General features: G+C 39.8%; 2 protein-coding genes and 1 long non-coding RNA gene across 5 annotated transcripts; 1 reads left to right on the top strand and 2 right to left on the bottom strand.

Annotated features, from left to right (window-relative positions):
- Positions 1–30857: 30857 nt before the first annotated feature.
- On the top strand, positions 30858–34822 carry LOC136998212 (uncharacterized). Its single transcript, XR_010888841.1, has 2 exons — positions 30858–32722; positions 34214–34822. It is a non-coding gene; the product is annotated as an uncharacterized lncRNA (long non-coding RNA).
- A 3898-nt stretch (positions 34823–38720) lies between these two features.
- LOC136997700 (uncharacterized) lies at positions 38721–44440 on the bottom strand. Of its 3 annotated transcripts, XR_010888331.1 has the most exons (7): positions 43969–44109; positions 43613–43834; positions 43402–43503; positions 42683–42888; positions 41592–42200; positions 39033–41030; positions 38721–38739 (listed from the first exon to the last, which is right to left on the bottom strand). XR_010888331.1 is itself a non-coding variant. In XM_067348761.1 (4 exons), the coding sequence occupies exons 1-4, from the start codon at positions 44108–44110 to the stop codon at positions 42698–42700; spliced, it is 657 nt and encodes a 218-aa protein (XP_067204862.1). In that variant the 5' UTR covers positions 44111–44440; the 3' UTR covers positions 42613–42697. The 3 variants fall into 3 exon arrangements, 1 of the variants encoding a protein (XP_067204862.1); XR_010888330.1 differs by lacking the exon at positions 38721–38739 and having other exon boundaries at positions 43969–44440; XM_067348761.1 differs by lacking the exons at positions 38721–38739; positions 39033–41030; positions 41592–42200 and having other exon boundaries at positions 42613–42888; positions 43969–44440.
- Positions 44441–61959: 17519 nt separating this feature from the next.
- Positions 61960–62595, bottom strand: LOC136997674 (uncharacterized). The gene has a single exon (XM_067348701.1). The coding sequence runs from the start codon at positions 62593–62595 to the stop codon at positions 61960–61962; it is 636 nt and encodes a 211-aa protein (XP_067204802.1).
- Between the last annotated feature and the right edge of the window lie 9494 nt (positions 62596–72089).

Here is a 72089-nt window from a genome sequence, read left to right as displayed (position 1 = left end):
TTATTTCAAAAGCAAAGTCAAGGTAAATGGGCCCCGGTCGCCTATTACAGTCAAACAACTAACCAAGCTGAGTCAAAGTATCACAGCTTTGAGCTGGAGATGCTAGCCGTATTGAAATCAATCGAAAGGTTTCATATATATCTTTACGGTTTGAATTTCACGGTCGTTACCGATTGTCATGCTCTTGTGTACGCCGTGAATAAGGCTCACTTAAATCCACGCATTGCGCGTTGGACATTACGTCTTCAAAATTATCGTTTCCAGGTTTCTCACCGAGCTGGCCATAAAATGTGCCACGTCGACGCCTTGAGTCGCGTTTCCAGTTACGTTGAGCATATGCCTCTCGAAAGAGAACTCGAGTTTAAACAACTTCAGGATCCTTACTTAAAGGAAATCGTACATAAACTGGAATTTGAAGACCACGATAAATTCGACTTAATTGATGGTCTCATCTTCAAAAAAGGACCAGACAAACCTCGTTTTGTTGTCCCAGAATCTATGATTCAAAACATCATTCGGATTTATCACGATGAGCAAGCCCACTGTGGTTTTGATAAAACGGTTGAAGGAATTTCTTCGAATTACTGGTTTCCTTCCCTACGTAAAAAAGTCCGTGATCATCTAGATAATTGTCTAGATTGTCTGATTTCAAATTTATCGGTTCATTCCCGTGAAGGAGAAATTCAGCAAGTAGAATCTCCATCGTATCCAATGCAGATCATGCATTGTGATCATTTCGGTCCTCTTACCGAATCTGAAGGACATAAGCATATCTTGCTTTTAATCGATGCCTTCACTCGTTTCACTTGGCTGTTTTCAGTCAAATCAACAGGATCTATAGAAGTGATAAAAAATTTCACGAAAGTTTTTGATATTTTTGGAAATCCTTCCTCAATTGTCTCGGACAGAGGAACGGCTTTCACTTCTCGTGAATTCTCTGAGTTTACAGACTCTAAAAACATCTCACATCGCTTAGTAGCTGTTGCAGCTCCTTGGGCCAACGGTCTTGTAGAGCGAGTCAATCGATTCTTAAAATCATCGCTCAAAAAGGCTATCGATGATCCGACGTCATGGTCTTCCAAAATTGGAGCCATTCAATACGTCATTAATAACACCTATCACTCGTCACTAAAGTCAACCCCTTCTAAACTTCTTTTAGGGTATGATGCTCGGAATCATTCCGATGCACATCTTGTGCGTATTTTAAATCAGATCGCTAAAGTCGAGTTGGATTGTGACAAAGAAAGAGACGCTTGTCGTGAAATCGCTTATGAAGTCTCAAATAAGATCCGCAATTACAACAAAGTTTATTACGATAAACGTCATCGTAAACCCACTCAGTATAACGTCGGGGATTACGTTCTCATCCGCAATACAATAATTAAATCCGGAGAGGACAAAAAATTTAAAACAAATTATAAAGGGCCGTACCAGGTTACAAAAGTTTTAAATAATAACCGTTACGTGATACAGGACATCCCTGGTTTTAATATAACTCCTCGCCCTTATAACTCGATACTATCTCCCGATCGGATCAAGCCGTGGGTCAAACCAGTCATTTAATTTGTAGTTTAAATTTGTATTTGAATTAAGATTGCGTTTCTTTAGACCTAAGTTTTAGCGTTTATACTTTTGTATTTAGGTTAAGTATATCAGCGTTTCTGCTAAAGCAGATATTTCATATTTTATATTTGGGAATTCTCCCTTTGTTACTTATGTAATTTTGACTTCTGTTTTGAGTACACTATCGTGTCCTATCTTTACGCAAGTTTTGTTTTTCTATTTTATGCGACTTAAACTTTATATGATTGTTGATCAGTTCCAATTTCTTTTAAGTTCCTGCAATATGTTATTTTGTAAACCCTTTAGAGTCAGAACACATTCGGGTCGAATGTAAATGCAGGCTGGCCGAACTGTAAGCAATGCGGTGCAGCGCCGCCGATTGAGCGTCACTGTACCCCCTTTCCCGCGGTCCTCGCGACCACGCGCGAGTTATCTAATGCGCTGCGTCTAGCGACCTAGGCGTAGGAATATCCTTAATAAGGGCCAATCAGGATTAGCTGATGCAATAGGCGATCCTTGAGCGTGTCACGGCATGTGTGCCGGACAATTGCCGTTTGAGCAGTTCGTGTGACAACACGTCCGTCGTGTTTTTCGGTAATCAGTACCACGATGTATGTACGCGAGTGTTAATGATATTAATAAATATCGTTATTGTATTATTGTGTTTGCACCTAATATACCGTCCTGCCTTTTGATCCTGACAGATCCTCGATAAGTAATTTCGAGTGGACATTTATGTAATTACCGGTATCGCCATTGCTATTGTGAGAATAGTGTCGGTCGTAGATCTACGTGCCGTACCCATCGGTGGTGCATCGTACGTATCGCGTAATTACCTAACGTAACGCTTACAATTACGCACAAGTCACATATGTGACTTGTGCTGTTGCTAATAATAATGACTTGGGACTGTTGCTAATCCCAAAGCTTTCCACCGTCTTAATGCGGCCTACACAAAAAATAATATTGAATATAATCTAGTAAGCGAGTTGGAAAAAGCCTCCAAGATTACTAAATACTTCGTTTTCGCTATTATAAAAGTTTTATATGCATTTGGTTGAAATGAAATCGGCAGCCAGTTAGTCGCGATTCCGGGAAAATCTGTCTTGCAATTGTGATCGCCGCGCGTTCATAGTCACCCATTACTAACTGCACTTGTTGCAACGCATTAGGTCGCAGCTCCTTTATTTTTCGCCAAATTGCGCTATACACCCCCGTTGTGCGTTTCTCGCACAACACAAGGAGAACAGCTATACCCTGAAATAAATCGATATGTCATTTTATTAATAAGTAAGGAAATTGACAGCTGTTAAGTTAGATTTCCACGATGGAATATTTTCATAAAAATTTTATTTAATAAGAGCCGGTTATTCCAACTTCTTGGTAGGTTAACCCGTCAGTTATTTATTAATAAATATTAGTAATTCTTACTTGATGGTTGGAGTATCGAGTAAAATTACCGCTATTATTATTACCAAGAGGTAATTTTATTCGGTATTCATATCACCGAGTAAGGATTACTGATATTACTTAAAATGTAACTGACTGATAACCTACCAAGAAATTGGAAAAATCAGCTCAATACAAATGATGTTTTTTGTGTATATCCCCAAATTATATTTTATTTTTATTGATATTACAGTCTAAATACGAGTACAAAGCAATTTGTATCACAAATGCATCTGTTGCAGCGATATTTAACATTATAAACGTTAAATATCTAGCGCTATAATTTGCAATATATGTAATTTATAGCGCCTTTCTAATTTACTTTTCAATTTTTATTACGCAATTTCCAGTGCTATCAATATTTTACAAAATAAAAGTATTTTTTCGATAAAAACTCAAAGCATTTCTATATTAAAGGAGCAAGAGAGAAAACACTAAAGCGTGCGAGAGAGACAGCTACTGTTCGTCGATGAGATCATCATGCTCTCCCCTTCCTTCGTCGCCCCTCGCCTACAAGCTGTTTCTAGCTCCCCCTTTACTTCATCGTCCCTCGCCCACAACCGGTTTGCCTGAGGTAACCTTTTCTCTATAGATCTTGATACACAGTGTGTATTACACACGGACCTACGCGGCGTAGGCTATGCCGATAATGTCATTTCATTTTTAGTACCATCGAAATGATGGCGCTTTCGCGTCGGAGTTCGGCTGCCACTCCAGCATCCTCTTAATTGAAAGTTATCGAATGAAAATTTTTATTTCTCGGTAAAGTTTCGGGATGTAAGCCAAGGTACACGTTGATATTCGAATGCACATAAGCACGTCGTCTTCTAAAATGAGTTAATGTGAAAGATAGGCATGTAGATAAAGTTTCGAAAAGTTACATATATTTCATTGAATGTCCTGTTTCCGAACATGTTCATTTTCTCTCGAAAGCTAAACGACAAATTTACAAATCCAAGCAGTTTGCGCATCACATTTACATATCCGCATCTTTATTTCTAATTCTCAATAGATGTGTCCTCGCAAGAACGCATAACTTATGCTCACATCCCTGTTGAAAAGGTCTTATATATTCTGATAAAAAAATATTAAGATTAGACTAAACTAGATTACATGCGGTTTCTGTCATCGAAATTTCTCATACATACAAGTAGAAAAGTATTTTCACAAATTAGGAATTTCCCATATATCCTAATAAATAAGGATCAATATGTTTTACTTCTAATTAGAATATATCAGAAGTTATAAGATTGACAGAACAGTTGCATTATATGAGATTTTATGAGAATATATGAACTCAGTACTTTTATATTTGAATTATTATTACACTAATTATAATCAGAAATCTTGAAAATACCCATTAAATTAAATATAGAACACATAAGAGAAGCTCAAAAGTTCTAAGTATAGTTCAAAATAAATAGATGACCCTGTTAATACTAATACAAACTCATGTTTGAAAATATTACAAATCCCCGTTACATCGAATAAAAACATGTGCAAAATGGTCGAAAGTTCGAGTTAAAATATACAATTAAAAATAGACAGAAGAACCTGTGAATTCAAATACAAATTCCTATTCGAAAATATTAAAAATATCCATTCAATCGGGTAACGGCATGTACGAAATAATCGAAAGTTCTAGTTAAATTATAATTCAAAATAAATAGATGATCTTGTTAATGCAAGTACGAACTCTTATTTGGAAATCTTGAAAATACTTGTTCAATCGAGTAACGGTATGTGCAAAATAATCGAAAGTTCTAGTTAAATTATAATTCAAAATAAATAGACAATCCTGTTAATGCAAGTACGAACTCCTCATTTGGAAATCTTGAAAATACTTGTTCAATCGAGTAACGGCATGTGCAAAATGATCGAAAGTTCTAGTTAAATTATAATTCAAAATAAATAGACAATTCTGTTAATGCAAGTACGAACTCCTCATTTGGAAATCTTGAAAATACTTGTTCAATCGAGTAACGGCATGTGCAAAATGATCGAAAGTTCTAGTTAAATTATAATTTAAAATAAATAGATAATCCTGTTAATGCAAGTACGAACTCCTCATTTGGAAATCTTGAAAATACTTGTTCAATCGAGTAACGGCATGTGCGAAATGATCGAAAATTCTAGTTAAAGTATAATTCAAAATAAATAGATAATCCTGTTAATGCAAGTACGAACTCCTTATTTGGAAATCTTGAAAATACTTATTCAATCGAGTAACGGCATGTGCGAAATGATCGAAAATTCCAGTTAAAGTATAATTAATAATAAAAGTATATTAATAATAAACAGATAAATCGGTGGATTTACGGTTCTAGGAAGTTTGCAATTAGAATGATATTTGCGTGTCGCCCATCAAAATTTATAATTTATTATTGTAATAATGAAATTGAATTAATAATTTTATTTTCGTGAAGACAGAAATTTTCTTCATATATGCAATGTGGAACATCCTAATGTTTCTCATTCAATTAAAAATCGTAAATTTAATAAATTTTCATATTTAAGATATATTACATATATTTTCAAATAAAAATGAAAATTTATTAAATTCGTAATTTTACAATTTATTGCAACCTAAGGAGTGTCACTATCATTTAATATATAATAATACATATAAGTTACGATTAGTAAGTAATTGTTCAAATCAATCATATTCAAATCAAAAATGTTATCTTACTCGTTTAAGTATTATATAAAAAAGAAATACAAGGTTATATTTTTAAATTGTATTATTTATGTATTATTTATTATATATTAGGTCCTTGAATAAGTTCTCGCTGTTTCTTAAAAGATGGCGTAGCGGCACTCTGTGCATGGAATTTCGTACGGAAACGCATCAGCTAAGTAGTACTATATGTAACCTCAAATTCTAGTAGATACAGTTTACCACAGTGTCAACCACGTGTTTAATTACCTATTGCGAAAATGTCTACTTTTGTGCCAAATAAAGTGTTTTTGCGGGGAATTTTATTGCACTGCTTTATTCAAAAGAAATCTGCAGCTGAAGCACACAGAATTCTTGTTGAAACATATGGTGACAATGCTCTGTCGAATACGACATGCAGAGACTGGTTTAGGCGCTTTAAAAATAATGACTTTGACCTTGAAGATAAAGAACGTTCTGGAGCACCGACAAAGTTTGAAGACGAAGAAACCTAATGAAACTATCACGGGAGCTCGCTATCGACTTCAGATGATGCGTTTGAGTCGAGCTCTAAAAGAAAAGCGGCCACTATACGGGCAGAGACACGACAAAGTCATTTTGTTACATGACAATGCTCGGCCACATGTGGCAAAACCAGTCAAAACTTACCTGGAAACGCTTCAATGGGAAGTTCTACCTCACCCGCCGTATTCACCGGACATAGCCCCCTCGGATTACCACTTGTTTCGGTCGATGGCGCATGGTTTGAGCGAGCAGCGCTTCCATTCTTTCGAAGAAACCGAAAAATGGGTCGATTCATGGATTGCGTCAAAAGATGAATCGTTTTTTCGACGGGGGATTCAATTACTGCCAGAAAGATGGGAGAAAGTGGTCTCTAATGATGGACAATACTTTGAGTAAAGTTATTGTAAGCCTTATATTTTAAATTAATGTTTTTTTTTAACAAAAAAAACAGCGAGAACTTATTCAAGGTCCTAATATTATTATGTATTATTTCTAAACATTTTTATCTTATATATTTTTTTAAACATCTTTGTTATTGGCTTCTTTTTCGTTTGAATCACAATTATCAGATTCGTACGATGATGAGTCATTTGAACTGATCGAATCGTCAGATTTTCCCAATTCGCTGGATTCATCAGGTGTGCCTAATGCATTCCCGACATCCTCGTCATTATCTTTTTCATTTCTCACTTTTGGCACCTCATTCGCTGAAAAAAATTTTACGTTACATTAACGATATTAGAGTGTGATTATACATTATATATTGTATTACATATACACTTAAAATTCTGAAAGCTTACTTTTCTTTTTTTTATTTAAATCTTGCATTTTGCTTCTAATATATCCCGTATAATCCATCAATTCTTCGGCAATTTCCTCCTCTGACAAATTGCGCTCAGAACGCAGGAAGAATTGATATATGTCTAAAAATAATGATATAAAAAGAAAACTTTAAGAAAAAGTTTGGGAAAGACACAAATAAAAACTTCTGACTAAAGACTTAAGACTAAAAACGATTTTTGGCGCAGTAATTTTGTAATTTTATTATCGGTGACAGTTGTGATATTCTGATTAAAGATTAGCTGTCTTTGAACCAAACGATTTTCATTATTTCTATCACTAATGATAAAAATACATTCAGCCATACCAATGATATTCAATCCCTTTCTGGATGAAACTGAATGTCAATTTAGAAAGTAGTACATGCATGAGACCGTTAGTAATTCATGATAAAAAAAATTGAGGGACATACAGATATAGCCGAGGATTTCGGAAACATTAAGAGCATGGAAGTCTTTTGCATGACAAAGATCAATAGGAAGAGCAATTAAATAGTGTTTACACTACTTTGAATTACTTTAAAGATTGTATTAACACATTGTACCTTTAATTGCTAGCAGTCTTATACTGTCAAGTGCAGGCTTGGGTGCTGCTCCTGTTCGTCGGCATCCAGTACCTGTGATACTGCTTGTTTTCAATTCATCAATCAAAAATACTGCCAATGCTATATTTTTCACAAATTTGGAATTTGAATTTCCCGCATTTGTAACGCTATTAGTGTATTGTTTTTTGGAGATCCATATGTCCTGTCCAATGTGCATCTGAAAATTCATGTAGCTTAATTTCAATTGTCAAAATGAAAAACGGCTTTACAAATTATTTTTTTGTGAAAAATTGCGCGATAAATAAATGATAACAGATTATGCATTTTGCTTGTGTAAAAAATAAGTAAAATTGTACTGCATACTATCCCGTGTGAAATGAGAAAAAAGGAGAACACTTATAGAAATATAAAGTACTAAGAAATAATAACGAAGATTATTTTACAAGAGAGAAATTATTTTACATCTTATGCCTCTCTCCCTCGCCTTTATATGATACCGCTTTTTACCACAAACACAATACACTGTCATTTTGACTTTAAAAGTCGGGATGATGTAGTAGTTTTACATGAGATGATGTAGTACACAATGCAATTTAATCAAAAAGTAAGCTGTAAATTTTTTTATATCAATTTTTGGACGTAGAAATATTATATACTATAATATATCATATGTATATACAATTGCAATAGATATTACATACTTAAAATATATACCTACCAACATTTCATTATTACACTCTCTTACTAGACCTACTTTGGCTGTGCCCAAGGTAGATGCATTTAGTTCATTTCTTGGAGTATCTGCAAATAAAACTCTGTTTAGGGTATTTTCATTATTTTGTATTCATACTTATAAGTTACCTCCCCCCTTCCCCTCTCTGTTCAATATTATCTTTAAACATCACAAACAAGAAGCCATATAACAATTCTTTAATTAATACATGAGCCAAACTATAATCATTAAGCAAAACTAAGAATACATAACATACACCTGATTCTTACTTTGCCACTGCGTCCAGTTTCCCAGAAGTGTTCTTAACATCGTCTGCGTCTCGTTATGACGTTTATCATTATCGTTCTTAATTTTTCTGATTTCATCAAAAAATTTGTCCCACATTTTTTTCTCACTATCATCTATGTGTCCGGCATTCTTTTTTTTATTCCTTCTCTCATTTCTCTGTTTTCTTGCTAGTTTAGCCGACTATAGTACATAACAGTTGTATTATTAATTTAATTTAAATTCCAAAAGAAATCTGAGTAGCAATGTTTAATTAAAGTACATCAATTCTTACAACTCTTTTGTCGACAACTGATTCTTTGTTTGTTTTCTCTTCTGAGACCGCTTGCGTTGTACAATTGTCGTAAGGCTTACTGACTAAGGTTGCAATACAAAATGTCGATGATGTATCTTTGTCGTCATTATTCTCCTGCAGTAATTTTTACAAATTATTGTCAGAACACGCACATAATATAATACGGGGTAGAGTCGTAAGTCGTAAGAAATTGACGAATCACAGACGCTTATTCTTCTGTGATTTGTCTGTGATTGGTCAATTTCTTACAACTTACTCTACGACTACATTGTAGATCCCGCATAAGTTTTGAAATATGAAAAAAGAAAATGATCTCCTATATATCTCACGTAAGAAATGTACGCTATTCGAATTTCTGTAATATTAAATTTCTCAAATAATAAAATTAAAACATATTTTCATCATTAACGTATCTATTTTTCATATTTCTTATTATTTGAAGTAAATATAGTTAAACAAATTTTTCATTTCACCAAATTAAGATATAATCATAAGTTTCTACTTATGTTTGTTATAAAATGTATCCAACAATGTGAACATTTTCTTAGAAATAGACTACGTTTTATATAGCAGTTATATATTTTTCAGAAAATTTATTGATAATAATTAATGTGGAACATATTTCGCACTTACATCATAAGAAATACTACGCAATTATGAACAATTTAAAAATATTGCCAACATTTTTAGTGCAGTAAGTTTGCAATGAGAATTATTCTCTATTATTATTTATTATTATCAATAAGATAAACGGCACTTTTTTAAACGTTTAATAATTAAAAGTTCTCTTTTTATAATTACAGGACAAATTAAGATATTGTTCATAAAGTGTTCGATTTTCAAAAAAACTGATGCAAACTGCTCACCATACAGATATGAGTACAAATTTCTAAGAAAAAGAGAGAGAATAAGAAAGAGAAAGAGAGAGAAAGAGAAAGAGAGAGAATTTAAAATTCAGTAACAATTTCCATCGTAGGAATTTGTTACGGCTTTCATGAATACATTCAGTCAACAATATTGTTTTGAATAAGTAAAAATTGAAAGTCTTACGGTTTTCTTCACGTTTATGCCCTTGACATTCTCTGTATCTCTTTGTTTCTCAGGCACTTCACAAGGTTCACAGTTTGCTCTTTCCTTAGGTAATATACATTTTTACATCTCTTATTACATATATCACCATACAATACTATGTTAATTTCAATACAATTACTTACATTTAATATGTGAGTGATTGGTATCTTCAATGATTCGTTGCTTATTACTACACATTTTGTTTTACTTCCTTCTGCTTTGTTTTCTTTTTGTACATCAGAACGTTTCTGTAAAAACATTTTAATATTTATTATTTATAGTATACAATATAACACCAATTAAACATTATATTGCTAATTTTTAATAATAGTAATTAATTTTCACCCGTTTTAAGGATTCTCGCCGTTCCTTGGTTTTACGCTTTTTTGGGATGATCTGAAATGTAAAATATTTGAAATTAGCAGTTGATAAAAATAATTTGAAATAAATACTCCTAAAAATTTAATTGTTTCACAATTTAAAGGCATATAATGCTATTTTAACTTTTTACCTTTTTTACATCATCAACTACGACTCCTTTGGCTATTGTGCTTGTTTGCTTTTCGTCCATTTGTATGGCATCTGCTTTATTATTGTTAGTAATATCGCTTAATGCTCGTATCTCACTGGGAATGACAGATTCGCTTTTAATGTAGACCGAAAGAGGTAAAATTTCGTTTTTCTTGTCGGAAATCTCCATTTCTATATAATTTGATGTATTCTAAAAATAATAACTTACTATCATTAATTGTGAACCGCGTGTATGAAATTACACTGAAGTTACTTACTTCATTGAATCTCTAAAGTGTTTGGGAAAAAAGCAACATAATCTTTGCCTTCCACACTCATTACTAAAACTTTCGACTGAAAGTGTCTAATGTCAACTATATTTTCGTTGCCTTCGTTTACTATTTCAAATATGTGTTTTATTTTTGACTCATCGCGACCGTTTATGCTTCTTATTGAAATATCATAATAATGTATATAACACTTTTTGTTGACTATAAGGAGATTCTGTACTTTTACTATTTTACCGCTGTTTAAAAGAATCATTGTGTCATTTGTTTTACGGGGTCGCGTATATGCTACACTATGAATTACAGTTTGTCTGAAAATACATCGATTAAATACATCAATGCGTATTTCATTATTATTAAAAAACGTTTGTGCCAGATTTTTGAGATTTTTTTTGGTTCAATCATGCCTATTACCGACGCACCATTTTCCGTTTGCACGCAATTCGTAAGAAGGCGATGATTAAACAAATTGTAGCAATATTCTTTACAAATTATACTTTTCGAAGAAGCATCGATGCGTGAATGCAGCGAATAACGTTTCAACCAGTTTACAGAAATTTGATAACTAATGCCTTTCGCTGCGTTTACGTTTTGCTTGAAAAGAAATATTCCATTCTCAAAAGGAAATGTCGAGCTTGCCCAAAGTGGTCCAGATATTCTGACAGATTCCACAAAATGTAGTAACGAGTGAACATTAAATGTCATAAAACTTTCACCATAATATTTTTGACTTTCTAGTACGAAGATCTGTAAATTTTTATCGCATTCAATCAAATCCTGTTCAGATATATTACATGTCAAAAGTGTATGCATACTTTTTACGAACAGTAAATAGGAATGAAAAAGTTTATTTCTCAGTATCCCTTGTATGCAAAGTACACTATAAAATAACATCCAGGATCTCCATTCAGATGCTTTCCATTTGACACAGTCAAAAATTGATCTGGGCAGCCGGTGAATTTCATGTGGAGGCTTCAAAAGTAATAATCGTTTATCTATCTTTTCTTTGTCACTTTTCGATAGGTGTTTCTTGGACCATTCCATCCAGATTTGCCGTGTTACACCTAACAAAGCACCATGCATATAGTCTGGTGGAAATCCCCAAACACAATCAAGTAAAGGGAATAGTAACATAGCTGAATAGCCTTTCACTCCATTTACTACTTTTTTACATCGCACCGCGGTTTGTACATCCAGAATGTACTTTTCATGAGTGCGCAGTGGTAGATCGGTCATTTGGGATATTGGATATCGCATAGTTGTCCCATCGTGTTTTCCCTTTATGTAGCACCAGCTGCAACCATCATATCCATTAAATTGAATGCGGTTTTGTGCGATTGGCCTGGCAACCGAATCAACACACTATAGTGCACTGTATACTTTGAAATTAATGATCTCTCCGGTTGCATGAACTATTATGTCGACTCCTCGTTCCATTAGAATGGCAGCTTGATGATGAAATGTTGAAATATACAGGTTCATGAATTGAGGTTTTGGTTCTTTATTTGTCAACCATAGCGCCGCTAATATAATATTTTTAAATCGTATTTCTACTGACAACTCATTTATGTAAAGCTGCAATGGCCAGAAACTTTGTTTCGAACTTTTAAATAATGGGGCGCCGTCGAAGTTCGAATTATACGTAAGAATAAATTTTGTTTTTTCTTGAATACGTTTGTATATAAGAGAATCGTAAATGTCTTTTATGCAAGTTTTATTTACATTTTTGACATTATCTTCAATGTTCTGCAATAAACTAGTTTGCACTGTTTTATCGTTTAAAATCATTTGGATTTGGTATGCAACATCTAAGCTCAGAAAATAATTAGAACTTTGCAATGTAAGGTTTTGTTTTTTTTTGCACTTGACACAGATAGTATCAGCACTTTGAAAGGTGTCTTCTAAATTACATTGCATCAAAGGCAGACTACAAGTTTTGCAGTAATAATGCAAAGTTATTTTATCTCGAGGAGGATCATAAATTTTTGCGCGTATATAATGACTGGCATTCCATTTACTGAATTCTGGACCGGCTAAGGCTTTAATAAAACTGATAAAATCTTTCTGATCTTTTCTGGTCGATTTTTTTTTTATAAAATATGCTGTTGACATTAGCAAAACATCAGACACAGTAAGGCCAGATGCTGGAAACATTATGCTGTTTCCGTTCAAAGCATTGCAATTAAATCGATGATTATTGATAGTATTACTAATACTATTTTCTTCGGTACAATAAAACGAGTCATTTACATCAGAATTATCAAAAAGATCGTCTTTCAGAATCTGAGTAATCGGTATCGATTTCACTTTCAATATCTACTTCACATTTATCGCTATACGTTTCTGATTCATCGGTATCAATTTGGAATTTATTAGTATCGGATTCGCAACGTTTAATCTCAAGTTCTCTCTCGAATTCGTAGGGATCATTATCGGTTGCAGATACTATGTCCACGGGAATAGTATTACTAGACTGATTCAATTTATCTGCAAAGCAATATGTTTTGCATAGGTTTTTATTTGCATTAAAATCTGTAATCGTATTCAGTTTAAAAGTTCAAGTAATGTTCGTGATACTAAAATATATAATTATATATTGTAATTTTCAAATATTAATATAATGAATTTTGAAATAAAATAATTAACGTACGTAATGTTTGTGCCCTTTCCTTCGCTAATTTTCCCCATCGCCATCGAGTTCGTTTACTCACACTTCCCCCAGTATACGCATTGGTCAACGGAAGCTTATATAGTTTTTTATTGCAATCAACCATCTTTGTATTCGAGGTTGAATTAAAATATCTTCAAAATATCGAATTTGTTAAATAAATTATGAAAGAAATGTATTAAACGCTAAAAGTATTCTTAATTGTTTTATCAAACTATGTAATAAAATAACGTTTAACTATATGACAAAATATGTACATGATTTTTCTAATATAATCGGCGGATCATAAATTGTTTCATTACATATCGCCATGAAGGAATTAAAATCGCAATGTGAAAACTTATAGTCAATCATTAAATAATCATAAAATTAACTGATCATTTGCAATTCTATATGCAATTATTAACGAAGAGCAATAAATTAAAACTATGAAAATTGCTTCTGTAAATAATATATACTACTGGACAGAACAGTAAAATGTATTGAGAAATATTAATCACAAAGTTAATAACTGTATAATAAATTAATAGTTCTATGTAATGAATATATAAGTAAGAAAAATGTATCACCACAAATTTTATGGTTGAAATCAACTAAAAATTACATTTATAAAACCACAAGAGAAGTCGCTAAAAGTATGGTATTCAATATATGAAACATGAAGCAAAAACTCTCAATAATAATGCATTTTTTTTAATATACCGTGAAGATTTTATATTCCTTGCAAAATTTCACGAGTTTACGAACCATACTTGCACGCCATTGGTGAAAGTGAATTATTATTTTACGAATTTTAATAATAATTTTTTTTATTAAAATGTAGATTTACTATAGTACATGTAATATGTAATTATAACCCATAAAGCACCAAAAAATGGGCGTCTCATAGTTTTCTCATGCAAATACTCTCTGCTCTTTCTTCATAAATGAAGAACGCAGAACCATTGCAATCATTGGCAACCTACAACGACTATACTGCAAGAGTAGTCGGAGTCGACACAAGGACCTGCGAAGCAAAATTTGCTATAATACGACCTCAGTACTAAATTGTAGATTTCGCCATATTTGATCACATTTATGTACTGCAAAAAATCGCATTTGAAATTTAGACATATATGTAGTTTTTTGCAATGGTAAAAATATAGTAAATAAGACCAAATCTGGAATTTTATACAAGGTCGCTCATCCTGCCGTCTCACCTCTTTCTGCGTACCGGCAATCCGATTACCCAAGGCGACAAAGTCCCGAAAGCGCGCATGCCTAAGTTCACAGGGAGAGACAGCTATGTGGAGCGCAAATTTGCTTGCATAGTCCCAGCTTTATGGGAAATAAGTCATGTACATAAATAATTTGTAATGGAAAGAAAAAAGTATTAATTGTTGCAACTATTGAAATAAAAAAATTTACGTATTTTTCTGTCAAGTATGCAACGTAATAACATTGTTAAAATATAGTATATTATTTGTCGGAAATCATTAATTCAAGCATATATATTTTATAGAATTCTTATATATAAGTTAAATACTGACTGGTTAATAATTAAATTCAATTGATAATTAATAATAAAAAAGTTAAACTCCATATCAGACATAGACGTTAGCGCAGGCTTCAAGTGTACTCTGTTCGACTTATATCTTACTAGTTCAATTATATGCACAAGATTGCGTGGTTTTTCTCAATGCAGTTTGTAATTTTATATATATGTAAGATAAAAATAGTAGTTTTAGTGTTGTATAACATGATATGATCGCGATGATGCGAAAGTTTGAGGGGACATAATTCCTTTTTTTTTTTAATTTTATCGCATGATCTAAGATCCGTATTAGATAAAATCTACAGAAAACCACATGTATTTTACCTTATATAGTGCGTTTAGTCGTTCCTGTATAATACTTGAAGAGTGGTCTTTGGTGTTATCATTCCTAATCTTCTGTTGAAATGATTCGTCTTCAGTCGTTTCAGTTGCGGAATCCAAAAAATGAGCTGGCAATTGTCTTATTCTTTCAGAGTTTTGCTTTTTTAGTAACGCTTCTTCGCTATCTGTAATTATATATAACGTAATTATAACTTAACAAAGTAATTACAACTTGTAATTTACAAGTGAAATCCGATTCATGTCAGAGTTTAATGACTTTTTTTTTAGGTAAAAATTTCTGATTTTATTTATGAAAATAAACCGTTGATAAGTTTCGCAAAAACAAAAAATAGTACATATTATATTCCTTTAAAACTTGAAAAGTTAAAGAAATATCACTTTTGTCTTTGCATTTGAAATAAAAAGAAGAAAACTTTCAGAGAGAGAGAGAGAGAGAGAGAGGGGGGGGGAGAGAGTGGGAGAGAGAGGGGGGAAAGGGGGGGAGCAATGTTTATAAAAGCAGTGATATATGCATGAACTTCTTATTGTTTTTATTATTCTTGATTCATATTCAAACTTTAATTTTATAGATAATGAATACACACAATCTTAATTTTATTAACCTTAAATATCGATATTATGGTTAGTAATTTTGGGTCTTTAACTTGAATATTAAATTTTAAGAATAAAAAGAATATATATTAAATAAGTCTGTTAATAAAAATAAATGTAAATTGTAAATACATTTGAAGTGAGCATTGGCATTTATATTTCAAATAAATTTTTAAACATTTCTGTATAATAAATTTTTTTTTAGACTAATCTACTCTAATTTCCCTCATTGTCTCTAAATGCTGAAAAGTATATTTTATTGCAAATATAACATGACAAGGAAATTGAGATGTTAAAATTCATTTATTATTAAGAAAATCATTGTAATCGATTTGTTTAATTAATCCGAAAAAGGCATGGAAATACATACTTAAATTTAATAAATAATTTAATAAATACATACTTTAATGTAGTAAATAAATTTTAGATTTATTTTTGGGTAAATAATTTTACTTATTAATTATTAAGTAATTAATAATGTTATCAACAATGTAAAACAATGATTTGAACTGCATACACCAAAAAGTATACACCTAAAAACCAACCGAAGCACTATAAACACGCTAAACAATGATGTGTGTAACGCCCATGAATTATTTGTTTTCGTTGCCTTTGTTTTCATTCTCTTTGTTGAGGCGAGAGCCTGCTGATGAGACTATAAGGGGCTGAGCACAATGAAAAGCACAGGCAATAGGAACAAGAAATAACATAGAAGAGAAAGAGAAAAAAGCTATTTCTCTCTCTTTCTTTCCTACATTATTCCCTGTTCCTAATGCCTGTGCTTTTCATTGTACTTAGCCCCTAAGAGAAACACACGTGCCTGAATTTCTTAAAACATATGAAATTACTTTTTATTTGAAATGCTAAATTAATCGAAAAAGACTAATTAATGTGTATATCATTGCAAAACAATATAATATCATTGTTGTTATCTACACAGCAATGCCAATAATATGCATTAATTTTGTTTAAAAATCGAAATTTAAGAAAATATCGTTTTAATGATGTTTTTAGTTATCAATTTTTATTAAATATTAAAGTAGAAAATGTTTTAATAAGTTATTATCTTACCTGCAACGGAAGCAACAATTCCCACTCTGATGCACTTTGATTTTGGACAGTTAATTTTATATTTTTTTTGCAAATCGCCAGGATTAAATTTAATAATATGTTTTGTTTCAATAATGTCGAAATTTTTGCTGTTTAAGAACCTCACTAAACTAAACATTATTGATTTTATCACTCGCGGTCGAATTCTCGCTTTTGTTGAAAACACGTGGATGAAAATAAGTGAGTACTGGAAACTAGAAGCTCGGTAGCCGGTAGCACGCAGTATGCGGTAGCATTGTGCAGGAGATAACGCACACAAGCGTGACCGTGTACATGTGCGCCTGCGTAAGCACTGCGCAACAGCTGAGTCACATATATGAAATTTCACTTGTGTGCGTTATTCCCTTCGGCCGGCTTCGAGTTCCACCCCAGCACTTCTCTTCTAGCGAGCCTCACACTTCTTAATAGATGATTTCCACTTAGCGACACAAGTCGACACAAGCGTCATTCTATCTTTATTGTTTAATGGTGTTGAAAAGAAATAGAATGATGCTTGTGTAAGAATATAGGTAATATATATATATATAGTGAGACCATTCGTGACAAGCGTCGGTAGGCCACACGTGTATTAGGCGATTAATGCCATCTATTAGAAAGAAGAGACAAATAGGGAAAAATCGGAGCCGTTAATTCGGAGCTACGATATAAGAGAGAACGACGAAGACGAACAGTTGAGAGAGTATCCTTACGGCCGTGCGAGCGTGTACTGGTCCGGAGTTTTTCTAATAAAAAAGTGTTAAAAGAACAATTGAAAGTAGAAGGTGCGAGCGTGCACTTAGTGTTTAACAAAGGTGAGCGTACCTTTAATAAGAAACTCTTTATTAACTTTTGGAAAAAGGGAACGTGGCATATCGCGACCCCCTCTTTTCCTCCTGTATTAATTTGTGTATTAAATATAGTACCAGTGTTGTTTTACAAGACGATTTATTATTTAAAAAAAAAAACCTCTCGTTCATCCTAAACCTTACAGTTAACGCGTCAGAAGTGGGATTAACGAAAATTCGGTAATTTCGGTGAACTCCGAAAGAAGTTGACTGTACACGTGCTTTAAGAGAAGTGAAGCCGAATGGTATACGCGGCTGTTTTCCGTATAAAAGGAGAGCTGCGAAAGAGAACAATTAATTACAAAAGTGAAAGAAACAATAATTCCAGTGGTAACGTGACAAGTGTGAGCCGGATAGCCGAATATAGAAGGTTCGAGAAACCGGAAGTCGGGATACCGCCATTTGCAGAACGAAAGTTATAGAAAGTGCGAGAAACCGGAAACGAAATCCAAGCTGGATCACTCTGGCGGATCTTCCAATTATTAGATTTCGCCGATAAAGAAGGATAACTGAGTGTCCTGTGATATCGACTAAGGCGCTACCGATCATTGTCTTGGATCGTTGTCGTTATCGATACGTGAGCATTCGCTATGAATCGCGTGCAATTAGAGCAGCTGAATGTGGATGGGCTCCGAGAGCTGGCGCGACAGCACAATTTGGACATCCGAGGTTCGCGCGCCGCACTCTGTGATCGCCTGATAGATAATTTCGAAAGAAACGGGTGGCCAGAGCAAATAATGCTTGCCGGTCCGATTTATGATAGTCGAAATGCAGAAGATGAAGGGCATCCCTCCTCTTTAGAAATAACAAGTGGAGTAGCAAGTGCTCCAGAAAATGTCGACGCAAATTTGAATAATGTTCGACGCAATGAAGAGGGAAATGCGGTGCCGGGAAATCAGACTAACTTGAATGTACAAGAAATTGTGCAGGCAGTGTTGCAGGCCCTTGAAACTAATCGTTCAGGACCTTCGCAGACAAATAATGAGTCTCCCCGAGCGCGATCAAGAACGTCAGCCCAGTCGGTTGCCGGGTCATCAAGTAATGCATTTCACAATTGGAATCAAATTAAATTTACGGCAAAATTGATCCCCACTTTCGCTGGAAAGGAAGAAGAAAATGTTGTTACGTGGATTGACCGAATTGTTAGTGTTTCAAGGATGTATCAAATATCGGATGAAGTCCTGGTGCTAGCGGCGGTAAATCAGCTGAGTGGCCGTGCCTTAGATTGGTACAACCGCCAACCGGTGGATTCGGTTGCTACCTGGGAAGAATTTAGATATCAATTGCGATCCTATTTTGAACGAAAGGAAACAATTACAATGACCCTAGCCAGGATCAACAGTCGTGTTTGGAAATCGCACTCGGAAAAGTTTATCAATTACGTTGAGGATAAACTGAAATTAATGCAATTCTTAAAACTTTCAGAAAAGGAAAAAATCGAACTACTAGCCGATGGAGTTAGAGATCCTTTTCTCAGAAGATTTGCATTGGACGCGAGAGCGACGAGTGTACCTGAATTCATCGAGCATATTCGGAGAATCACGGAAGACAATGTGATGGTTCGTAGGCCAGGGACAGACTCTAAATTGCCTTCAAAGCCGACGACCTCTTTTCAGGAAAAAGTGTGTACATATTGCAAAAAAGTGGGACATGTGTTGAAAGACTGCCGACTGGCTAACGGTACTTGCTTTAGTTGTGGCCAGCAAGGACATCTTAGTTCAGCCTGCCCGAAAAAGAAAACTGCATCTGGATCTACATTGAATCATCTTGTACAAGATACATCGGAGGAGACCGAGGAGGAAGCAGAAGCGCCTATTTCATCGGGAATTGCCGCACACAGCGTATGCGTGATCGAACACGAGACACCCTATATATCGGTCTGCAGTCTAGGTAACAAAAATAAATTTTTCGGTGCACTGGTAGATACGGGTAGCCCTGTAAATCTAATTCGAAAATCAATTTACACCAAATATTTTATTGATAACAAATTGCTTCAAGTTGGGAGAAATTTAAATTTGAAAGGCATTAATAATTCAGTCATTAAAGTTTACGGTAAGATATGCGATCAGATCTGTCTTGAGAAATTAAAGAATCAATGGTTTGATATTATTTTTTATGTAGTAGATGATAATACTATTGCTTTTGATATGTTGCTAGGTCGAGAATTTTTTACGAAAGCTAGATTGAAATTAACTTTCTGCAACGGTCGGTTTGATTTTGAATGTTTAAATGACACCCATGAATTAGATAATACTATATTTTCGATTAAATTGATAAATGAAAAAACACAGGATGATATTATAATGGAAAATTTGGATAATAACTTAGACTTTCGGATTAAAAATTCTCTCTTGAATGTCTTTCACGAAGTTGAAAAAATAAAAGTCGAGCCTGTTACTGATAATTATAATATAAGAGTACATTTAAAAGATTCATCCTTATTTCGTTACGCGCCAAGACGAATGTCGTTCGTAGAAAAAAAGGAGCTTTTCGATATTACGGAGGATTTATTAAAGCGAGAAATTATAAAACCAAGTATCTCACCTTACTGTTCTCGAGTTGTATTAGTAAATAAAAGAGACGGAAGGAAGCGTATGTGCATAGATTTAAGACCGCTTAATCAAAGGGTATTTCCTCAAAAATATCCCTTTCCAATTATTGAAGATCAAATAGATCAGCTGTACGGTAAAGAAATATATACTAAGTTAGATTTGCGAGATGGATTCCACCAAATAAAAATACATCCTGAGGATACAAAATATTTTTTGTTTGCAACACCTCATGGACAGTATGAATATACCAAAATGCCATTTGGATATTCTGAGGCCTCTGCAGAATTTCAGAAAAGAATATTGTATGTTTTTGAACCAATGGTACGTAGTAACAAGATACTCTTATATATGGATGACATTTTAATCGCGACGTCGTCTATCATTGAAAATTTAACAATATTGAAAGAAGTACTAATAACACTACGAAAATACAATTTAGAATTAAATTTGGCTAAATGCCTATTTCTAAAGAGGGAAATTGAATATCTCGGATATCTAGTGTCTGCCAAAGGTATTACGATAAACAAAAGACATATTCAAGCTATATCCGATTATGCTTATCCAAAAAATATAAGACAAATACAAGGTTTTCTCGGACTGACTGGTTATTTTCGAAAGTTTATACAGGATTACGCTGTAAAAGCCAGACCATTACAATTTTTAACAAAAAAAGATGTTAATTTCGACTTTAGCCAGGAGTGCATGAAATCATTCGATTTATTAAAGAAAGAATTGACCTCTTCGCCGGTCTTGTGCATCTATAATCCAACGGCTGAAACCGAGCTCCATACGGATGCAAGCAGTCATGGTTTCGGAGCGATCTTACTCCAAAAACAAAATTCGGGCGCTATGGCACCAATCGCGTATTTCAGTAAAGCAACCAGTGACGCCGAGAGGAATTATCATAGCTTTGAGCTGGAGACCTTGGCAATAGTAAAAGCAATCGAACGCTTTCATGTATATTTGCAAGGAATCACTTTTAAGGTCATAACCGACTGTAATTCGTTGGCTTTAGCCATGCGGAAGGTGAATATCAATCCTCGAATCGCGCGTTGGACATTGGCTTTACAAAATTATAAATTCGAAATGGTGCATCGACCTTCTGATAAAATGCTGCATGTAGATTTTCTGAGCCGCAATGTAATAACAGTCAACGCGATAACAGCCGAAGATGAACTTATGTTCAAGCAATTGACGGACGTAAAACTCAAAGAAATAGCAGAAAACATAGAGCTGAAGGGGAGCAAATATTTCACCTTAATAGATGGCCTTCTTTTTAGAAAATACAAAGATAAAGATTTATTTGTTGTACCAGAAAATATGGTTAATACTATTATACGGATAAATCACGATGAAATAGGTCACGTTGGAATAGATAAAACCATACACAGAATAACTAGCCATTATTGGTTTCCTTGTTTAAAACTTAAAGTTCGACAATATATAGACAATTGCGTTAAATGTTTATCGTATTCACTGGCAGCAGGCAAACCTGAAGGCGAAATGGAGATATTCGAAAAAGATTCCGAACCGTTCAAAACTTTACACATAGATCATTTTGGCCCATTACCAGAGACTAATGATAAATTCAAACATATTCTTATTATAGTAGACGCATTCACTAAATTTGTATGGCTTTTTGCTACAAAATCCACTGGTTCAGACGAGGTTATAAATTATTTAACCTTTTTGTTTCATTTATTTGGCAATCCCAAAAGAATTATTAGTGATCGAGGTACCGCTTTTACGTCGAATAATTTTACAGAATTTGTAAAAAATAGAGAAATAAAGCAGGTAAAAACAGCGGTAGCATCCCCCTGGGCTAATGGCCAGGTAGAACGGGTGAATCGTTTTCTAAAATCTACTTTAACTAAACTAACAAATGAACCAAATGAATGGAAAGACAAATTGAGTACGACACAATATGTTATAAATAATACTCTGAATAAAGCGATTAATTCAACTCCAAGTAAGCTATTATTAGGATACGAACAACGATACAAAGAAGATGAATATTTGCGTTCCTTAATTGATCTGTTGCTAACTAACGAACAATATTTTGAAACCGAGCGAATGAAAGCACGAGATTCTGCACAAATAGTAAACCGAAAATTGCAAGAGTACAATAAAATACAATATAATAAGCGGCATAAAAGAAATACTAAATACAATGTAGGAGACTTAGTTCTTATAAAGATTGTACAGCACAAACCGGGAACCAATATAAAATTAGCTCCTAAATTCAAAGGACCCTATCATATTAAAGCTGTATTAAAGAAAAATCGATTTGTAGTAACGGACATTCCAGGATACAATATTACTCAAAAACCATTAAATACAATTTTGTCATCCGATAAAATAAAACCATGGATCCGTATAAATGAGCCTGTTAAAGGAAGCGATAATGATATTAAAATAAATGGAGAAACTAGCGATTAATATGCGAAGAATATTGTTATAAAAAAAAAAAAAAAAAAAATTTTTGCTTGCGATATTTGAAATTAAATATAGTAATAAGTCTGAAAATACAAGGAAAACGTAGCAAATAAGTTTAAAATAAATAAATAAAATAGAATAGATTAACAAATAGAAAATAAGTTAGAAAATAAAAGACAGGAAAAATAAAGAAATAAACAGTTCTAATATATTGTTACAAGTTTCTGCGACTTTAATCATAAGTAAAAACAGATTATAAACGTTGATTTGTTAGGAAATAACTTTGTAATTATTATATTTACATATAGTGATATACTCGTTGATGTTCGAGGACGAACAACATATCAGGATGGCCGAAAACTGTAAGAATATAGGTAATATATATATATATATAGTGAGACCATTCGCGACAAGCGTCGGTAGGCCACACGTGTATTAGGCGATTAATGCCATCTATTAGAAAGAAGAGACAAATAGGGAAAAATCGGAGCCGTTAATTCGGAGCTACGATATAAGAGAGAACGACGAAGACGAACAGTTGAGAGAGTATCCTTACGGCCGTGCGAGCGTGTACTGGAGTTTTTCTAATAAAAAAGTGTTAAAAGAACAATTGAAAGTAGAAGGTGCAAGCGTGCACTTAGTGTTTAACAAAGGTGAGCGTACCTTTAATAAGAAACTCTTTATTAACTTTTGGAAAAAGGGAACGTGGCATATCGCGACCCCCTCTTTTCCTCCTGTATTAATTTGTGTATTAAATATAGTACCAGTGTTGTTTTACAAGACGATTTATTATTTAAAAAAAAAAACCTCTCGTTCATCCTAAACCTTACACTTGTGTCGACTTGTGTCGCTAAATGGAAAGCACCTATAGGAAAATTTCAGTCCCGCATAAATTTGATTTTCGCCTTAAAATTCACAGTTTGGCTTTGTCATTTTTTTATATACAAATAATAATAAATATTTTTACAAGTTAATGACAAAAGGAAACGTATTGACACATCCGCGCGCGCTTATACATTATATTGTAATTTCTTATTTGTAATGTAATTAACCGCGTTATAATAAACGAACATTTCCAAAGAGAACAGGAAGTCAAAATAATAATGTCAATTTGATATACCATATTGACCAAAAAATAACAAAACAAAAAATGTAAATTTGGTCAATATATATGATGTGAAATTGACATTATTTTGACTTTTCTGTTCTCCTTAGGTTATTTAGTAATAAAATGAATAATATTACATATTACATAAATATATAAAATTCATGAACACATTTATAATGAACATTTGACTGTCTCAATACTATTGGACTCATATATACATTATTGAAAAGTCGAGTATTAATAAATGGTATCTAATCAGATTTTTCTCATTTCTACTCATTTAATTTTGTGAGAGATTTCAAACTTTATGGTTCATTTTGCACATATTCAATTTTTCAGCAGAATTTTATGAGTATATGAAATATTATGCATATTCGGAAAATCTATTATAAATATAAATGAAATATATTATATATAATTAGATCTTTCGTATTTTTACTACCATAATTTTTAAAAGATAATATCATCCATATAGAGATTGTCTTATATACCGTCATTGTAATATAGTTGAACATTCTGATATATGCAAATAAAAACACGTTATGGGTACCTATTACAATTTCACAAGAATACATACGGTTTCTGTCATCGAATTGGCGAATTAGATCTAATATAAAATGTAAAATTTGTATTTAAAATTCTTTATACAAAATAATAAAACCACATAATTGTTGTTAGAATTTACCTATATGAATAAATGATTCTCAGGAAAGGAATAATCTACTATGAAAATATAAACTTGAATGTGCATAATAACATATTAGAGTAATAAAAACAAAATTATAGAAATAACTTGTACGATCGAATATAGTGCAATATAGAAATTACCTTTTAAAATATATATAAATGAATATATTCAAAATTACTTATTAAAACTGTCATATATACATTACCTTTTTCATAGAAAAGTCCTATACAAACTTATAACTCATTAAAAAGTATTTTGTCTCATATAATCTAATAAATAGTTTTTATGTGCCGTTTTTAAGTTCTTATCTGACTTATATTTTCTTATAAAATCTCATATATTTTTAATTAGATTTTATGGGATTTTATGGGATCCTTTCAATAGAGATATGTATAAATATCAAATATCAATACATGCTAATTATCACAGAATCATTATTATATATTTTGTTCTTTGTAAATAAAAAATGATGTAATCTTTAAAAAAAAGATAAATTAATGAGTACTTATAAAATATATGAGTTCTCGTAGTTTTCGCACAAATAAAAATATGTGCGTATTTATTATAAATATATGAAAATAATTAAATACTTAAAATTCTACAGTGCTTGTGTCTGACGGCTGAAGGAAGTTGATTGAGCAAATACCGTACAGCGGAAGTACGGAAATTGACAGCGTTTATTATGACCGCTAAGAAATATTTAATACGTATCACGTTCCGTCTTCGCAAGTTCAACTGACGTAAGTGTACAACGTTACCATTTTACATCATTTGTTTCACACGTAGGTGTTATATTTCTGTACCGCATGCACATTTCGATGAAACTGCAACTTTCAAAATTACCACTTTTAGTGTCTAATATGTCACTTTCAGTGTCTAATATCATTGAATATCCGACCTTCTCGTTTTGTTCAACAATTTTAACGCAATCAAATAAAGATTTATGCAATCGTACAATTCCATGAAAAGTGAAAGCTTATCCAATCAAGTCACGTACATTTTTTAAAATATCTTGATAATTTTTTGCAATAACAATAACTTTTGCTAATCTGTAAAACAGCAGAGAAAAATGTTAAACGTATACACATCTAACACATTTTCTGGAATAATTAGTCAAAATTGCAGATAATTTCCTTAATTATTTTGGAGTAAAGTTTCTTTTGCGGCAGAAATAAGACACAAATAGCTTTAGCGTTAAAATAGAAAGTCTTCTGTCAATAAAAATCGCCGAGAATGCAAGTAAATGATAAATCTTAATATCCTATTTAATTCAACGGCGGTCACACGTCATTACGGATATGTACACCGCCAAAACGACTGCTAATGTTTGCATAACGAAACGCAACGATCGGATCCGCTGCTTAAAGTGAAAGTTTGAAACCCCTTGAAAGATATCTTATATGTTTGTTTTTGCTGCTACTCTGCAATTACACGTGTATAAATGTAGAATGTAAATTTTTATTTAAATATTATAATGAATATATAGATTGTGTTCCTAAATTCCCCATCAGTATTGAAAATTTATAGTTTATGGCTGCGATCGAGTTGCTGCTACAAATACTTCGTTATCTCTCTCTTTCTCCTCCCCCCTCTCTCTCAAATAATAAAGCATTTAAAAGCATTTGTAGTAGCAACTCCATTGTTGCCTGTTATGAATATTATTAATTGAAATGCTTTTTGTTTTATGGTGTAATATTGTTTTGTTTTTATTTTCAATAAATGCGAAACGCTTTTACAGATGAAGAAAGCGTCTTTCCGACATAGTCACGGTGCGATTAATGAAGAAAACTGTGTTTATCGTAAATTTTATATTTTTATAGATATGTATATATTGTACATATTATATATTGATTTATTTTGATTATGTTACAGTGTTACAAGAAGAAAAAAACTTTTGGGCTTGCCGAATCATAACTGAGTTTGAATCGTACTTCAGTGAAATCATCCGAGGATTGTATACTTGAAGTCAGGATTTTATAGATTTCCCAATAAGAAATATTTTCATTTTCTCTCTTATATCTGATACTAAAATAATTGTATCTTATAAGATATATAATATAAAGAAATTATTTTTTTTATATTATATAATATGGCAGATAACTTAAAATATAGTAAAAGTTTTTTGCATAAAAGTATTTCGCAAAAAAAAAGACAAATATTATTTTTAAGATAAAAAAAAATACAAAAAATGTAACAATTTGGTTGAAAATTGTAATAGTAATTTTGGAAAATCAAATTTATTGTCTGTGGCCAATAATTTGGCAGATGAAGATTTTAATTTAGCATCAAAGTCTTGTTCAAGATCAAATTTAGCTGCTAATTGTAATCTAGAATTAGATTTGTTTGTTAATTCTAGTGAAAGATTAACTAGTCAGTGTTTATTTACTTCTGCTTTGCGTAATGTTTTTCTCATGCATAATATAACACATGTGCAAGGTGATGCTATTTTACGTACTTTGAGGTCGCATAATTGTTTGTCGTATTTACCATGTTCAACAAGAACTTTTCTTCAAACACCAAAAAAATCAAATTATGATATTTTTCCAATAGGTTCAGGTCAATACGTTCATATTGGTTTTCAAACAACCCTTCAACAAAAATTAGTGTGCATACCTAAAAATAAATTACCTGTTGAAATAATTATAGATATAAGCACAGATGGTGCAACATTAAATGGATCTTTACAGTTTTGGCCAATACAATATAGAGTAACAAATATAGAAAATAATAAACCTATAATAGCAGGAGTTTATATTAGAAAATTAAAACCATGTGATCCTCATAAATTTATGCAACAATTTGTTGATGATGTTCTACAAGTCATACAAAATGGTGGAGTTTCCATGAATGATAGAAAAATTCCTGTCCGTATTAGATGCTTTATCGCAGATGCACCAGCAAGAGCATTAATTTTAAATCATAAGGGTCACATGTCTTCAAATCCATGTTCTAAATGCAAAGTTGAAGGGTTTAGATCATCCAATAGAATGGTATTTAATGTGTTTGAATCACCATTACGAACTGATTTAGAATATAACATGTGTGTAGATACAGAACATCATAATGGTAAAAGTCCATTATCTGCACTTCCAATGGGATTAGTTTCAAATGTTCCTTTTGAATATATGCATTTGGTTTTGCTTGGGGTTACTAAAAAACTGATTATTGCGTGGCTTGAAGGGAAGTATGCCGTGTCTAAATTATCTGGTAGACAAATAAATATAATTTCGACAAGACTGCTTTCTTGTAGCGCATATTGTCCACGTGAATTTTCTCGTCGGTGTAGAGATATTGTAGAATATAAAACTTTTAAGGCTACAGAATTTCGTACATTTTTAATATACACAGAATCTTCTGTTTTGCGCGATGTAGTGACACAGGATGTTTATATACATTTTCTATTATTATCCTGTGGTATCCGCATTCTTATGTCTGACATTTCATCTGATGAAGATATCTTATTTGCGGAAAAAATGCTACGAAAATTTGTAATTCTTAGTGAACATTTATACGGAATAGAATTTTTGTCATATAATTTGCACGGTTTACTTCATCTTGCCAACGAGGTTAAACTGTTGGGAAAGTTAGATTCATTTTCCGCATTTGATTTTGAGAATTACATGCCAGAATTTCGAAATTTTATACGTAAACCTCATCTTCCATTGCAACAGTTTGTACGAAGATTGCAGGAAATGAATTTACGCACTGTTTCTTCTAAATCAAATAGTTCTAACGGTACAATACGAGCATCCTGTACTCATAAGAATGGTCCTCTTTTACGTAACATCCCTTCTACATGTGTTCAATTTAAATTATTAAAAGTTAGTCACATTACATACGCGTGTTATGAACGCGATAATTGTTGTTGCTTAAAAAGTGGTATTATATGCATAATAGATAATATTGTTCAAATCTCAACAAAATATTATTTTATTGTGAAAAAATTTAAAGAAATTACAAATTTATATGATTACGTTGTTGACTCAAAATCAATGGGAGTATTTGAATGCCGTAATTTATCTGAACATTTTATTATTGGTTTGTCAGATATTTATACTAAATGTTTTAAAATTCCTAAATAGTGTGGAATTATTGGTGAGGAACATAATATTATTCCAAATGTGTGGGTAGTGACCACAATGTTTCCAGACTAAATACTAAACGAAATAGATCCTTAATTTGATGTATTTTGTTCTGATTTAATCTGTTTTTGAAATGCATATAATATTTAATAGTATATTTCTTATGGCAAATTCGGTTGGATGCACTACTGCGCACCAAGTGCACTCTTTTTCAGTTTTCTGAATTCTATTTCTTCTATTTAATTAAAAGTGCATAATGCTTGATAGTGCACTGAACTCTTGTTAAAAAATGATTAAATATTCATTATTTATACAAAACTTTGTGAAAGATATTAAGAAAAGCATACTTAGTGCACACTGGTGCATCCAACCGTATTTGTCATTATATAGCGCAGATACAGAATATCTATTCCAAATTAAAGAAACTTAGAAAACCTGAAAATTTACCTGATTTTTTAATTTTTAGAAGTTAGAGAATTTTAATAGAAATTTATTGAAACCCATGGAACTTTTAAAAAATTATTTCTTTTATCAACTTTTTTATATTGCATCGGTAATCTAATTTTCAGTTTTGTCGGTTTTTCTTTCTTTCCCTTCTTTTCCGTTTCTTTCTTTTTCTGCATCTCTTTTCCTTTCCTTTCTCTCCCCAACCCTTCCCTTCCCTTCTTTCACCTTTCCTTTCTGTTTTTTCCCTTTTTTTCATTTCTTTTCCTTTTCTTTCTTTTCCCTTCTCTTTCCTTCCTTTTCCTTTTCCTTTCTTTTCTTTCCTTTGCATTCTTTCCTTTTTTACTTTTCCTTTTCTTTTCTTTCCTTTTTTTTCCTTTTCTTTTCTTTTCTTTCCTTTTCTTTCTTTTCCTTTTCTTTCCCTTTCCCTTCCTTTTCTTTTTTTTCTTTTTCCTTTTTTTTTCTTCCTTTTTGTTCCTTTTCTTTCTTTTTCTTTCCTTTTCTTTCCTTTCCTTTCCTTTCCTTTCCTTTCTTTTCCTTTCCTTTCCCTTTCCCTTCCATTTCTTTTTTTTCTTTTTCCTTTCTTTTCCTTCCTTTTTGTTCCTTTTCTTTCCCTTCCTTTTCCTTTTCCTTTCCTTTCTTTCCTTTGCGTTCTTTCCTTTTTCTATACTTTTCCTTTCCTTTTCTTTCCTTTTTTTTTCCTTTTTTTTCCTTTCCTTTCCTTTTTTTCCTTTCTTTTCTTTTTTTTTCCTTTCCCTTTCCCTTCCATTTCTTTTTTTTCTTTTTTCTTTCTTTTCCTTCCTTTTTGTTCCTTTTCTTTCCCTTCCTTTTTCTTCTTTTTCTTTGCTTTTCCTTTTTTCCTTTCTTTTCGTTTCTTTGTCTTTCTTTCTTTTCGTAATTCTTACAAATAATGAAAGAAATTGAAATACAGAGACTTATTATTAATATCAGGATTTTTGTTATTGTTAAGAAATTTTAAGCAAATTAGAAAAATCAGATAATTTTGAGAAATTCTTTAAAAAAGATTTAAATAGACATTCTGTGAATTGTTTAAAAATTTTGCTTAGAAAAAATATAAAAAAAGGTGGCAAATGTAAAATTCTTTTTTATATTAAGTAGTGTTACTTTTATTTGTATAAAAAAATATTGTATATGACAGAATTGATTAATGTAATAATTTCTATAAATAACGTAATCAACATAGGTGCCTGATGTATCTTGCTGTTGCGCATAACTTAGTGAGTAATGTTATACTTCACAGAGATATGATAATGTATTGTATAACTTGTAATTACAAATGTGATATTTGTAAAATATCTAAATTTGTAGTTATTAAGATATGTAACATTAAGGTCCGAATTCATAGTCGTTTCTCAAATCTCAGATCTCATTAGTACTAATGCGGCCTTTTGATTGGTTCATTCTCTTGATTCAAGATCTGAGATTGAGATCTGAGATTTGAGAAACGACTATGATCTCGGGCCTAAGGTCCAAGGCCTAAGGTCTCTAACATTTGTATTTTTTGTAACATGAAAGACATGTATTATTTTTTTCTACTTAGCATAAAATGTCTAATGTTAAAAGTACAATAAAAAGTTGTACAGACAAACATGCGATGAAAGATTTGAAAATGACTTCAAAAGGAAGACATATAATAAAACCGAAAAAATTGCTTACAATTGCTTCTTCTGATGAAAAACGGAAGATTAAAAGAAAAATTAAGAAAGGCAAATCTACAAATATACGTGAAGAATTGTATGATCTGCAGTCATGTGCAGCACAACTAAATATATTAAAAGATATTACTTCTTCAAACTACTTGGACAAATGCAAAATAAAATATGTTATGGAAACACCGAAACACAATGCAAATAATATTTTATCTCGCAGTATCAGCATGGATACATTGTCACACAATGGCTACGCAAAAGAATCAAAACAAATAAAACATACCAATCGTGCATTATCATTCAATAATCAGAATGTACGATCAATAAAATATGATACAAGTCATACATTAACAAATTTTATTGGACAAGACTGTGGCATGTCTTGCAATAATGAGAATTCTACATTGGTCTCAAGTAAAACCGAAATGCCATCTGGAAGTGGAATACATAGTTTGGAAAAAAATAATATTGTTACAACAAGATACATAAAGCCAACTATAATAGAAAATTCCTCTGCAAAATCATTAAATATAAATACTCGATTTATTCCTATTTCAAACATCTCTGAAATGAATAATCGTCAATTTGTTTCTGTTGAGGATTCTAATGGTCTTGATGTTCATCATAAAAAAAATACAGAAAGCAATAACAAAAATGAAGAAACATCTCTTTTATTAGACATTAATGAGATACCGATTATTTTTCGAGACAACTTAAAAGAATCTGGTAAGATTTAAGTTTGTACTGCATGTATAAAAGTAATTTACAATTATATGATTTTAATAATCGTGTCCCAACTTAGCCGCTCTTGTCTCAGATTATTTTTTTCGATCCTTTCTTTCCTTAGGAATCTTAAAATATTCATTGTACATCTCTATGATTCTCGAAATATGAGATCTGTGCACTTTAATTTTCTGTACACTATACGCGAACCTTGAATTGAGATTAGTGTACAACTTAATAATTTATATATTTAGCAAAATTTATTTCTTTATAGAAATTATAAAAATTTTTTGCACGTACATTTAGCGTCGGCCTTAGAGTCTTTATTTTTTGAATATGTTTGTCAAAACAATATGGGCCTGTTCAATTATATGTTAGTGATTTTAATAAATTTTTTTAAATATATGTAACAAATTTTAAAAAATATGTTTACATATCTGCGTTGTTAAAAAATATGCTTTAATAAAAAAATTAAAATAAAATAAATAATAATTTTATTTATATTTTTGCAGATTGTCTGAGATTAAACTCATCCAATCAAAACGAAAGAAAGGAAGACGAAATTATTAAACTTTTGAGGTGCGTAAGTAATATTTATTTTTCTTCTAATAATACTACTTTTTTAGTTTTCTTAGAATTTATGTCAAAATCAAGTGCAACATTATAGCAATAACATTATACTAGCAGATTTATTATATTGATACTAATAAAAATTATATTAATGAGAAATTTATAGCAAACATACATTATTTTTATTTTATGAAATATCTTTAATGTTACAGAAAAGTGATAGAGCAAAATGCAGTAATATTATCAGACATAAAAATGTTGAAAGAACATCATGTATTGACGACGCAAAACAGTTTATATGAAAAACCAGATGGCTTTCCATTAACAACAATCGAAGATTTTCAGGAATTGGAAACTGATAAAGATCGTTTGCAGAAATTGGTATTTAATATTTATTTTGCCATATACATAATATTTTTTGTAAAAGACATAATTATAAATAATACGATTTTGTTACAGGCATCATATCTAAAGTTTATTGGGGGAATCAAATTAAGAGAAGCTCTCGGTCATTTTCAAAAGAAAACCATGACAGATAAATTGACCTCTATGTTTACTTATTGGGGTAGGAAGGAACATTCATTGGCCTTTTATAATACACAAACTGTAAAAGTGTTTTTTTGTAAGTATTTTTCGGAATTGCATTTTATATAAAAGCACAATATATATAATATATATATATTTTATACCTTGAATAAGTTCTCGCTGTTTTTTTTGTTAAAAAAAACATTAATTTAAAATATAAGGCTTACAATAACTTTACTCAAAGTATTGTCCATCATTAGAGACCACTTTCTCCCATCTTTCTGGCAGTAATTGAATCCCCCGTCGAAAAAACGATTCATCTTTTGACGCAATCCATGAATCGACCCATTTTTCGGTTTCTTCGAAAGAATGGAAGCGCTGCTCGCTCAAACCATGCGCCATCGACCGAAACAAGTGGTAATCCGAGGGGGCTATGTCCGGTGAATACAGCGGGTGAGGTAGAACTTCCCATTGAAGCGTTTCCAGGTAAGTTTTGACTGGTTTTGCCACATGTGGCCGAGCATTGTCATGTAACAAAATGACTTTGTCGTGTCTCTGCCCGTATAGTGGCCGCTTTTCTTTTAGAGCTCGACTCAAACGCATCATCTGAAGTCGATAGCGAGCTCCCGTGATAGTTTCATTAGGTTTAAGCAGCTCATAATAAATTACGCCCTGCTGATCCCACCAAATGCAGAGCAGAAGTTTCGAACCATGGATATTCGGCTTTGCCGACGATGTTGATGCATGGCCGGGCTTACCCCACGATTTTCTACGCTTAGGATTATCGTAGTGTATCCACTTTTCATCTCCAGTGATGATACGGTGCAGAAAACCTTTTCTTTTATGCCGTTGAAGCAGCAATTCACACATGAGAAAACGTCGTTCAACGTCTCTCGGCTTCAACTCATACGGCACCCAATGTCCTTGCTTTTGGATCATTCCTAACGCTTTTAAACGTTTTGAAACTGTTGACGCATCTACTTGCAATGTTTTCCCGAGCTCTACTAGCGTCTGACATGGATCTAGATCAAGCAATGCCTCCAATTCTTCGTCTTCAAACTTTGTCGGTGCTCCAGAACGTTCTTTATCTTCAAGGTCAAAGTCATTATTTTTAAAGCGCCTAAACCAGTCTCTGCATGTCGTATTCGACAGAGCATTGTCACCATATGTTTCAACAAGAATTCTGTGTGCTTCAGCTGCAGATTTCTTTTGAATAAAGCAGTGCAATAAAATTCCCCGCAAAAACACTTTATTTGGCACAAAAGTAGACATTTTCGCAATAGGTAATTAAACACGTGGTTGACACTGTGGTAAACTGTATCTACTAGAATTTGAGGTTACATATAGTACTACTTAGCTGATGCGTTTCCGTACGAAATTCCATGCACAGAGTGCCGCTACGCCATCTTTTAAGAAACAGCGAGAACTTATTCAAGGACCTAATATATATAAAAACAGCATATAAAAACACAATATGCACTATTATATAATTATAATTTTATATATGTGTATATATATGTCAAATGGTCTGTTCCGAGACACTTTCCGATATTTATTGGCACATTCCGAGACATTTGTCTTGTTCCAGGCCTGACCTGGAAGAATCCTATGTCAAATGGCTGTTTCCAGGACAGTCCTGGAAAACTAATGTATGTACATATGAAAACTGTACATCCAAATGTATATACAAAAAAAAAAATGTATACAAATGTTATCCAACAATGCCAAATAAAGTATAAACAGTGTATTATTGATCTTCATACATCAAAATCATCAATTTACTTATATAATTAAGAAAATCGCGTAAAATAGTGCATAATAATATAAAAGAGATAAAATTGAAAAACAATGATTTTTTAAAGTACATAAATTCAAATATTCTTGTAAAACGCATTCAACATACATACGTACAAATGTTAAAAAACACGGTCAGGTAATTTCATTCCACAAAAAATATGTTATTTATAATGTTGACATCAAATAACGTAAAAAGACGTAATTTATATATAACAAAAAAGCAAGTTTTTACATCAACACCTTGATTACTTTTTAAAAAATTATACGGGACATTTAGATAAAAAATAAAAAATTACTTGAAAGTGACTTAGGATGAATGTATTCCGAGGCGAGTTGTTTAATCAAATGTCTAATATATATTATTTACGAAAATACGCTTGTGTCCTGGAAACGAACGTTAGGCCACAAAATAATATTTTCACTTTTCTCAGAAATTTATCGCATTTAACGTACATACAAACATTTGGAAACGCGGTTAAGGAATATCGGTTCACGTCTTTCGCAAAGGTGTGTAATTTAATAAAAATATTGACAACAAATAACGTAAAAGACGCAACTCATATATAATAGGAATGTGTGTTTTTAAGCCAACGCTTTGATTGCTTTTTGGTAAAATTAGACGGGACATCTCAAACGAAAATCAGAAATTATTTGAAATTGATTTAAGATAAATGTATTCCGAGGTGAGTTGTTCATTTAAGTGTTTAATATACGTTATTTACGAAAATACGCTTGTGTCCTGGAAACGAACGTTTGGCCACAAAATGATATTTTCACTTTTCTCAGAAATTTAACGCATTTAACGTACATACAAACATTTGGAAACGCGGTTAAGGAATATCGGTTCACGTCTTTCGCAAATGTGTGCAATTTAATAAAAATATTGACAACAAACAACGTAAAAGACGCAACTCATATATAATAGGAATGTGTGTTTTTAAGCCAACGCTTTGATTGCTTTTTGGTAAAATTAGACGGGACATCTCAAACGAAAATCAGAAATTATTTGAAATTGATTTAAGATAAATGTATTCCGAGGTGAGTTGTTCATTTAAGTGTTTAATATACGTTATTTACGAAAATACGCTTGTGTCCTGGAAACGAACGTTAGGCCACAAAATGATATTTTCACTTTTCTCAGAAATTTAACGCATTTAACGTATATACAAACATTTGGAAACGCGGTTAAGGAATATCGGTTCACGTTTTTTGCAAAGGTGTGCAATTTAATAAAAATATTGACAACAAATAACGTAAAAAACGCAACTCATATATAATAGGAATGTGTGTTTTTAAGCCAACGCTTTGATTACTTTTTGGAAAATTAGACGGGACATCTCAAACGAAAATCAGAACTTATTTGAAAGTGACTTAAGATAAGTGTATTCCGAGGTGAGTTGTTTATTTAAGTGTCTAATATACGTTATTTACGAAAATACGCTTGTGTCCTGGAAACGAACATTAGGCCACAAAATAATATTTTCACTTTTCTCAGAAATTTAACGCATTTAACGTACATACAAACATTTGGAAACGCGGTTAAGGAATATCGGTTCACGTCTTTCGCAAAGGTGTGCAATTTAATAAAAATATTGACAACAAATAACGTAAAAGACGCAACTCATATATAATAGGAATGTGTGTTTTTAAGCCAACGCTTTGATTGCTTTTTGGAAAATTAGACGGGACATCTCAAACAAAAATCAGAAATTATTTGTAATTGATTTAAGATAAATGTATTCCGAGGTGAGTTGTTCATTTAAGTGTTTAATATACGTTATTTACGAAAATACGCTTGTGTCCTGGAAACGAACTTTAGGCCACAAAATGATATTTTTACTTTTCTTAGGAATATAACGCATTTAACGTGCATACAATCATTTGAGAACACGTTCGGAAAATATCAGCTTACGTTATTTCGCAAAGGTGGGTTTCATTAGAATGTTGACAACAAGTAATGCAAAAATGTATAACTTATACACTCGAAACTATTTATTAACACTTGATGTTACACTAAATTTTAACATTTCAGGGACATTGTATATTTTATTAATACTTTTTAATAAAAGATTCTGTTGGTACAATAATAATATACTATATTATATAATATTACACATATCAAACTTGTATTTTTATTAATTATTATCATACTTTTTTAAAAAGAATAGTTAAATACTATAAATATAAATTTAAACACAACTTATGTTTGTTTTTTCTTATTTGAATTTATAGTATCTGTGTGTTAAGGTATAAGTAGTATAGTTTCGAGTGTATAAGTTATACATTTTTGCGTTACTTGTTGTCAACATTCTTATGAAAAACACACCTTTACAAAATGACATGAACCAATTTTTCCGACCGTGTTCTTAAATGCGTTAAATTCCTAAAAAAAATGAAAATATTATTTTGATGCCTAACGTTCGTTTCCAGGACACAAGCGTTTCATTTAAAAAGATGAATGACCTTCACATTTCCGTTTCTATCCAAAGTCAAACTAATATTCTTATCTTTTTTTATCCTCCAAACTCTACAACTTTTGTCTAAAGCATTTTTTTCTACAATCAAAAATAAAAAAGTATTTTGAAGGAGTAAATTAAAATGACACCCTGTACATGTAAAAAATACATACGAACAATATCTTTGTTATTTATATGTAATATAAAATTTAATGACAAGTAAGAAATAAATAAATTTATATTTAACTATGTAGTATACTTTTTCTTATTTTATTCTATTATCATAATAATACATGCAAAATACATAGAGTCTTAATTATCATAAATGTATCTTTTTCTAATAATATATATTAGTATATTAATATATATATATATATATATATATATATATATATATATATATATATATATAAAGTATATATTGTATTAATCATAAGTAATAATCTCAAATTTTTATATTTTATCATATTGCAGTAGATTATCTATGTTTCTAACATAATAATAATTGAACTTGTATTAGTTTTCTTTAATTTATCTCTTTCATTTCAATTATTCAGTTTTGTTTTTTAATGATTTAATTAAAATATAGTAATTAATTAAAGTAACTAATTAAAATATAATATAATATAGTATTTTATCACATGCGGATTATAAAAACTAAAATTATTATATGTTTTAAGCGTAAACACAAATATTTTTATGAAATTTCTCTCAAATCCATTAATAAACTAAATAAATTTTTTTTAATAATGAAAAAAATAAACATTTCTATAATAGAAATAATTCTTTTACACTTTAACATTTTTATACCGATATAAAATATTGTATTTTCTCACATGTGGATTATAAAAACTAAAATTAAGATATGTTTTTAAGTGTAAACACAAATATTTTTATAAAATTTCTCTCAAAATCCATCAATAAAGTAAATAAATTTCTTTTAATAATGAATAAAAAATAAACATTTCTGTAATAAAAATAATTCTTTTGAACTTTATCATTTTTATACCGATATTCCACCTGAATATGTATCTATACTTTGGTACTGCCAATAACAAAACTGAATAATTGAAATGAAAGGGACTAACTGAAGAAGATTGATACAAGTTCAATTATTATTATGTTAGATATATAGATAATCTACTGCAATATTATAAAATATAAAAATTTGAGATTATTACTTATGATTAATAATGGAAAAAGATACGTTTATGATAATTAATTTTTTAGCATTTATCGCGTTTTGTATTGCGAATTTGATTGTGTAGCCAAGTCTTTATTGTTGCTGGTTGACGATTTTTTTAAATATTATTGCGCGTTTTAGACGTTATTTCTTTAAAAGAAGGTAAAATTGAATTGTTAATATACTTGTCGAACAGAAATAAAGCTGTTTGTATTTCTTCTTCTGTCCAACGTATTCTTCTGGTCTTTCCGTATGGAGGTGCTAAAAATAAATTATTATATATGTATAAATCTATAAATATATTGTCAGAGAAATTAAGATAAGTAATAAATTTTAATATAAAAAGAAAAATTATACAATTCTTTAATGATTTTATTGATGGTAGCTGCAATATTAAAATACTTACTGAACCGTTTTTTTTTGTTGACACACTCTTGGTCTGAATTACATTCATTTTTTATTGCGCGTTTATTTGTAATCTTTCGTTTTAGCGAAGTTTTCTTTAAATCTTTAACATGTAGCAATGTGTCACTTTCTAATGTTTCGTCTTCAATTGTATTATTAAGAATGAATTTTACATAAAATATATAATAAAAGTTTTATTTTCTCATTTATAATATATGATAAATTAGGTAAATATGATAAATTAGGTTGTATCATATGATGAAATTGCCGTTCCTATATGTCAAAATAAAAATGCTGTATTTTCAAGAAAATAAATTTTATGTAATCAAAACATGTACTATTAACATTAATAGTTTTCTGCCAACATAATACCAAATTGTATATTCCATTTTTAAAAAATTTTGGATTTTTAGAAACAAAAATAAGAAACAAATTATCAAACATATCGAATATCGGTATTTCCATATGGTATAACCAAATAAATGCTAAATATAATATTTTAAAGATACTTCATAATTACTCTAAAACTAAGCTACTATTAACTATATAAGCTATTATTAAAATACCTGTGTTTTGAATTTCATTAATACTACTCTCTGAAGTATTAGTTTCCATTGTAGTGTTAGATATTATCGAATTGTTTGTAGTATTAGTAGTGTTTGTAGTATTTGTACTGTTATGTGCAGATGTATTTTGAGTTTTCTCTAAAATTTTTGCTATATTTAAGATATCTGATTCTGCCACAGGTTGTCTGTAAACGTTTTTATGTATATCTTTATGATGACCCATAAAATCAGCAATAAGAGAAATTTCAGTATCCGGTAAATGTGCACATTTTGTAGCCATATCTTTACGTAAAATAGTTCCTCTTAAGCTTTTCTTGTTCTCTGCCCCACATATATTAGAAAATTCCCGCATCAATTTACTCGCCCTTAAATACCTAAATCGATTTTTATCTATACCTAGTAATCCGAATATATATGGATTTTTAGAGCTTACTCCTGCCAATTTTCGATATTTTAAAATTATTTCTATGGTCTCCTTCATTTTTGCATTCAAGAGGACTGGAACATTGCGATTTAGTTTGCCACGAATGATGAAACGAACGTACTTTAAAGCAGATTTTTTTTCTTTTTCTGGTAATCTCTTATATAATTCATCTTCTTTTGTAATTTTCATGAAATTTTTATAATCAATAATATAAGCTCTCTCTATTTCTCCTGCACGACGCCGATTGAAGATTTGGATTATTATCAATATTGCTTCAGCGAGTGATTTCCAAGCATGAAACGTGAATTTATTTTTTATTTCTCGCATCCTAGATATTCTTTTTTCTTCTAAATAGTTATTTAACTTTTTGATATCTGATATTTTTGGAAGATTTACTATCTTTTTTCGACTGTTTCTAGTTTGTGTTTCTGTAACTGTTTTATTAACAGTACTACCATATTCAATTTCTAAGATCTTCAGAAAATTTTTTGCTAATTTTTGTTTTTCATATTCATGTTGTTTAATAAATTCGTTGATTAAAATTTTAGATAATTTTTTTAAACATGTGCCTAGAGCTGTAGCATTATATGGTACTTTATATGATTCTGTGTCTTCATTATATTTAGCAACTATATTTACTGCTTTTATGGCGATATCATAATATTTTGGATCAAATAGCATTTGTAATTCTTCTATTTTTGGTTCAATTGATCTCAATGCTTCTAAATATCGTCCAAGAAGTCGCAACTGTTGTCGTATGTGATCTCCTAAATGCTGTAATCTATGAATTTGACAGAGGTAATTTCCATATAGTATAATAAGTAAATCGTATTTTATTAAGTTGTAAATGTTATCATTTCGCATTACTGGAAGAATGTCTTTCCTTAATTTAAGGCTTGCTCGATTATGAACAGATTGTGCAGCGCTTCGTCCTAATTTCAATATATTTCGAACTGTATCTTTCTTCTCAGCGCAAATGCGATAATGGTGCCTGAGGTTATGTATTGCATAATGTCCTTTACAATTGAAACATGGTAAAAAATAAGAACCATATTGTTTTTCTTTTTCAGTAAGTCTTCTTACAACAATCATAGAACCACTATTTAGATTTGCTTGTGTATTAAATTTAAAGTTACCCTTTTTTCTTATTTGACTTATTACTTTTCTGCGTTCCCCAGATTTTTTTGGAAACAATAAAAACTTTTTTACTTCTTCTTCATTTTTGTGTTTTAATTCTAAGTGGCGAGCAATTTTAGTTTGCATAGTATTGCAGTAAAAGCAAAAATTAGATTTTTTATCTCTTTTCGGCCCTCGAGACAATTCTACAAATAATTCATCATTATTGCATGTTCTTATTTCTTCTACTAACATATCGTCTTTTTTATTTATGATTTCATTTTCTAAGCAATTCTCTGATATGTCAGATTCATTTGCAATTTCTGAATCATCAATTTTACAAATTTCTCCGTTTCCAATATTAATATTTGTATCATTTAAACTCTGACTATGAATAGATGGTTCATAATCCGGATCTTCATCGTTTATGCTAGTTGAAATTTTATCTTCTTTAAAATCTGAAATAAATATTTATTTTCAAATATTCTATTTAAAAAAATACATGCATGTTAAAATATCCTATTTTATTTTATCAAATTATAGAAGTGCTAAATAAAAGAAAATAGTTGAGTAATTGATAAATCTTATTTACATGACAAATTGATAAATTAGTAACAAATAAATATTAACCTTAGAAAAATAACACAATAAAAATTAAATTATATTAAAAAATTATATCTTAATTATTTTTTGTTAGCTTAATTTAAAAGAATTCATAAATAATATGACAACTGTTATTTTCGTATAACAACAAAGAAAGATATTAAAACAAAAATAAGTATTAATTTACATTATAGTACAATTTGATGAGATAGGAACAGCATATTTGTAAAAGTTCTAATTACTAAGAATTATTTCACACATAAGCTTATTAATATATCTAAGTTTAATATTATTAACTTTCGTAATCCTTTTTGTAAATATACAGTAACTTTTGTCAGCAAAACTAATACTGAACATAATTTAATTACTTTTTAAAAGAATAAGTCAATAAGAATATTATATATATGTATATATACCTGTATTTAACGAGACATTTGCAACTTGTGGGTTATTGTAACATAATTCACCATTGTTGTTTACTATGGAAGACTTAACTTCATTTAAGCCACAAAGTGTTATCAAAGTAGTATCCAGATCAGTCTCTCCATAGACAGATGTAAACATGGATTTATTTTGAGCTAGTATTTCGTGATTCGTTTTTTTACTATTATTTGTGTCTGTTACATTTGTGTCAAAAATATTTATATCAGAAATATTGATATCAGAGATATTTATATCGGAAAGCTCTAAAGATTTCTCTAAAATTGATGTATTGAATGAACTATCTGCTGTCGAGTCCATACTTTTTGGTAAAACGAGCATATTTATTTTGCACTTTTTGTTTTCTATAATTCGAGGGTAGTTTCTAGAAGATTTAGTTTGATCTAATACAGAACTTTTCAAATTTTTATTAGTTGTAATATCAGCCTGAAATTTATCATTGTAGTAAAAATCAGACTCCACATCCAAATCTAAATATGAGTTTGTTATATTATTTGGATCTTTATGTTGATTTTGAACTTGATTTATCATTTCTATATTTGAATCAAATGTGTTATCATTTATTATATTAATCTGCTCATAACCTGAAAATAATTTAAAAATTCTTAGTGTATCACACATTTTGTTGAAAGATCTTTTAAGAAGATTAGAAAAAGTTTTTAAATATTTTTAAAGCATGTAAATATTTTTAAAATATATACTTTATATAACATACAAATATATACTTTATATAAATATACATGACATATATATGACAAATTTATATAACATATATAAATGTTTTATAAATATATGTCTAAGCCAATGATGCAATATTGCGCATAGTGGTTCTCGCTTATGTGGGGCTCGGGACTATTATGCATATCGCATCTCTGATCTATTTTATATCGCATAGATATATATATGTATATATATATATATTGTTGTTTTGTTATTTTTATCCATGAAGATTTTTAATATAATTAACATTAACATTGTAAAATTAGCATTGTAAAATTGGTCTTAAGATGTAATTCTATTACATTTATTACATTTTTTACTAAACAATTTTTCACAATATACATACCTAGTAAATCATAATTTAGTTCTTTAGTTTAGTGTCAGTATTATTTTGTATTTCTGCATCAACTGTCTTTGAAAAATTAGATTCTTTATTGGTGTTGCACTCAGGTTTAGTATTAATATATTGAACAATTGATAATTTGGCTTTGCGCTTACAATCTTCGTTCAATACAATTTTCGGTGAATGATTCTGCATTCTTTCCTTCATTTCTAAAAAAATGTAGTTTTATTTATATTATTTTCTGGTAATAATTTATATAATATTACTAATTACTTATATAATACAATAACTTATATAATAATTATATATAATAATTATTTTATATAAGTGTGTATACCCAGTAAACACAGAACATTGCAGCAACATTGCGGCAATGTTTGCAATATTGCTGTAATGTTGCTACAATGTTGCAACATTGCCGCAATATTGCTGCAGTGTTCTGTGTTCACTGGGTAATTATATATAATAATTATTAAATATAAGTTATAAGTATTAAAAATAATTAAAATATATAACTTATATAATAATTATTTATATACTTGTACTTCATCTTGATTTATATGTGAAGTAAGACAGCATTCATTTTTATTCAGTCAATATTTAATGTGTAGTAATACTTATCAAATTGATTATACACTGGTTTTTTTATGATTAGTAGTAATTGTTATCTTGTATCACTGTACTAACTATATTTAAAAGATCAAATTCTTTAATATTCTTACCCTTAGTTTTACTATTTGAACACTGAGATCTTAATATTTTGGCATTGCACTTTAACACAGTTTTTATCAAATGAGGATTTACGTTTTCATCATTTTCTTTATCTAAAAATAAGATTAAATTTTATTGAGTTTTTATTTTATAAACTATATAAAAAGTATAACCTAAATTTTCTTGATAACATATTTAGTAGATATTTATTATATCACATACCTAACTGATCATATATTAGTTTTTTAATATTGGTATCAGGGTTACTTTTTAATACTGATTCAGTTATCTGTGAATGTGGACTGGATATGACTTTATTTTTATTGCACGTAGTTTCACTATTTGCACACTGGATATCTGATAATTTGTTAATGTCCTTTATTATAACCTTTGGTGAACTAGTATCTAAGCTCTTTTTTATTTCTAAAAGAGTGTGTCTTTCATCTGAAAATAATTAAAATTAATTTATTATATTTGTTTCGTAATCAGTTTGATGCAATTGTAATTTGTATTATATTTTTACTTATTTCACTGTAACTTTCTAAATGCCCAAAGACTTGAAATAATATTCTACTTACCCGACTTACAAAAGAATATTCCAACGCATCGTTTTCCATTTTCTAGTTTTATCCAATAATCTTTTTTCCTTTTACGACTTACGTTACTTGATTGTACAACGATCATTTGTTTAGTATGTTTAATTTTAAGTAAGGAAAACATGATTAAAGCTAGAAGTATGAAAAACAATGTACAGTATGTATTTACATCAAAGCTACTAATTACCGTGCAATTTAAGATTACATAACCTGAAGTACGTCTGCAGCATGTATCGTGTCCGGTAATAGCATAGACGTAATAAGTATAGACTGCTCATGACGTTCGCAGAGTGTCGAGAGTTTAGAAAGAGTAAGAAGAATTTGAATAGAATCCTTTTCTCTGTCACACATACTCTTCCTAACCGAGTTGAAAAGAAATAGCGATTCTATTGAAATTGTGCGTTCTCTATACACGCTTCGCTTAGGCGTAGAGATAGGAAACGAGCAATCTATACTTACTACGTCTATGGGTAATAGCAAAATTTTGACAATAAGAGTTAGTACAATAAGTTAGTACAAGAGTTAGTACAATAAGAGTCTACAGTACATTTTGGCTGTGTTCCGATTTACTGCCAGTATTGAAAATCTATAGTTTACGTCACGTACGCGACAGATTATGATAATATGTGCGTTATTACAATCGGCGTTCCATTGTAAATTTATTTGTAAGATTGTCATTGAAGATGGTTTAATATCAGAAAACCAAAACGTTAGATATTTTTGTTAAAAATAAAGAATTTTTCGGCAAAGATAACTTGCTGTGGCTCTATGCCTTTTTATATTATCCATTTTTATATTATTTACTTAAAAAAAATAAAAGTATTTTAATGAATAAAAACATCGCATATAACATATATTTCATTGATAATTTTTTTTCAAAAATTGATGTCCTACAAAAAATTTTTTACATAAATAAATAAAAATAAATTATGAATACAAGATAAATAAGAATGGCGAAATTTAATTATTATTAATTGCTACATATACAAACTTCTCTTACTTTCAAATTTCTTTTCTTACTTCTTAGAAACTTCTCTTACTTACAAATTTCTTTTACTTGCAGGATTTTTTTTTTTAATTAAATGCTTCCAAACATGTAAATAAATATTGTTTAAAACTATATATAGCTTATTTATTTGATATAAAAATTAATAATTTTATCCTTTGTTGGTGTATTTGAAAAAAATTCTATATATTGTATGTTTGTCCTGGAACATACCATTATACATAGAATTTTTCCAGGACAGTCCTGGAAATCAACATTGTCCTGGAAGTTGCTATTATGCAAGTGTCTTGGAAAACTTTAAAAACGTAATATCTCAAAAACGGAAAAAAATATTGAATTTTTTGTGATCGGAATGTGTTTGAATCATAATCCTTTATTGAAATGCAGTAAAAAAACACGAGATTTTTAAGTGTCCCGGAACAAACCCTTTGACACATATATATATATATATATATATATATATATATATATATATTAAATAATCATATATAATATAATTTATATATATATATATATATATATATATATATATATAAATTATATTATATATGATTATTTACAACTTTTAAATATCAATCAAAATAATGTATAAATATTATGTTTTAGATGCAGCTAAAATGTGCCCAAATTTTGAAGGGCCCTTAACAAGGACCGCATTTAAATTAGAAATGATGGAAGTTTTTCGTGCTGCAAAACAACGGCACTATCTGAAAAGTAAAGTTAAAACTTCAGCAGCTATTTTAGAAACGGAAACATCTTATACAGATATATTTCCTGAAGCAGTATTTGATGAAAATGTTCCTGATGAAGACACTGCTGACACTTCAGAAATGGAAGATAATGTGTCCGAAAGTGATTAATCTAAAAAATAAGATAATGAGACTTATATATATAAATATATCTTAAAATGTAGCGTGTACAATTGTGCGAAATTGATTGGAAAAATTTTAATGTTTAATTCCGCAATAATTCCCATCGATGTTTTAAATATTTCTAAATTGTTTGCTTTTAAATTTGCTCATGTAATATATTTGTAAATCCATATTTATGAAATTAATAATCAACTATATATATATAAATTAATAATCAACTATATATATATATATATATATATATATATATATAGTTGATTATTAATTTCATAAATATGGATTTACAAATATATTACATGAGCAAATTTAAAAACAAACAATTTAGAAATATTTAAAACATTGTAGAATTACTAATTTTTAGACTTATTTCGAAGAATAATAATATATGCGAGTATATTGCAGTTGGAATCGCGTAATGTCACCCTACAAGATTTTTACCCCCCTTCCGGGTCTTCTTCTTCCCCTCCACCTCCGATCCCGAAGTGGACAGGATCTTAAATAGATTCATCCCATCCTTCCTAGGTCTTCCCTGTAGAGCATTGGAAGGCGGAAAAGCCCCCCGGGCTGCTCCCCTCCACCACTAGTCCGAGAAGTAGGCCTGGAAGGGCCCGCCTCTTCGCCCGAGTCCTCAATCCGGGTCCCCTGCTCTGCTGGGAGAGCGTGAAATGGCGACCTCCTCCTCAGGGGAGTCGTCCAACTCCACCACCTCCATGGTGGATTCCTCCCCTTCCTTCTTCTTCCCCTTTTCAGCAGCTGACCCCTTCTCCACGGTAATGGTACCAGGGGCCAACCTTTCAAGGGACGTAACCCTAGGTGCCTGGTCAGAGTCCAAAGAGTCCGGATCCTGCAATGCCCTTACCATTTTACTCTTCCTTTGACCCTTTTTAAATACAGAGAGACCAACTCCACTCCTAAGGCGGATAGGGGTGTGGTCCGCCCTGGGAGGAGAAACCAGTCCCAATTGCCCGTAAACATACGGTCTTCCCTTATCTTGTAGATATTCCATAGCCCTACTAACATATTTTTTATGTTTCAGGTCCACACCCAGAAGGTCGACGGACGCCGCCAGGACAACGCACACATTAAGGTAAGTATCCTTTTTCTTTTCAGAAGCCGTACTTTGAAGTATACTTTCATACGTATGCCAAATCTCTTTGATGGTGTTAACCATTTCTCTCCTTGTCGTGTGGAGAGTGCTCTCTCCATCCCACAGATTTTTCTTCTTTAAAAGGTTCCAAGCCCTTTCAGAGTCACATACACAGCCACTCTTGCCACACTTCAGCCTATCTACAATAAAACAGTAGGTCTTGCACAATCTCGACACAGTATCACGACACTTTCCCGGATACTCTAATATCAGGTCAACCGCCTGACTGTACAACGCGTACGCTGAACCGATCACATTATGTATTGCAGGGCTCGGTGAACACCTCGCAGTTAGCCCGACGCTGGATGACGACGCAGCAGAGGCCGGGACAGGACCTCCACTACGCCGGTCCCTGGGGGTCCGAATCCCCTGAGACGGTAAACTAGTTCCTGTTTTCTGTGCCATGTCCATATACAAAAAACTTGGTTTGTTAACAGTGTGTCCTTCACCGGATTTCTTTTCAGAGTTTTTCCTCTCTTAGGCCGACTGCCTACCCAAGGCTTACGAGCTCGGCCTGCCCGGGTTTTTTTACAGAGGTTTTTCCTCCCTCGCAGCCCGTACTAGTACCACACTAGTACCGGCCCCCGACCCCACAAACTGGAGTTACGGTGTGAGACGCTACGCTCCCCCTTGTGCAATGGGGAGCACGACCGTTATGCCGGAGCACCGGCGTGCTAACGAGGCTGGTCAGGCCCCGGGTTTTTTATCGAGGTTTGCTTCTCTATCCTGGGAGTGTGTTTTCCAAAAACACATCTATCGAGTCCAGGCACCCGGACGATTGAAGTCAGGGCCGCCAACCCCTACCGGCTAATCGGGACAAGTCCCTTGAGGGGTAGCCGGACTCCCGTTCTTTCCTAAGAAGGAACTGTGCGCTCTTAGCACCGCAGAAAGACCTTGTTCAGGCCATCCCACGGTGAGCCCTCTCACCACGACAAGGTGGCGCACAACGAGAGGGTATTTTTTTTTTTTTTTTTTTTTTTTTTTAGGGCCAGAAGGGCCCCCCCGGGGCGAGGAAATCTTCAAAAGACACGCTCCCGCCGTGCAAGAACTGAGGGATTGCTAGCCCTCAGCCTGGCGGGAGGTAGTGTCGGATTCACAGCCTGACCCCAACCTAAGTCAGGACCAGACTGTGCCTACCGACTAAAACCTCGTCCCAGAAAAATCCATTCGTACGGCGCCATATTAGGTGAGGATCAGGGATTACGTACGAGCGCATGACGCCTTCCCCTCCCCTAGGCTGACCCTGTTCCATTGACCGGGTCCTGATCCTTTATGGTCCGGTATTAGTCCGGACTACCATACCCCCGCTATCTCCTCAGGGACCTGATAAGGGGCTCGGTTGTGGTGACCCTGGACGTAGAATCTCAGGACCTCGCGCCTTTTTAAGTTCCGCCTGGGGTGGGCTGACGGAGTCTTCCTTTGGCCTCTTCCCGTCGGTGTTTGATCCCCCCGCCAATTCCGTCTCCATATCAGGAGACAAGAGGGGCAGTTGCTGGGATCGCACATCCCCACCACCATCTACGCTACATGGAAGCGTATTCCGCACGGTTTCCCTCTTGGGAGGGATAGGGGGGCAAGCCGTGCTACCTGTCCTATGCCCCGAAGGTCGCCCATTAAGGGCGCAAATGGGGCAGTGCGGCTTTTCCCCGCAGCTCCCTGCTGTATGGCCTTCGCCACCGCACCGATAACAGCAGTGTGCCCGGTCCACAGTGGATGGGCATCGCTGCTGCACATGTCCTCTGCCCAGGCATCTGAAGCACTGGGCCGGTCTGCTCGAAAGGAGCTCGACTCTCACCTAGGTCCATCCTATATCCATGGAACCGGCTTCGACGAGCTTAATGGCCGCCTCTGCCGGACATTGGGCCCAAGCCAGGTTTAGACCCTTACGGCCCGTCACTTGGATCCTCCCCAACCTAACCTCATCCGCTTGGCAACCTCCCTCCCGGGATATTGCGGCGATAATCTCCCCCCGGGAGTACGTATCATCCAGGCCAACGAGTCGGATATCACTCCTTCTCGAGGGCCTGGAGATCTTGATCTCTCCCGGCAGGTCCCGCGTAGCCTCCCTCATCCTGGAGGCCAGGGCGTCTGCTTTCATTCTTGATTGCTCTCCAGCAATCTCCAGAAGAACTCCTCTATTCCTCGCCTTCCGTAGCTTCAGGGAATTAATTTTCAGATCCTTCAACCGGATATCCTCCCTCGCCTTCTTTATTACCTCCGCATAGGAGCCGTTGGCGACGTTGATCGCTACCGCTGCCGTGCGCGGGAGCCTCTTCTTCAGCTTCCTCACATCAGTGGGACCGCTCTTCAAGGGCTGATTCCCCTGCTTCCTCTTATCCTGATTGTTGGGGGGTGGAGGGTGAGAAGGAGGTCCACGAGGCCCATCTCTCCCACCCCTCCCACCTTTCTTCCTCACTGTGGTCCAGCCCGTGGATGGTTCCACCTCCCCGGGAGGAGGTTCGAGCCCCCCATCCGCCGGATCTGCCGTCGGTTTGTCCTTCCTCAGGACAAGCCCCGGAATAGTGGGTTTCCCTTTCTTCTTCCGGCCTTTCTTCTTCTTCTTCTCCTCCTTGGGAGTCGGGGCAGGAGCGGCTCGACCGCCCGCCTCAAGACTCTCGACCCTTTCCTCTATCTTGGCGATGGAACTTGCCATAGAGGTCAGAGATCTGTTTATCTCCCTTATGAGTCTGAACCTCTCCGGTCCAGCACCCAGCTGTTGGGAGGTTCCCTCCTCTTCTTCCTCCGGTTGAGTGTAATCCGCCAGAGGGATATTCGTGGCAGCAGTACCACACCCATCCGATACACCCATCGGTTCCCTTCCCAGGGTCGGAGACCTGGTGTCCCTAATAAGGGGCCCATCCGTGTTCTGAGGGTTGGCCTTCAGGAAACGGATAACGTTCTCCGCCTTTGATAGCTTCCTCAGAAGCTGCTCATTCTGGGCTCTGTACGCCGTGTTATCCCCTTCAAGGGTGTTAACGCGAGAGCGCCAGAAGTCCGGGTCACCCACCTTATTGGCCCTGACAGACAGAGTCCGCAGTACCTCCCTGAGAAGGTACACGTTGACCTTGATAGAACCACTCAAGGATCCCTTCATGGTCGACGTTTTTGACCGCGCGCTTTCGATCTCATCAAGACACTTATCTGCGTGAACCACTATCTCACTCGCTGATCCACGCTCCATCTGTCGGAGCCGATGCTCCACCAATCCTCGCTGTCCTCCAGTGAGAGGTGGGGGGCGGACCACCATAAAGGAGGTCCCCGCAATTTCCTCAACCTCCTCCGTGGTTGGAAAATTTTTTCCCCCTTTCCGGGACTTCTTCTTTCCCTCCGCCTCCGATCCCGAAGTGGACAGGGCCTTAAATGGACCTGTCCCATCCTTCCTAGGTCTTCCTGGGCCCTGTGGAGCATTGGAAGGCGAAATTGCTCCCCAGACTGCTCCCCTACACCACTAATCCTAGAAGTGGGCCTGGAAGGGCCCGCCTTTTCATCCAAATCATCAGATCCCCAATCCGGGTCCCCTGCTCTGCTGGGAGCGCGTGGAGCAGCATTCTCCTCCTCAGGGGAGTCGCACAACTCCACCACCTCCATGGTGGATTCCTCCTTCTCCTCCTTCTTTTTCCCCTTTTCAGGTGCCCCCCTCTCCACGGTAATGGTACCAGGGGCCAGCCTCTCAAGGGACGTAACCCTGGGTACCCGATCGGAGTCGGATGAGTCCGAGTCCTGCAATGCCCGTACCATTTTACTCTTCCTTTGCCCCCCTTTGAAAGTAGGGGGACCAACTCCACCCCTAAGTCGTATAAGGGTGTAATCCACCTTTCGCGGAGAAACCAGTCTTAATTGTCCGTAGACATACGGTTTTCCCATATCCTGCAGATATTCCCTAGCCCTACTAACATATTTTTTATGTTTCAGGTCTAACCCCAGGAGTTCGACGGATGCCGCCAGGACAACACACAAATTAAGGTAAGTAACCTTTTTCTTTTCAGAAGCCGTACCTCGGATCACAACACTATCATACGCGTACCATATATCCTTAATGATATTAGCCATTCCTTTCCTTGTCGTGTGGAGCGTGCTCTCTCCATCCCATAAATTTACAGATCTTAAAAGATCCCAGGCCCTTTTGGAGTCACAAACACAGTCACTCTTGCCACACTTTAAAATGTCTGTAATAAAGCAGTAGGCCTTACACAAGCCCAACACTAAATTACGCCATTCTCCCGGAAACTTGATTGTCAAGTCAACAGCCTGCTTAAACAACGCGTACGCTGAACCGATCACAGTGTTCACCACTGGGCTCGGTGAACACCCAGTGGTTAGCCAGACGCACGATGACGACGCAGCAGGAGCCGGAACAGGACTCCCACTACGCCGGTCCCTGGGGGTCCGAATCCCCTGAGACGGTAAATCAGTTCCATGTTCATTGTCCATTGTCCATATAATAAACTTGGTTTGTTAACAGTGTGTCCTTCACCAGATTTTATATCGGAGTTTTTCCTCTCCTAGACCGACTGCCTACCCCAGACTTACGAGCTCGGTCTACCCGGGTCTTTTTACAGAGGTTTTTCCTCCCTCGCAGCCCGTGATAGTGCCACCACACTATCACCGGCCCCCGACCCCACAAACTGGGGTTACGGTGTGTGACGCTTTCGCCCCCCCTCGTGCAATGGGGGCTCAACCGTTATGCCGGAGCACCGGCGTGCTAACGAGGCTGGTCAGGCCCCGGCTTTTTTATCGAGGTAACGAGAGGGTATAACCTTTTTTTTTTTTTTGGTGCTGGGGCCACCCATGGGTGACCCCAGGAATGGGGAAATCTTCTAAAAGACCCCCCTCCGCGTGCAATGTGCAGTCCTAGTGACCACACTGCGGAGAGGGAGTGTGGGATTCGCCACTCAGCGGAACTTTGCTGGAGTGGCGCCTACCCACTAAAACCCCACCCCTGTAGACTGGTCGTCACCGGCCATTTAGTGGGAGAGGCCTGGGTATCGCCAACGGCATTCATCCAGACCTCTCCCTGACCAACCCTGTTTAGGGCACATCATCTCTCCCTTAATGGGAGAATAGGAGGTGTTTTTCACCTCTTCCTCCTCCGTTTTGTCTTCTTCTGGGGGGAGGGGAAGAACGAGCAATACACCCATCCCCCCTCCCCCTGACCTCCACCCCACATTACGGCAATCTTAATAGATCCCCGCTCCGTGGGGGGGGCCTATCATCATTGGGTGAGAGAGGGAAGTTATCTCTCTCTCCCCCAGGGTCCACCCGACCTGGCCCTAACGGGGTTAGGTCTTCGGGGTCTCCTTCTTCGCTGCGGTCCGCAGTAACTCCCCCCTCCCGACAACCGTAAGGCCCTCTCCCACAAAGAGAGCAGGAACCCCCCGCTGCCGGAAGAGGGGACGGTCTTCTTCTATTGAGAGGGGGTAGCCCCTTTATTGGGGCCCCCCTCTACTTCTATATTATGCGGTGGTTGGAGAGCCCTTGCACGGGCTCTCTTCTCCGCTCTCTCCCTCTTCGCCAAAATGGCGAGTTCCCTCTCCAAGTCCCGGAAGGCAAACCTCAGCGCAAAAACCGCCTCGGTCTCCCCCCGGGACATTGGAAAGGAAACTTCCTCCGCCTGACTCTTGAGGTCGAGGAGATAGAGAGAGAAGACACCAAACCACTCCCTCCCCCCCGGCCCCACCCTCTTACACCCACTAACTGTGGGAGTCGGGAGGTCGACCCATCGTCTGATGTCGACGACGGGTTAGTACCACTCCCGACCTCTTCTTCTTCTGGGGGCTTTGGTGGGATTTTCTCCTTCTCAGGAGTGTCTCCCACCAGCCCCGAGTCCTTACGGACTCTCCTCCCTATTTTGGGGGTTGGAGGAATCTTCGAGGCCTCCTTCTCCCTTTCCTTCGAAGAGGGGTCCGGGGAGACAGGGGGACCGTGTAAAGGCACAGACCCCTCCCCCTTTTTCCCCTTGCCACCTATGGGGCGCTCCACTCTTAATGGAGGGGAGCGGCCTTTCCTTCCTTTAGGGGAGGGTGCGGAAGAGGAAGAAACCGATGAGGTAAAGCCCCCCTCGGAGTCCCCCCCGCCACCCCCCCGCCCTTTCTCTTTTTCATCCTAACCCCCCCGCCCTCGCGATGCCGCGGGGGAACAAGGGGGCAAGACGTTCCTCCAATGTGGTGGCGGAATTCCGCCCCACTGCTCCTACAGGCGGGGCAGTTTGCCTTAACGGCGCAGCACCCAGCCCGATGCCCCGGCTCCCCGCACCGAAAGCAGTTTTTGCCTCGGTCGAGTGGTTCGGGACACTCCCACGATTTGTGCCCTCGGCACAAACACCTGAAGCAGCGAGGTTGGGGATTAATATCCCCCCCCCCTCCCCGATGCCCCAGGTGTGCCTTCACTAGAGCGGGGTGGGGAAATCCTCTTTTTCTAGAGGCCCACCCCGCTGTCATCCTTCCCGGACTCGGACTCCGGGGGAGCTAACTCCCACCTCCCTCTTCTTCTTCTTAGTCGTCCCCTTTTCCGTCGGAGCCCGAAGGACCTCCGATCGAGAAGGGGGGGACGAATCCCTTTCCACCTGCTGTGGCCGGTGGTGGCCACATGTCGGACAGGTGCTCGACCCCTTTAGCAGCCTTTGCAGGCGCTCATTTTCGGCCCTTAAAAGGGCCATTTCCTGCGCGACCTGCAGGATAACCTGCAGGCACTGAAGAGCAGAAATGCCCTGGCCTTCCTCCGCGGTAACCATGTTCTCCAGGGCGCCCGCGTGGCACGCCCTGGATGGCCCGTCGCAAGATGACGACAGGGGGGGCACCGGGACCGGATACCCCCCTCGCCGGCCTCTGGGGTTCCGAGGCCCCTGAGGCGGTAAGATACATCCTGAAGTCGTCATCTTGTTTCATCAAATGTTATTTGTTGACAGAGTTGTCTTCTCCGGGTTTTTTATCGTGGTTTTCCTTCCACTAGGTCGACTGCCCTCCCAGGGCTAACGAGCTCGACCTACCCGGGTCTTTTTATAGAGGTTTTACCACCCTCGCGGCCCGTCCTAGCTAAGCTAGTACCGGCCCCCGGCCCCACAAACTGGGGTTACGGTGTGTGACGCTATCGCCCCTCCTCGTGCAATGGGGGCTCGACCGTTATGCCGGAACACCGGCGTGCTAACGAGGTTGGTCAGGCCCCGGCTTTTTTATCGAGGTAATGCTCCTCTATCCTGGTAGAGTGAATAACACTCCTAACGGATCCAGGCATCCGGGCGATTGAAATCAGGGCCGCCAACCCCTACCGGCTAATTAGGACAAGTCCCTTGAGGGGTAGCCGGACCCCCGTTCCCTCCTAAGGAGGAACTGTGCGCTCTTAGCACCGTGAGACGACTCCAGCGAGCCGCCCCACGGTGAGCCCCCTCACCACGACAAGGTGGCGCACAACGAGGAGGAGAGTGATGTGCCCGAAGGCCCAGCACGAAGGTTTATCGACAACCTACAACACTGAAACGGCGATCCGAAGGTCGCCCCATCACAAGGGGGTAATTTCAATCATGGGCACCACCCTTTAAGAATCCCAGGTTTATTCAAGGAGTATCCTTCTCTTGGACGTTTTTTTAACCCTTCTCCGGGTCGTTACTCCGAGTCGTCGGGCGCCATTGGCTTGGTAGCTACCTTCGCTACATATACTAGGTCGTCCATTCCCAGAAGCAACTTGTTAGGGGAGCCGCCCTCACCTCCCAGACGATCTTTGTTAAGCCTGGATCCCGGCCAGCTGGTTTTTCCCATTTTTGAGGTTTTTTATCAGGAGGTATCCTCAAACCCCCGGTTGATTAACGAGGCGATCCTACCTCGGGGCGATCTTTGTTAAGCCTGGGTCCCGGCCAGCTGGGTATTTCCATTGAGACTTTTCATCAGGAGATGTTCTCATACCCCCGGTTGTTTAACGAGGCTATCCATCCTCAGGGCGATCTTTGTTTAGCCTGGGTCCCGGCCAGCTGGTTATTTCCATTTGGGACTTTTCATCAGGAGGTGTCCTCAAACCCCCGGTTTATTAACGAGGTTTTCCTTCCTCGGGACGATCTTTGTTAAGCCTGGATTCCGGCCAGCTGGTTATTCCCATTTGAGACTTTTCATCAGGAGGTATCTCAAACCCCCGGTTGTTTAACGAGGTTTTTCCTTCGTCGGCTTTTTAGGGCATTTAGGCTGGCGGAGGAGAAAGGGGAGAGGGTAAGAAGGGAGGTGGAAAAGGAAAGGAAAGGAAACAGTCTACAGAGGCCCATTTTGAGGTTTTTCCCCTCAGTTTTTTTTCCAGAGTTGTACTTCTCTGGCCAAATTTTAGGTCATAAGGTGAAGTGCAAGCCTCAGAGCCTTTGTTGGGTATGGCGCCCCAAGTTTTTTTTAACGAAGTTAAGCTTCTCTGGGTGTGCTCCTAGGTCCCGCATCTCCACGAGTGGATTTGCGGGGAGCCCTGGCACCACGTCAAGGTGGCACACCGTCGCCAAGGAGAGGGTATAACCTCTTTTTTTTTTTTTTTTTTGTGCGGAGGGGGCAAGCCCCCCCCCCGGGGGTGGAGAATCTTCAAAAGACACCCTCTGGCGTGCAGTGGGAACATCCCTGCCAGAGGATAGTGTGGGATTCACCTGGGGCTTGGGTTACGCGGCCGAGAACTTCACCCAGGCGCCTACCCACTAAACTCCACCCCCGTTGCTGTACCTTCAGCTGCCGTTGTGGGGGGAGGCTGGGAACCGCAAACGCATACATCCAGCCATCCCCCCCGGCGGGCCGGTTTCCCGGCACAAGAAATCTGTTGTGGAGAGAGTTATTGCTCTCCCCCCCCCCCTCAATCGTTCCTCCGCACTGGGCCCATGGCCCGGGGATCCTCACTGTAGGCGCGGATACAGCTAGACACCCCCGCACCAATAAGTGCGGGAGTCGCCCGTAGCCGCGCCCACAGGGGATCTGATCCTCGGGTCGGTTAAAAATCGACCCGGGGGTCTCGCTCCCATGCCCGTTTGTTACCCAACAAAGGTTGGGCCGGGCATGGGGGGACCGCTAACCGTATTGTGGCTCACTCCTCCTCCGGACTTTAGGGGGGCGGGAGCGCTAAAAGCGCCAACCTCCCGCCGTCCGGAGGGGGTGGCCCCTCTAAAGAAATAGGGATGAGGGCAGGGACATCCTTAGCCCTCTTTCCCCGCTAACCCCAGGATATTCTACCTGCGGACGACCGATAGCTAGACACACCCACCCTTAAGAGGTGTGGGTGCCGCCCTTCGGCCCGCCCACAGGGGACCCTCCCTCCCCTTTTCTACTTCTCGGCCCCGGTTTTCTCGGTGGTAGCCTCGAAGCAGAGAGGGCCCGCATCTTGGAAGGCGTTTGTTAAGGGGGGCTTGTCTCCTCCCCCCTTGCCCCCCTTGGTCGTTTCTCAGCCGGGGTGCGGAAGTCCACGCTTGGCTCCTCCGCCACCCGAACCGCCCGAAGACTGACCCCGCTTGGTCCTGGTTCGGGAGAACCTCTCTCCCCGATTGGTGCCCTCTCCCCCTCAGAGGGGGCGGGGCCCACACCCACTGTTGCCGGTATCCCACTCCCCACCGAAGGGGGGACCGGTTTATCGTTCCTCTTTGACAGAAGGGCGCGAGGCGCAGGGGGGATTGGGGGGCATCCCCCCGACCCAGCCCTGTGATCCGCCTTCTTCCCGGCGGTTGTACACACGGGGCAACAAGGGGGGCGTTTACACCCCGCCCCCTTGTGCCCCACCTCACCGCAGTGGAAGCAGCAGAGGGCCCTATCCACACTGGACGGGCACCTCTGCTGCGTATGTCCCCGCGCCAGGCAGCGGAAGCAGCGGGCCAGTCTGCTCGGCAGCAGCTCGACCCGGACGTTGGACCACCCAACGCGGATCCTACCTGCCTCCGCCACCTTGATCATGGCCCTCGCTGGGCCTTGAGTCCAGACCGTGCGCTTGCCGATGTTGGTGGCGCGCAACGGTCCCACTCGGATCTCAGATTCGGAGCATCCGCCGTGTCGGGAAATATTCCTGCGGATCTCCTCCTCTGAGATCGTTTCATCCACCCCTTTCAGGCGGAGGTCCAGCCTAATTGTGGGCCTGGAGACCCTTACTTCCTCCATCCCGTGCTTCCGGAGGGCTATTTGTATTGCGGAGGTTAGGCGGCAAGCCTTCGCCTCCGCATCCCGTCCTCCCCCCGGGACTTCCACGAGAAAGTCCCCTCCGCGGGTTCTCCTGGCATCGAGCCTATCGATGCCAAGGTCCCCCAGGTCTATTTCCCGCCTCGCTACGACCAATGCCTCGGACAGGTTGCCCTGTCCGGCAAACAGCACCGCCGCCGAGCGTGGGAGCCGCTTTTTCACGGCCTTCACCGGGTTCCCCTTGGGCAGCGCTCCGCCAGGGGTCGTCCTTGGTGGACCCGGTCGGGCCCGGATTGCAGGGGTGGGGGGGCAAGTCCCCATCCCCTTCCTCACGGCCCTATTCTTCTTGCCCCGGCCGATGGTCGTCCACAAATTGGGATCTTCCATCGCCGGGGCACCTTCCTCCCCTGAGGGCTGACCAGGGGGGATGACGGGTGCTCCCACCGTGGGTTGAAGGGCCAAATTCCCAGACCCACTCGGGACCGCCACCCCGTTTCTTCCTCCTCCCTTCTTTTTCCTCTTCTTCTTTTTTCCTCCCCCGCCACCCCGAGCTACCTCCCCCATGGGAGGCGCCCGAGGGCGGGAAGAGGTATTGGCCGATGAGGGGGGAGGCCTGGCTACCCCCCCTCAAGGCCCCTCAGCCTATCGCCAAACCCTACCAGGTTTCTGGCGATTTCCGCCAAGCTCTCCTTCAGGGTCGGGTCCCCTGACGGGTGGCGGGGGGGGAGAACTCCTCCCCTCTCCTCCGTCTCCATAACGGTCCCCTCAGCGCCATCCGCGTCAGCGGGGGTACCGCCCTCCACGGGCGCATTGGGCAGCTCGCCGGCTCTCATATTCGCGAGCTCCGCCCTTTGCTTCTGGACCCTGCGCTGGAGACGGCCATTCTCAGCCTTGAGGGACCCCATGTCCTTCTCCAGCGCATGGGCCCTCTCCTTTCAGAAGCCCGGATCCCCGCCCTCCGATGCCCTGGCAGCCAGGGTCCGTACCACCTCCCTGAGGACGTAAACGCTGAACTTGATTTTACCGCTCAGCTCGCCCTTCATGTTCGCGGCCCTCTGCCGTACGCCCTCGATGGAGAGGAGCCCCTGATCTATGCCCTTCAGCATCTCCTCAGTGGTGCCCCTCTCCATCCTCCTGATCTCATCTCCCGCCCTCCTTTTCTGTGGCCCGGTAAAGGAGGGCGGGACCACTTCCTCGAACGGGTTATCCCCCGCGGCACCTTCCCCACGCGGGTTCGCGGCAGCGCCCCCTGACGCACTCCCCGTCGCCATAGTGTTCGGACACACCTCACTCCCTTCGTCATCGGAGTCGTCCTCCAATTCAGCCAGGGGAAGGGGGGATTTGAATGGCCCAGACCCGTCTTTCCGCGGCCTCCCCTGGCCTCTCCTCAGCGCACGGAGTCTTCCTCCGGCGGTCCTCGCTGCGGTGCGCAGCCGGATAGCGTCCCCTCCTGGTGAGGGTCTTCGGGTCCCTCTGTTGCGGGATTCCCGCGGCTCACCTTCCATTATCTCCCGCATTGGGAAACCTTCCACCATGGGAGTTCTCCTCTCCCCCTCCTCGTCCGATGAGACCGGTTAGGAGTCGGGTGACTCTCCTCCACCCCTCCCCATAGCGAGAGGGGGGATTAGCCCTCCGCGTTCCTCCACCGAGTCGAGTACCACCTCATCGATAATCGATTCCGCCGCGAGGCTCGACGTCAACCTCGCGGTTAGCTTTGCGTCGGATGACGACGTGGTGGGAGCAGGGACGATACCCCCATCCACGTCGGCAGCTGAGCACCCGATACTCTGCTGCGGTAACTTTCTCTTCTTTTCCAACATTCGGCTCATTGGTTGTAATTTTTTGACAGAGTTTTCTTCTCCGGGTTTTTTATCGTGATTTTCCTTTCACTAGGGCGGTTGTCGGCCAAGACTAACGAGCCCACCCTGCCCGGATCTTTTTATAAAGGTTGAATCACCCTCGCGGCCCGCGCAAGCGCCATGCTTGCACCGGCCCCCGGCCCCACAAACTGGGGTTACGGTATGTGACGCTATACGCCCCCCCTCGTGCAATGGGGGCACGACCGTTATGCCGGAGCACCGGCGTGCTAACGAGGCTGGTCAGGCTCCGGCTTTTTTATCGAGGTAATGCTCCTCTATCCCGGGGGTGTGTTTTCCAAAAACACACCTATCGAGTCCGGGCACCCGGGGGTTTGGAATCAGAGTCCCCGTCTCCTACCAGCGATTGGGATAGTACCCTAACGAAGTCGCTGGACTCCGCACGGCCCCTCCAGACGAGGGAACCGTAAACCTACCGGTGGGGTAGGAAAATGAGAGATCGCCGATTCTCCCCTCCCTAGCCCTACCTTGACGCATCCATAGCGCCCGGGCGCGGGGGACGTGGTCCGACTCGACCGTCCCCCCGGCCCCTCCTTCTCCTCGCTAGGGCGGAGATTGAACTCCCCTTGCCCCACCTCTCCCTCTCGGCCTCCTCCTTCCGAGACATGACTGCCTCACAGAAGGAGGAGACCGCCTCCCAGACCCCTTCCCCCTCCAACATTCCCTTAATTAGGGAAGGGAGGGAGAGGTCTTCGCCAACCACCGCAACCAGGACTCGACACTTCTCAGCCCATGCCGAGCAAACCTCGAGCGTGTGCTGCGCCGAGTCCCGGCTGGCCGCACAGTGGTGGCACCGCGTGGTGTGCTCCTTGCCGATTCGACACAGGTAGTCACCGAAGCAACCATGCCCGGTGAAAACCTGCGCCATTCGGAAGGAAATACTTCCTCCCCTCCTGTCTACCCACTCCAATAGACAGGGCTGGATGGCCCCGACGGTCCATAATCCCGACGAGCCCGGAGTGTTGTGTTCGCCCAGTCTGTGTTTCCACTTCCTGAGCGCCCACATCCGGGCTCTGACCTTCTCTTTCGCCACTTCCCTGGGGATGTTCTCGGGGGAAATGCCGCTCCGCTCGACCTCTTTCGCGCACCGGTAGGATTCGGCACGCGATTCGGCGACGAGGTCGAACGGGAGCACCCCCGCCAGGGTCGTGGCCGCCACGTACGACACCGTCCGGTAGCACCGGGCGACTCTGATGGCCATGCGCCTATCTGCCCTTTTGACGAGGGACAGGGCGCGTTTGTTGGCCATCAGGTCCTCTGCCCAAATCGGTGCCCCGTAAAGGGACACCGACCGGACGGTGTTCGTGTATAAGTGCCTGACTTTGGCACTTGGACCGCCAAGGTTGGGCAGGAGGCGACTCAACGCGTTCGCCATCCTGTCTACTCTGAGAGCGAGGGCATTAAAATGCTGCGTAAACTCCCAGAGTCCATCCAGGGTGAGGCCAAGGTACTTCATCTTAGACCCCACAGAGATACGGGACCCTCCGACCTTGATGACTGTCGGGGGTGGTCTCCCATCTGTCTTCCTATGGAAGTACAGTGCTTCCGTCTTCAAGGGAGCCACCTCTAATCCCAGGCCCCGTATTGCGCACACCACGCTGGCCACGACTACGTTCGATGCAGCCGCGGCCTCCCACCAATCCTCCCCCCGTGCCATGACTAAAGTATCGTCCGCGTAGCAAACGATGTCACAGCCCGGAGGGAGGGCCGTCCGGAGCACCACGTCGTACCCGAGATTCCACAGCATCGGGCCCAAAACAGACCCCTGTGGAACCCCGCGGTACATCCTCCTTTCGCACACCGTGCCGTTGCCGTCCGTGTATGTAAATAGCCTGTCCCTAAGGTAGTCCCAAAGGACTGCCTGAAGATATGGGGGCAGCTGGAAGTAAACAAAGGCCGCCCCCAGACAGTCCCAGGGGAGGGAGTTGAAGGCGTTCACGATGTCAAGTGACACCGCCATTACCACCTCCCCCCCCTCCAGCGCGGCATCCGACAAGGAGCGCACGTGACGTATAGCGTCTACCGTGCCGCGTCCCTCCCGGAAGCCGTACTGCTTCTCACTCAGCATGGGACCACCCTGAGACAGGTGCTGGACGAGGCGCCCAACGATGATTCGCTCAAAGAGCTTTCCTGCCTCGTCCAGCAAGCATATCGGCCGGTATGCGGAGGGATGCTCCGTTGGCTTACCATCCTTGTGGAGGAGGACCAGATTGGCCCTCCTCCACCGCGAGGGGAAAGTGCCGGACCTGAGGCAGGCGGTAAACAGCCGTCCCATCCGGTCACTCAGCACCCTCGCGGCCAGAGCCCAGGCCCTGCCGGGTATTCCGTCGGGTCCTGGTGCTTTAGCGGCACCACCAAGCCTAGCCCGCACCGCGGTCATCTCGTCCACCGAGACTGCCGGTTCCTCGGGCCACGTCTCCCCGATCGTAGGGGGAGGGATGTTTATTTCCCCCACGGGGAACAACGTGTCTATAACGTTCCCGAGGATTGCCGGCTTTAGTCTCTCCGCGGTGGGGGGCGCCCTTGGACTCAGCTTCCTGAGAACCAGTTTAAAGGGTCGCCCCCACGGATCCCGGTCCAGGGTGGAGGTCAGCTCTTCCCAAGCCCTGGCGTTCTCCTTCCTGATGGCGGCTCGCAGGGCGTTTCGTGCGGCACGAAACCCCTCCAGAGCTTCCGTCATTCTGGTGTGGTCTCCCCTTCTGCGTACGCGCAGGAATATACGTCTGGCGGCCGAGGAGGAACGCCTAAGATCGGCGATCTCCTCGGTCCACCAGTACATCGCCTTACCAGGGGACCATTTAGATCGCGGCATAGACGCTTCACACGCGTCTTCGACCATGCTCACGATCCTCGTGGCCTCTTCCTCCAGGTCCACGGCCTGGCCGGATGGTATTGGCCAGGTTTTCACCAGAATGACCGCCATCAGGATGTCCTCATTTAACTTTCTGAGGATTCATGCTTTTCAGGTGTTACGCCGACGACGGCTGAGCTGTCCGGTGGGGGTGGTCGAGGCCTCGATCACGATGTACCTGTGATCGGACCCCGATTCCAGGTCTTCGTCCATCCACCAACTCGTGACCCTGCGCGCGGCAGACGGGGAAGCCCACGTGAGGTCCACGATAGACTCCCCCCCGGTACGCACGCAGGTGCTCCTCGAACCTGTGTTCAGAACGCACAGGCCGAGTGCCGCCGCCCAGTCCACCAGCTCCCCACCCTTTCCGTTGGTTCGCGAGGAACCCCATAACGTGGACCACGCGTTGAAGTCCCCCACGACTATTGTGGGCCGGGGGAGGCATCTGCGTACGCAGACCCCCAGCTCCGATAGGAAGATCTTAAAGGCGGGGAGCTTCCAACTAGGTGGGGCGTAACACCCCAGGACAAACCAGTCCCCCCACTCGACCACCACAAAACCGGGCCCGTCTCCTATCTTGGAGCACGGGCGGGAATCCTTCGGGGGCCTCCAAAAAACGGCGACCCTCTCCCTCGTCGGGTCCGTGAACCAATTGGGGTGGTCCTCCGGTACTCGGTACGGCTCGGAGACCACCCCCAGCTCGAACCCACCCTCCGCCATGTTTTGATGGAAGAGATCCATTGCCATGGCGGAGTGGTTCACATTCACTTGGAGGATCCTGGTAGACGGGAATTGGTCTACTCAGAATCCTCCAGAATGACGCACGGGACCTTCTTTTCCTCCGCCGCTGCTGTTGTTGTTGCAGCTCCTGTTGCGCGCTCTCTCCTTCGCCGCGCGTGGCTCGCCGTCGGTCTCTGTTCCAGTGGCCCCCCGGCCGTTTCCCGGGGAGGAGACACACCCTTCAGATATTCGGAGGGGGCTCCTTTCTGGTCGAGTGTATGGGTCGTCCCCCCTCCCATCCCTTCCACCTCCTCCCCCACTCGGTGGCGGACGCGGGTCCCCAGTCCGCGCCCGTTGTTCCCGCCACCTTTCCTGGCTCACCTGTAGGGGTGGACGCGGGTTCCGAGGCCGCGCCCACCAGCTCCGCCTCCTTTTCCGTCCCCCCTGCGGCGTTGAGCCCTGCGGTCCTTGCCGCGCTCGTCACCCCCTCTTCATCTACCTCCATCTCTGGGGTAGGAGTGGGCGTGGGTGCCAAGGCCACGCCCACCTGCCCTCCTTCTTCCACTTCCATCTCGGTTGGAGTGCCATGAACGGTAGCCGGGGCCAAGACCGCTCCCGTCCTATCCTCATGCCCCGTCTTCCTCCTATCGATCTCAGAAGGCCCGGGTACGGGGTCTGGTGTCGATGCCGCACCCATTGTAGCCCCCCCTCTCCTTCTTCCCCAGTTCTTAGGGGCCTTACAGGACTGGCCCCCCACTCTATGTGTGTGGGGGAGTCCCTTGTCCCTGCACACAGGGCAGCTCACGGGGTTATCACAGTTCCTGGCGACGTGTCCCGTGGAGCCGCACCTGTAGCAGGCGTTACTCCTGTCTGACGAGCTCGTGCAATTTACTCGCACGTGGCCCGTCTCCATGCACTTGAAGCACTGCAAGGGTCTCTCGTCCAATAAGGACACCCTTGCAATGCTCCACCCAATCTTGATGCCGCCCCCCCCCTCGACCTTAATTGCTGCCTTAAGGGGGCACCGCACCCATGTCACCCCCAATCCATTCCCTGTTTGGGAGGGCCGAATGGGTCCAACCTGTATCAGTGTTGGGGGAGATCCCCCCACCCTGACCACGGCCTCAGCGACCTCACTAGGTTCGATCGACATCATGAGGTCGCTGATCCGCAGCTCCCCCATCTTGGTGGGTCTCACCACCCTCACCCCTTCCCTTCCCTGGAATGCTTTACTAAGGGTCTCGGCCAGGGCATCAGCCTTCCTTTCGCTCTCTGGGCCCGGTACTTCCAGGCGGGTGGCTCCCGTCCTGGCTATCCCGGGCTTCAGATGCGCAATGCCATAATCCTCAAGACTGATCCTGCCCCTCGCCTCCCTTAAGATCCGGTTATAGTCCCCCGGCGAGCATGTGACGATGATCGCCGCTGTGCTGAGGGGCCTCCGGGTCTTTCGGGTCCTCGTGGGGGCGGTTTGGGCCGGGCCCTTCCTCTCCCGTTGTCCTCCGGTGGCCTTCGTCTTGTCCCATTGGGCCACCCTCGCACTTTTTTCCTTCCCCGCCGCCGCCGCATAGCTTAGGCCGGCGGGAGGGGGGGCTGGTTCCCTCTTCTGCTGTTGCTGCTGCCGTTGCCGTTGCTGCTGTGGAGGGGAGACTCTCCCCTCCCGTTCAGCCGGCGGTTCCACCGGGGTCGCGGCCATTTCTCCCCTATCCCGACTCGGACGTGGGGTTCCTTTGGAGGGGGCGGTGGAAAGAGGGGGAACGGTTTCGGCTTTTTTCCTCCTTTTGCCCTTACCCTTCCCCTCCCTCGGGAGGGGGAGCTCCTTCCCCGTTGTTGTGGCCAGGGGTGGGACATACCCCAGCCTCTCCAGGATCGCCGGTAGCAACTCATTAAGCAGCTCCGGAATCAGTCTCCGGATCTCCCCCTCCCCGATGTTAGTGGGGGGGGAGGTTCGTTTCCTTTTCTCCTCCTTCTCTCTCCCGCCGTCCAGTCCCTTACGGGCGGTTGGGGTAACCCTCTCTTCTTCTCCATCCCCGCCACTCTCCTCATCGGGCCTAGTGCCGGGTTGATGCTAGACGGGTCGATGGTTGGGGCAGGAAGAGAGAGAGGGCACAGGAGGGGGAGGCATTTCCACCCTCTCCTCAAGGCCCTTTAACCTTTCGCCGAAGCCTGTTAAGGTTTTGGCGATTTCCGCCAGGGTCCCCGCGAGGTCCCCTGACGAGGGGCGTGGGGTCACCCCCCCACCCTCCACCACATCCATGACTGTATCCCCAGCACTGTCCATGTCAGGGGGAACACCTCCATCCCCAGGAGAGGCGGATCTCTCGCCAGCCCGGAAGTTGGCGAGATCCGCCTGCAACTTACGGGTCCGACGCTGGAGGCGGCCGTTCTCTGCCTGAACAGATTCCACGAGCCCCTCCAACGCCTGGATCCGCGTCCTCAGATATCCGGGATCCCCGCCCTCAGAGGCCCGCCCGGCTAATGTCCGAACGACCTCTCTGAGAACGTAAACCCCGAACTTAAGTTTCCCGTTCAGTTTCCCTTTGAGGTTGCTCGCCCTCTGGCGGACAGCCTCGATTGAGAAGAGCTCCCGATTGATGTCCTCCAGCATCTCGTCGGTTGAGCCCCTCTCAATCTTCCTGATAATCTCTTCCGCCCTCCTCTTCTGGAGACCAGTGAAGGAGGACGAAACTATTTCCGCAACGGGTTTACCTTTTACGGAATCCTTTGAGCCAGCCCGTACAGCAGCGCCCTCAGATGCGCTGCCCGCCGTGGAGGTGTCCGTATGCATCTCTGCATCATCATCGGACTCAGGGTCCGATATGGTCAGGGGAGGGACGGGCTTGTACGGACCAGTCCCGTCCTTCCGTGGCCTCCCCTGACCCCTCCGCAAGGATCTAAACCGCTCTTCGACACACGCCCTGTACGCAGGGCGCGGCGAGCCGGTACCAGCCCCGGGGGAGAGGCTGCGGGCCCCCCTGATAAGGGAATCCACCAACCCCTCCCCCAGTACATCTTGGAGGGGAAGACCCTCCACGGCAGGGAAGGAAGAGCCCCCCCCCACTACCACTATCTCCTCCTCCGGGGAAATGGAGACCCGGGAGTCAGGTGAGTCTCCCGCTCCACCCCTCAGGGCCGAGGGGGTGGGGGCGGGAGTGTGTAGCCTCTCCCCCCCAGCGGGCACGGACCCCCAATGCGTTTCCCGGAACCTTACCAGGAGGTTCTCCACCCATGGTCTTCCGGAGTTTCTCAGGTCCTCCCTCGCCTCCCTCTCCTCCTGTTTGTAGGGGCCATGGCCCCCACACAGCTCGAAGACCGCCAGTAGAATCCGGCAGGCCTCCAGGTAGAGGGGGTGTTTCTCATCATTCATATATTGCAGTTGGGTATACGAGTGAATCGAGACCGCCTCATGAATGACATCCAATCCAACTACGTCGAATTGGATCGTGTCACTCCAGTGCTTGCTCTGTCTGAGGATGTCCATAGCAGAAGAGCTACGCTCTCCGCTTTTCGCATCCCCCAACCGATTTGTTTCTCGAGAAACACGGTTACGTAGCCGCAGGACCACATATGGTTTACCAGGAGGATACGGCCCACCGTCGACCATGGATCTCCACGGCATCCGCAAAGAGACAGTTTATCCCGCTGATAACTGAATCCGCTGCAATGCTCGGGGACAACACTGCAGCAGGCCCTTCGTCAGATAACGACGCGGTGAGGGCAGGGACAATACCCCTCCCGCGCCGGCAACTGGGCATCCGAGACCCTGTTGCGGTACGTTTCCTTTCTTTTCTGACATGTCAGACCATCATATGTAATTTGTTGACAGAGTTTTCTTCTCCGGGTTTTTTATCGTGGTTTTCCTTCCACTAGGACGGTTGTCTACCACGACTGACGAGCCCGTCCTGCCCGGATCTTTTTATAGAGGTTGAGTCACCCTCGCGGCCCGTGCAAGCACCATGCTTGCACCGACCCCCGGCCCCAGGCTTGGGGTTACGGTATGAAACACCACGCCCCCCCTCGTGCAATGGGGGGCCAACCGTTATGCCGGAGCACCAGCGTGCTAACGAGGCTGGTCAGGCCCCGGGTTTTTTATCGTGGATTTCCTTCCACTAGGACGGTAGCCATCAGAGCTAACGAGCCCGTCCCGCCCGGGTTTATATTCGGAGTGTCCGTCTCCTAGATGTGCTCTTAGCCCCAAGAGCCTCCATCCCATCCATGCAGAAAAGACATTTCTTACATGGATAAGGAGATCTGCGGCTTTGGGGAGCCCTGGCACCACGTCAAGGTGGCACATCGTCGCCAGGGAAAGGGAACCTAACCTAACCTAACCTTTTTTTTTTTTTTTTTTTTTCGCAAGGAGGGAAAATCTTCGAAAGACTCCCCGCAGCCCGTACTGCGGGATTCCCTCGCGGCTCTCGTCCTAACCAATGTCAGGACACCGCGAGGACCTACCCGCTAAAAACCCTCCTTGTTTGAAACAGGCCCTGCTGTTAAGTAGGGGTTGGGGCGGAAGACCTGAAAGGTATGACATCACCCCGAACCCCTCAGCTATTCTCTTTCCAGAGATCATTCCTACTCGGGCTTTCTTTCTGGGGTTGTTTACCCCCCCAGTTTGTATTCTCACCTATTATGTATATAGGAGAGAGACACAGTATCTCCCCATAAAATTGCTCTTTATATGCTCCATACTTACACATTTCAAAATATTTGGAGACTGTGTTGGAGTCCATTACACCTGTTTAGAGATGGGGGTACAGGTACCCTGGGGTTTTAGGGAATATTCAGGTTTATCCCCAAGCCCTCTCTCTCTCTCTCTCTTTCCGCCTCCTCTTTGGCCCTCATTACTCTCCCACAGAAGGCAGTGAAGGCTCTCCATTTTTCCTTGTCCCCAACAATCGTCTCTATAATTGTTGGCAGACTAAGGCCGGTTCTTCTGTCCAGCACACCCCGCAGCTCCCTCCTCTCCTGTTCCCAGGCCGAGCAGAACTCCAAGGTATGCTGTGCTGTGTCCGGTCCACCTCCACAATGTTCGCATAGTGAGGATGCGGCTCTTTTTCTTTTGTGTAAATAGTCCTGGAAACAACCATGTCCAGAGACCATTTGAGTGCTGTGGAAGGTAATATATCCTCCAGCCCTCTCATACCATTTTTTGAAACATGGAAGGATAGCCTGGGTTGTTCTTAGGCCGCTAGTGTGGTATATGTTCCTCACCCTGTTTTCCCATTCCGTTAAGGCCTCTCGCTTGGCCTGGATACAGAGTCTTACCTTGGCTGCGTGTTCCAGTGGTGCACCCTCCTGTTCCAAGTTTTTGGACTGTATATATACTCGTCGTAGAGCCAAGGCAGTTAAATCTAGCGGTATCTGACGCGCCAGAATCATTGCCGCCACGAATGAGATTGTGCGATATCCACAGCACAATCTCAGGGAGATTTTCCTTTGTAACTTGGATATTTCCCTTTTTATTCCGTTATTACCGGTTACGTCTGACGCCCACACCGGTGCAGCATATAATAAAACTGAGTGTATCACGTTAGCATATAACCTTCGTATCTGCTCTCTTGGCCCTTTCAAATTTGGCATTATGCCAGAAAGAGCAGTGAACATTCTCTCCGCTTTAGGGATGGCATTCTCAAAATGCGGCGCAAACGTCCAATCTCCATCTAGCGTGACGCCTAAGTAGCGCATGGTGTTTTTTACGCTTATCAGTTCACCTTTAACTAGTATGGAGACTGTCCGGCCCCTGACAGCACTAGTCGGGAAGGCCATTGCTTCCGTTTTCTTAGGGGCAATTTTTAATCCTAGTTTTTCTATCTCTAAGACCAACGAGGCCACCGCAAGTTCCGCTCTACACGCCGCATCACGGATAACTTAACCTAACCTTTTTTTTTTTCCGAGATGAGAAAATCTTCAAAAGACACCCTGGCCCGGTCCAGGGTAGTGCTGGATTCGACCGAGACTTGTTTCCGGGAATTTCTGTTCCTGACCAGTAAGGAATTCCCCATACCCCCTATCCCAACCCGCATCCAACATTCCAGGCGGAACGGAAACATTCGATGCTGAGGGAAGGGACGGAGATGACGAATCCACCGGCCAAACAGAACCATCCACGCATCTCGACCGCCTACCAGCTAAAAACTCACCTCATGCCTAGCAGACCCTTACATGGGAGAGAGGCAGGCTTACTAACTAGAGCATATCTCCGCCTCTCCCCCCGGAATGCCTTCTAAGAAGGCTCTAATAATAAATTGTCGGGAATTATCAAAGGAGAGAATATAGCTACATTACGGGTGAAGTAAGGTAACTTACTCATCTCAATACTACTCAACAGATAAAAATAACCAGCAACAAATACGGTCCGAGCGATAAAAATCTCTATACATGTACGCGACACCAGTACCCAATACCTACTATTAATAGCATGTAAAAGGCACCCGAGTCACCCTCCAAAAGCAATATGCAGCAATAGTAATGGCAATAATAATAGTAATAGTGATAGTGATAGTAATAATACTAAATCTAAAAAACTAGAACCAATTTGCCAAATCAGATTATATTAGTGATTTCATTCCGATATTTCAGAGTCCATATGGCCCATTATTTGTTTCCGGTTCGCTGCCTGTCTCTGTCTTTCCACCGCCTCTTTATAGGTAAGTACCTTTGTGCAAAAGACAGAGAAGGCCCTCCATTTATCCATACTGTCTAGGATAGATTCTATAACGGACGGGAGGTCCAATTGATCCCCTATAACCCGCGTCAATTCGGCTCTCTCAGCGCCCCAAGCGCTGCAGAACTGGAGGGTGTGCTGAGCAGTATCCACAGCATCGAGACAGTGGTAACAGATTGCGGAATCTGCTTTCCTAATTTTATGCAGGAATTCATTAAAACACCCGTGGTTCGTTAGAAATTGGGTCATGTGGTAGGTGACCCATCCATGTCTTCTATTAACCCACTCTTTCAGTCTATCAACAAGGGCTTCGCGGAGCCTGAAGCTGGGGTGGGTATGATTCAGCTTCGACAAGCTCTCCCTCCAGTCCGACAGCGCCTGTTCCTTCGCCTCCAGGTACCACAATGCCCTGGTACCGGGAGAGATCTCCTCATCAACCTCAGTAGCACTTCTGGTTTTAAAATAGACAATAGCCATTCTACGCGCCTGAAATTCAAGCGGTGGAGTCCCGGATATTAAGGACGCCGCCACAAAGGATACTGTGCGGTAAGCGCAGCACACTCTTTGCGCGATCCTTCTCAATATCCCCTGCATTAAGGTCCTCGCCCTCCGGTTCTCCCCCAATGAGGCCGACCAAACCGGTGCGCCATAGAGCAACATTGAGAGAACCACATTTAGATACAACCTTCTCACTCTCTCATTGGGGCCTCTACAGTTGGGCATGATTCCCCTAAGGTAACCCAACGTTTTATTAACTTTGATATAGAGCTTTTCAAAATGTTGTGTAAAATTCCAGTCCCCATCCAATATAACTCCGAGATATTTCAGGGTAGGAGCAACAATCACCTCCTTGTTTTTAATAATTAATTTATGGGAACCATGCCCAACTGCAGAGGCCGGAAAAGCCGTAATCTCCGTTTTATGCGGTGAGATTTTAAGGCCAAGTTCTTCTATTTTTCTTACTACCATGCCTGACGCAACCATCGCAAGGTGGGATGCCGCCTCAAAATTCTTCTCCGAAACGATCAGAATTGTATCGTCCGCGTATCTCAGAATATGACAACCAAGTGGAAGGTCCATGCTGAATACACTGTTGTACCCTATATTCCACAGGATTGGTCCAAGAACCGAACCCTGCGGAACACCGCGGTACACCCCCCGCCTTCGCACGATACCCTCAGAGTCAATGTAAACCAGACTTCTGTCTGTTAAGTAATCGGAAATAACCCTACGGAGATAACTCGGGAACTCCATGGAGGCCATGGCCGAGCGAATGACACCCCACGGTAGTGTGTTAAATGCATTTTTTATGTCGAAAGATATCGCGATGACGACATTACCTGCTTCGGTCTCCTCATGAACTAAGTGTCTAAGTTCCAGGATTGCATCCAAGGTCGACCTCCCCTCCCTGAAACCAAATTGATTGTCAGACAGGGAACCGGTCGACCTCAGGTGATCCACCAGTCTAGAGGCGATAATCCTTTCGTACAGCTTGGAAGATTCATCCAATAGGCATATAGGCCTATAAATTCCAGGATCTGTAGACATTCCATCTTTCTTCTTAATTAGAACTAATTTGGCGATCTTCCAAGCTGCTGGAAAGACCCCCTCCTTGAGACACGCATTAAAACAGGCTCGCCAGACCTCCATAAAACTTCCCGCGCTACCCACGATGATGCCTCCAAGGACTCCATCTGGCCCGGGAGCCTTTCCATTACCACGCAATTTTTTAAGAGCCCGCGATAGTTCCGCCAGGCTGACAGAATAATCGTCCAACCAGACGAAGCGTGGGAGAGAGTTAGCAGATATATGTTCTCTACTATCATCCGGAAAAAGAACGCTTACGATGTTTTCCACCTCAGGGTGAGAGAGAGTCTCACACACCGGATGTGCAACAGGCTTTAACTTTTTCATAACTACTTTGTAAGAAAGACTCCACGGGTTGTTATTTATATCATTCAAAAGTTCCTTCCACGCTCCGTTTTTGGCTCTGATAATATTTAGCCTATAGGTCCGCAGGGATACTCTATATTTCCTATATTCTATGTTTGTAAGCGTAGGATTTCCCTTCTTTCTCGCTCGAGAGAGACCTCTTCGCGCCCGCATAACCGCTCGACGAGAGGTCGCCACCTCCTCATTCCACCAATAAGCAGACTCTCTATAGAAGCCTTTGCTTCTCGGCATAGAGAGATCTGAAATACTCTTAAGGGAGTCACCCAGCCATTCCACCAATAGGCGTGCGGAATTCATACTAGTTAAATCCAGCGACCATGACAAGCCGAGAGAGCCAGCCGTTAACAAATCTAGATTTAGTTTGTGATAATTCCATTTAACGAATTTTTTATTAATAGTTTTGAATGTCTCTCTCGCTCTACCCGAGCCAATCTCTAAACGAAGCAGTCTATGGTCGGACAGGGTGACCACCTTAGTTTCTACGGTACAGCTCTTAATAATTTTTTTCGCCTGTAGGTTGGCAAACGCTAAATCTATGACAGATTTGCCTTGCCATCTGTCACATGTGTAATTATAACCTTTATTTAATAAAAATAGATTAGCCTCCTCCATCCAATTTCTAAGATGATAACCGCGCAAATCCGATTGTTTCGGGTCCCAATCGGAATGTCTGGCGTTAAAATCTCCGATAACTAGTGTCGGACAGTGTTTGTATTTGTTAACTATTAGAGATAGTTCATTCAGAAACCCGTTAAATTCATAATTAGCAATATTGCGAGAGGAGTAACAACTGAAAATAACCAGTTTGTTCCAGCTCGCCACACAGAAGCCGTATCCGCGTTCCAATGGTCTAATTGGAAGAAATAAGCCGGGAACTCTACGCCATAATATAGCGGAAAGAGGAGGC

The sequence above is a fragment of the Linepithema humile genome, chromosome 2, assembly GCF_040581485.1.
Source record: "Linepithema humile isolate Giens D197 chromosome 2, Lhum_UNIL_v1.0, whole genome shotgun sequence".
NCBI lineage: Eukaryota > Metazoa > Arthropoda > Insecta > Hymenoptera > Formicidae > Linepithema > Linepithema humile.
The sequence above is the reverse complement of the archived record's forward strand: the minus strand, read 5'-3'. Positions and strand labels throughout refer to the sequence as shown.

Coding starts and splice junctions, on each gene's coding strand:
- LOC136997700 (XM_067348761.1), bottom strand. CDS start 44,110: ATGTTTTCCTTACTTAAAATTAAACATACTAAACAAATGATCGTTGTA. Junction 43,504..43,612: donor ACTAATATATGATCAGTTAG/GTATGTGATATA, acceptor TCTTATTTTTAG/ATAAAGAAAATGATGAAAAC. Junction 42,889..43,401: donor TTCAAATAGTAAAACTAAGG/GTAAGAATATTA, acceptor ACATTTTTTTAG/AAATGAAGGAAAGAATGCAG.
- LOC136997674 (XM_067348701.1), bottom strand. CDS start 62,595: ATGGCAATGGATCTCTTCCATCAAAACATGGCGGAGGGTGGGTTCGAG.